The sequence below is a fragment of the Mirounga leonina genome, unplaced genomic scaffold (assembly GCF_011800145.1).
Source record: "Mirounga leonina isolate KUSES-001 unplaced genomic scaffold, KU_Mleo_1.0 Mir_54, whole genome shotgun sequence".
Lineage (NCBI taxonomy): Eukaryota > Metazoa > Chordata > Mammalia > Carnivora > Phocidae > Mirounga > Mirounga leonina.
In genome coordinates this window covers 12304607-12375755 of record NW_023270812.1, presented here as the reverse complement: position 1 = coordinate 12375755, position 71149 = coordinate 12304607, and the positions used below count along the sequence as shown (strand labels likewise).

Here is a 71149-nt window from a genome sequence, read left to right as displayed (position 1 = left end):
TCCCCTCACTGGTCTGGGGTTTTCCTCTCCCAGGATAGAGAAGGAACAGGGACAGAACTGTTCTGGAGCTGCCCTGAGACCTGACCCCACTCACTGTCTTCCTCTCCCCCAGCCATGCCCTGCCCAGTGAGGACACCGTGCCTGGGGAGTCTAAGGGATTATTGATCCTGATGGTGTCACCTAGCTCTTTTTTGGCAAGGGACTGGACACACTTACTGAACTAAAAGAAGTTAATATTTTTTAATGGTAGAAATACATTAATACTTGCAAGAGACAAGAGTGGGTTTGGACCTGGCAGGCCCAGGGGCTCACACTCTCACAATGTGACCTGGACCCTCTCCAACCCTCCATCCTAAGTGCTCTGGGGTGGCCCCATTCACAGGCACAGTCTCTCTCACTGCATCTGGGGCCTCCCACAACTCCAGGCTGACACCCACTCACCATCCATTTATTCTACCGGGAAGGGTTTCTCTTTCCCTGGAGTTCCATGAAAAGTCATGGTTTTAAGTGTCTTTGGCCTGGCTTGGTTCACATTCTCATCCCTGAAGCCATCAGAGCACCCAGCCGATGGAGGAAGGGGTTGGGTAGGCCTGGATCATACGTCCATCTCTGAGGTGGGTGGAAAGTGGGGTCTGCCTTCTGGAACTGTTTGGATGGGAGGCAGGTGAGATGTGATTCCCAAAGACAAGCTGAAGTGCTGGACTTGAGCATGAGAATGGATGCTGGGCTGGTAAGGCAACGGATTCCACATCACTGGTGGCTGACTGCCCGGCTGTGGAATTTGAAGCCCAAGGAAGGAAGAGGTCTCTTAGGGTCAGGGGCTTGCAGCCGCCCATCTAGTGTTCTTGCTGTTCTCCCACGATGGCAAGACACTCTTCCACTTGCTGAAAAAGCAAGTTTGCTGTTGGTGGGAAACTCAAGGGAAATTCCTGCCCTGGGCATTGGGTCCTCACATCCCAGAGACTGGAAGGCACACAGACCTCACTTGTGTCCCTGGGAGGAGGGAGCCCAGGAGTCACACATTAATCACACCATTAATCACCCATCCCCAAAGAACAAACTGGCCCATTTTCCAATCTCTTCTCTCACCTTTACAAAGAGCAGAGACCAAATGTGAGGCTGGTAAGTAAATGATTGCTCATTGAAGCAGTGGGAGGCTCAAGATTATTCCACAGCATGGAATCCACACTTGGCACACTGTTCAAAGGCCACAGACCCTGGGTCATGCATGAGGCTCTCTGAGACCACGCAGGCTCAGTGAGATACTACCCCCTGGGAGACACAGTTGTTCCTACATCCTTGATTCCTAACAAGTATGCATTTCAAATATTTACATTATAACCCGGAGGCCAAAGGACTGCAGGGCCAGTCTGCTGTTTGGCTGCTGTGGCCAGAGCCACATTCTGTATCTGGAGGATTATTACCTCTCTTAGCAGGCTCAGAGGCTGTGAAGGAGGAGGCACTTTTCTCAACCTCACAGACGTTGGGAATGAAAACATCCCAAGGAGCTGTCTACACCGTCTATGGACCTGTTATGTTGCCAGGAGCAAAGTCAGCTCAGTAACTGGCTGGAGGTTGTCAAGATCCAGACTGGCCTGACCTGGAGGACCACCGATGCCTGCCTGGATGGTCGGAGGCCAAGGGCTGTTCTGTCTGAGACTTCATTGTCTACTGCTGATCACATGGATGGGATGAAGGATCCAGCCAGTGCCAGGAGGGCACCACCAGCCCACAAGAAAGCTGCACAAAGGGGCTGGTAGGCCACCACACCTCATCCTATATAAATCCACACATACCTACTGAGTGCCCTGTGCTGGAACCTGGGAATCCCCAGGCAGAGTGGGGCCAGAAGCACCCTTTCCAGGTGGGAGGGTGGGAGGATCCTGCATGACCTCTGAGGCCATCCACAACCCATGATTTGGGTTGAGTTGGATTTGATTAGCAATAATCGTGCCTCAGATAAACCTCCTTGGCTACGAGACTGCCACTACGCAAAGCTGGTTGAGTTGGATTTGAAAGTCAGTGACCAGGGCACACATTTTACTCTGCTTTTAGAGCCCAACACTGAGGGGTATAAAAACTATGCTCCCCAGACCATCTCCTGATGCTTATGTGACCATGACAGTCCTGTCCATCCTAGAGGCTGAGAGAGAGGAAAATAGAGAAGAGACAAAGACAGGGAAGGGGGCCACTTATGATCAAGCAAAACCCTGATCCTGACCCAGAACCAGGCCCTGATCTAAACACTGACCTTGATTCTGACCCAGAATGTGAGGCTGACCTGGACCCAGGCCAAGATCCTGACCCAGATCCTGTCCTTGACCCTGACCCTCAACCATGACCCTGATACTGTCCAACAAATAAGGTTTATCAAGTGAGAATAATGAGAAACTAGACTCCAAAAGAAAGGTCCAATTTGTATTGTGGAGATTCAAATGTCTGGCTGAGCATTTGGAGCTGTGATGGCTGAGCAAAACCACTAAAGACCCTAAGCAAAGGTGAGGATATCTAATATGACAATTTTTCATCCAGGGATGGGTGGAGACTTGGCCCAAAGAGTCCCTGTTCTGGGTGGCTTCCAAAGGATAAACCAGCCATTCCCACCAAGAGCACACAATGAGAGACTGTCCTATAGTTGTGACCTCCGTGCAGTTCTGCTCAGCTTCATTTTCTCCTCAGTGTTTTGGGAAAATATCTTTTGCGCTTTATAGATCTAAAATTATTAAGTGGTCCCTGTAAATTCCCTTCTGCAGGTGGAAGAGTCTAGTGCCTAGGCAATCTGACGCCAATGGCAGTGCGGGAGCACATGTGTTCAGCAGCAAAATGACTCATCCTTGCCTGGGCTTATTCAATGCAGATATTCTGACTCATAGGAACTGACCTGCCAGCTTGCTCCCTTTACTAGGGGGCGATGAAGTGAGTCACAGGGGCATCAGCTGAACCTCAGCAAAATAAAGACTCGTAAAAAATCCATTGCCTTGAGACAACAGTTTGGGGGTTGCTAGATTACGTCCAGAGGGGAGATGTGTACCTCAGCAGAGGGGTGGGAAGGAGGCACAAGGGCCAAAAACATCCACTTGGAGACTTAGGAAGAGGGAGGAGTGGAGGTGGTATTGATCCCTGAAATGAAAACTGATGTTTTCAGATCCACTGTAATAAAGACAGGAACTAAAGCTGAGCCATAGGCTACAACCGATCTGACAGTAAGTCAGGGGAAAGAAGGACACAGAGAGATTTGAACATTCGTCCACTAAACATATGCTAGAATTCATAATACATTGATTCCAAGTAAAAAATGTTCAGTAATTAATAAAACGCAGAGGGATCTACAGTTGGAACTGAAACAGATCTCCCAAATGGGTTTCAGTTTTGAAGGAGGGTCTCTGGCATTCTCATCTTCATATGATTGGATTATGGGTGTCACAAAAGAAAACAGTATTTCACAGACTTGAGGTGTAAAAAGTCCCTGGATTCTCTAAGCAGTCTGGGACTCCACTGCTGGAAAGAAATGTTTGTTGAGTAAAACTCAGTTGGAGCAGGCTGTCACTGGAGTGAAACAGAACGTTCCTCCACAATCTGCTTTTACACACTGTTTCCTGACTTCAACAGACCGAGAAGAAACTAGTTTTTCTCCCTCAGAACACAATTCACATCTACAAATACCCTATCTTATAAGGGATGTGGCTTACTCAATTTCAAGAACTTAGTTTTTTAAAATAAACATTCTTGGGGGCACCTGGGTGGCTCAGTGGGTTGAGCACCTGCCTTCAGCTCAGATCATGATCCCAGGGTGCTGGGATTGAGCCCATGTCAGGCTCCCTGCTCAGCAGGGAGTCTGCTTCTCCCTCTCCTCTGCTCCTCCCCCTGCTAATGCTCTGTCTCTCTCACTCTCAAATAAATAAATAAAATCTTTAAAAAAAATTTTTTTTAATTCTCATATTATTTTCCCTTCAGTAAAACAGAACTGAATTTAGTTGCTTCAGAATCTAAGAATGATGAACATGTGCTTTGGGAAACAAAATAACAGCACAGAGGTAACACTAAGATGAAAGAGATTGTTCTTAGGTTTTACAAGAAAGGAAACGTTAGATGTTATTCTGCTATAAACTCATTACTGGAAATAGGAGCATCCGGGCCATAGCTACACTTGCTCACGTCTCACTGAGACTTAAACAAAAAAACGGCCAATAACATCCTCACCGCGCAGAAGGGGCGCAGGCCCGGCCCACCAAGCAGCGCTTCGTGCAGCCTCGGCGCCACGTGCCACGTCGGCGCCACGTGCCACGTGCGAGGCGGAGGAGGCTGCAGGAAAAGGAGCAGGGGACAAGGGCTCCTTTGGAGAGTGCGAAGTTTCAGACTTGTTGCGTTTAGAATTTTAATTCTTTGGCAATTTTTACTTAAAAAAATAAACCTCTCAGTGTTTGATGTGACAAAGGCAGCCATGTCCAAAAGGCAGAGGAGGAAAAAACAAAACTAAGGACACAGTTAAGGAGTTGGTGAACATACACACGTCTCTTCCGGGCTCGTTACAGTAAATTCCTAACCCCAACCCCTAAACCCTAACCCCGCCCCCACCTCACGGGACCGGAAGTTAGGGACGCATGCAGCGAGCTGACGTCCGGCCATTTCCTTAGTCCCGCCTCCTCCCCCTGCAAACGCCGTTCTGCGCGCCTTCCGGTGGCCAACTTCCGCCTTCCGGCCGCGAAGCGTAACCACGGGAGCGCCCGGTTCCCCTCGCTCTATGGCGGCCGCCCGTGCGGGGCCGGCTGAGCTGGGCTTCGTGGAGGCGGCGCCGGCGTGGCGGCTGCGCAGCGAGCAGTTCCCAAGCAAGGTGGGCGGCCGGCCGGCGTGGCTGGGCGCGGCCGGGCTGCCGCGGCCCGAGGAGCTGGCCTGCGCGCTGTGCGGCCGCCCGCTGGCCTTCCTGCTGCAGCTGTACGCGCCGCTGCCCGACCGTGCCGACGCTTTCCACCGCGGCCTCTTCCTCTTCTGCTGCCGGGCGCCGCCGTGCTGCGCCGGCCTGCGCGGTGAGCGGCCGCCGCGCCCGGGGCCAGTGGGGGGTGGTCCCGCGCCGCGCCCGCGCCCGCCGCCCTGCCTCCGGCCGCCGCGCTGCCTGGCGCATTACGGGGCCCCAGCTTCTGGGTTGACCAGTGGGTGCGGAGAGTGCGCGCTTATACCAGCAGAATACAGATTGGTTTCTAGAAGGCTGGGCCCACGTAGTGTTTCCGAATTTCTGCAGTCAGTGTGACTTAACTGTGAGTCTCACTATTTGATTATTTTGAACAAGCTCAAAGACCCGATTCAGGTTGTTGTGGGTACCCAACTAGTTTCTTGTGCTTGTGCACGTTTTTTTTCCTCCCCTTTCAGAAAATAAGATCCCTGAAATAAAAAAGTTCCTTCTATTTCTCTTTTTAAGAATTTAGTGTCTTTTCAGTCCTGTGTGGACTGGAGGCTCGAATATTTGGATTGCTGTATTATTTACGATATTTACAACGTTTCTCATTTTCTCTTAGTTTTTAGAAATCAGCTGCCCAGGAAAAATGACTTTTACTCCTATGAGCCACCTTGTGAGGATCCTCCAGAGACGGGAGAGTCTGTGTGCCTCCAGCTCAAGTCTGGTGCTCATCTCTGCAGGGTCTGCGGCTGTTTAGGCCCCAAAACATGCTCCAGATGTCACAAGGCACATTACTGCAGTAAGGAGCATCAGACTCTAGACTGGAGATTTGGGCATAAGCAGGCTTGTACACAATCGGGTGAGTCAACTCTTTTTAAGTCTTAGCTCAGTTTCAAAGCATCTGTCAACCCAAGTTTTTTGCTTTGAGGATAAAAGTTAAGATTAGAGAAGGTATTATACTTCTCAAAATTTTAGTAACTGGTAACATGAACACCTCTATGAAAGAGGAGCTGTGAGGTCTTGCCTGCTCAGATATGCCCCAGACTTGCTTTAATTTTGATGTTTAATTTATGACCTAAATTGCTGGAACCACGTGTATTAATTTACTAGGGTTACTGCATAGAATATAGCTTAGAAATGGGAAATTATTGGATCCTTTTTAAACCTAAAGGATTAGTAGTGATGCTAGTTACCTTTTCTTGTTTCAGATTATTTGGATGGAACAATTCCAGACCACAGCTTCCTTTTTCCAGAATTTGAAATTGTAATAGAAACAGAAGATGAAATTACATCTGAAGTTGTTGAAAAAGAAAATGAATCAGAAATTACAGGGAGCATGGGTAAGGAGTCACTTTTAGAACTTTATTCATTAAGTGATTAAATATAGTGCTGGAAAGAGAAGGCTCAGTATGTCAAAAAGAGAGGTAGGTACTGACAGGAAGTCAACTCACTTTGGAGTCTGTAGCCTATGATTTTCAAACACTGTCATTTGACAGTATCCTTCCTGTACCTCTCCTCCGTGGCATATATATCAGATAGATTCTGGTTCTGATGAAGACATGTCAGGGTAAGTATCCAGGTGGTCATTTGGGTAGGGCTCCTCCACAGGATGCTGGAAACTTGGTAAGTTCATCTAGATCCAAGATCTGTTTCTCAGATCAATATAGAATATGTGAGACCCTTAGCATAGTGTTTGGCGGGTGACAGGGGCCCTTTAAATGTTTCATCAGCTAATTTCAGATACCCAATTTTACAGGTTATCTAGATAATGGTACGCTAATGTAGTGCCTAGGCCTGCCAGATAGCTAAGCGAAGGATTAGTAGCCAACATTTATCCAGCACTTATTCTGCATCAAGGGCTATGTGTGCATGATCTCATTGAAATCCTGAAGGCAGTACAGTGAGTTAGAAACTGTACCTCATTTTGAAGTGAGGAATTTGAGGTTTTCTGGGTAACTTGTTTGGTCATGTAACCAAAGTTGGTAAAGTTTTAGAACTGCAGTTTGAGCTCCCATGTTGTTGACTCCAGAATTTGAACTCTTAACTACCACAAAATTGTGTTTTAGAGTCTAAATCAGACTTTACAGTATCAGCTTACTGGTTTATAGTTCATATTCAGGTGATATCAAAAATATACTTTGGTACATGTAACACAGACTAAATCCTGTTGCGAACAGCAGGGGTTCAGACAGCTGGGATTCCAGGAGAGGAGTGTGCAGGAGTGTGCAGAGAACAAGCTGGTAGGTCCACAGTGAGTGAGTGATGGCTGAATGAGTGTACCAGCTGGGAAAAGACATGTGTGAGACATGAAGAACCAGGGCAGTCCCAGGCAGCTTAAGGGCAGTAGTGAAAATAAAAGGTCCAGCATTTGTTGGGTGTCCTGTCATCTACCGGGCACAAGTCTTAAACCCAGGACTTGGGTCTGTTCTTTTCATTTGAAGATTTAAAGAGAAGCACTCACTAGGAACCTGTCCAGTAAAGTGGGGTACCTGGAAAATCAGATGGTCTTGAAACACTATAATGAATTAAAATAGGGAAAGCCTTTGGGAACATCTGGCTTTCACTATCTGATTTAACATTAAGTTGGTTATTTGAAATGTCCTGCCCTCAGCATGTAGGAAATGTCAAGTCATGGGGACTAGTCCTATTGCTGTAATGGTTGTGTTGATATTTTTCAGGTGAAGCACCTGAGGAAGAATTGGATTCCATGGCAAAACTTGAATCCAAGGAAGATAAAATTTTCCAGAAGTTTAAAACTAAAATAGCCCTTGAGCCAGAACAGGTAAACTAGAACTCCTGCAACTCCTTCTTGTGTTCTTTTCAGGTGGTGGTTTTGGGGTACAGTCCGTGAGAAGTAACTACTATAAAGCTAGTCTCGTTATAGGAGTCCTTCACACAGATAGGCTGCTGATCCTGTCAGTAGTTATTGAAAAACTACAGGTTATACTGTTTATCACGTAGGGTCTGTATTTTAAAGAAGGCATCCGAGACAGATGAGTAAGATGTTGCCTGTAATACAGGAAGTTTGCACCAGTGGCAGAAAGAAAGGAACAGATATTTTTGCCCATTTATCCAATAGGAACCTTTTGCTTGTAAAACCAACATGACATGTTAACACAGACACTGGTTTTGTGAAAAAAAAAATGGGCTTTGGGGTTGGGAAGAAGCCTGGATCCTAGAGTTAAACGAAGTGCTCTGAGGTAATTGCATCTACAATGTGAAAAAATTAGAGGTCAGTTGTGAGGATGAAGGAAGAATGTAGGTACATAATAACTGCTCAGCAAATGTTTCCCTTCTTCATCCCTGTTCTTCTGTTAATATCATTCCCCTTAAAGACATTCACCGTAAACCTAAATCACTCAAGAAAGTTCAGCTCAACTCCTATAAAGCAGTCACTGAGTCAAATAAATATCCAGGAGAAGAATATTTTAAGAATAGACCTAGGTCCTAAACACTGTGAAGGTAGTTTTTAGCAATGCATATGCTTTTAACAAAACATAGGAAAGCCACTCTGTTGATGATTTATCTCTGTAGTATTTATCTAAACAACTGTGTATTACTTGGTATTTGTCCCTTTAAAATTCTTTAAAATGAAAATAATATATGAGAGCGCCCACAAGTGGGGGCGGGGGAGCAAAGGAAGAGTTTTTTTTTTTAATTTTAAGATTTTATTATTAGAGCGTGCATGCATGCCTGAGCAGGGGGAGGGAGACAGGGAGAGGGACAAGCAGACTCTATGCAGTGTGTGGAGGCTCCATCTCATGGCCCTGAGACCATGACCTGAGCTGAAACCAAGATTTGGGCGCATAACCCGACTGAGCCACCCAGACACCCTTGGTCCCTAACTGAGGTTCCTTTTATCTGTGAAAGTAAGCACAGACTCTGGGCTGCATTTTGGATTTAGAAACTGGTAATGGAGAAACAGGAGTATAGTGGGACCCTCACAAAATACTCCCTAGGATTCAGATTCTAACCATATTACCATGTATGAAATAGGATTTTGATATCCTGAGTCAGATAAGCTAAAATAACTGATTTGATGACACTGAAAAAGCATTAACGGTGCCAGGTCTGAGTTGGGGGGGAACAGTATAAACTGTGTTTCGGATGAGTGTTCCATCAAGGCTCTCCAGATTATTATCCAATCACGTGCTACCACTGGAAATTTAGGTGAGATGTTGGTGATTTGCACATGGTCCTGGTTGATTTTAGGTTCTCAGATACGGCAGAGGGATTGCACCCATCTGGATCTCTGGTGAAAATATCCCTCAAGAAAAGGATATTCCATATTGCCCCTGTGGTGCCAAGAGAACATTTGAATTCCAGGTATGACCTTAAATGAGTATTTTAATATGTGTAATCACCCTAAGTTATGTTATTAAATGCTCCAAAACTTTACCGAAGTAATATATGCACATGGGTCCTGTTGTTACTACAGAAAGTGCCTTGTCCCACCTAAGAGCTTATTCCCTGGAGGGAACGGTCTACAGTTTTATCTGGTAGTTCTCTAAATAACATGCTTTTTCTGGTAACTTGTCAGTTTACTAGTTTTTAGACCTTATCCATTGACTGGCACGTGCAATAATGAGGATTTAAATGTAGTTTCTTATACCATCTGGACCATCTTCCCACCTCCCAGGGTGGTTACATCGTTATTTTTAGTGTCTGCATTTTATTACCTTGTAATTTTAAATACTCTTTCTTTTCTTGTTATGGCAATTAAGGTCTTTGTACTTTGTGACAGGAGCGTTTTAGAGGCCTTAGTGAGGTTTGGTCTTAGTTTGTGGATTTGTTAGGAAAACAGATGGATATAATCATTAAGAGAAATGGTTTTTCAAAAGGAATTGTTAGGATCACAATCCATTTGGGTTGGGTAGAGATGTTCTTGAACTGTGGATTTGCTAACCTTACAGAGTGGTAGGTAATACTTGTTGCTGAGGGTAAAAAAAAGGAATTGTGAAGACTATATCCAACAGTAATTGGTTCTTAGTGTCAAAGCTGGAGATTAAAAGACCGGGGTCCCTGCAATCGCCCTGGCAAGGAAGGTCTGTTGAAAGCGGACAGTGCTCCCTGCCTCAGCGCAGGGCTCTAATTCTGTCATCCTCTTCTCAGGTCATGCCTCAGCTGCTCAACCACCTAAAGGCCGACAGACTGGGCAGGAGTGTCGACTGGGGTGTCCTGGCTGTCTTCACCTGTGCTGAAAGCTGTAGACTGGGGATTGGCTACACAGAGGAATTTGTTTGGAAGCAAGATATAACAAATACACCCTAAAGACAATGTTGTAAAGCCTTAAAAATGCTCATAATCTCTTAGACCTTGCAAGTCCATTTCTAGGACTATCCTAAGGAAATAATTATAGCAGAGACAAAGGTACAAAGATGTTGTTTTAGGTGAGTTTACAATGTGTAAATATTAGTGCAACAAAAATTGTCTGGTGACCAGGTATTTAAAGAAATTTTGGTGAATTCCTACAGCAGAAGGTAATGCACTCTTAATGATATAAACCTATATGTACAAGATACAGGTTTAAACTGACACCAAGATATTCATAGTATGTTCATATTTTTGTAAAAGTATTTATACATATGTATGTCAACAGAAATCTGGAAAGATACCTACTCGGTGGGAACTAGTTAACTATGGATGGTGGGACTATGAAATGATCATTTTACCTATGTGTTTGTTTCTTTCTACAATAAAAATGGGTTGATTTCCTCATTAAGACAATCCATTACTCAGAGCATTTTTCCTCCTAACATTTGCAATGTTAAAACCAAGAGAAAACTATTTGGGTAAAACCCAAAGAGACGTGACTGGTAATCAGGTCATTGTCATGGGCTCTAAGACACATGGAAGTCCAGAACACTGGAAAAATACAAAACCCCAGTAGGCTGGTGAATGTGATGAATAACTGACTTCGAAGAGAAGCTCTACTTCACAACTGACCTTGATCTGCCAATAGCACTGCTCACAGATGAGAGATGCAAGGCAAGAATGATGGTCTTTCTCTCTCCCCCGCCCCCCATCTCATGCCAGTGTACACATGGGGAGTAAACCCAAGTAAGGAGGCAGGAATTGGCCATTAGAATTTCCCTAGGGAAATCTGGCCCTGAGGTCAGCTAAATCTGTTAACCGTGCTAAGGCTCCTTCCAGCCCCTAGTGTTTCACGATTACGCTGTGACAGTTCCCAGTTCTTTCAACACCAGTGACGCCTGCCCAGCACTGAAGGAGGCCTGAAGGGACACTGCTGTTGATCAGTGCTTAAAAACCAACAGCTAATCCAAGTTGGCTCATGTTCTCCCATAAGGGCATCTTTCTTGCATATAACACCATTATTAATGTCACTGACTACCTGGTTATTTTACTACATTTTTATGAGAAAGTCCTGGTCTATTAGCCCACATTATAGGTATATATGTTATTCATAGAGATATGTGTATGAAATACAGTGAAACATAGCTCTATATGGGAAACCAGTATGGAATTCTGACGGGGAGATTTGTTACTAGGCTACTTTTAAATACAACCTGTAAAGAGGGAGGATAGTGTCACAGTTTTCAAGCTGCAAGAGTGAAGTCTGAGAATGACCTACAACTATGGTGATACAGCCCATTGCTACTGGAGGACACATTATAAGTTGTCATCATCTGGTGGCAAGAATCAACACTTGGTAGGAAGCTCAGTGGCTTCTAGAAAACTGGACTAGTGTGGGGTCTTCACATTGCCAATTGTAAATGATTCTTAAAGTCAGGAGATGTTATAGTAAGTTTTCCAAAGCAGAATAGTGCCCTGACTGCTAAGGACTTTAAGCAAACCCATTAGGGTCTGTTTGGAGACATCACCAGATGATTGTGGACATTCTTGCAGGTATGTTGGGAATAACCAGCCAAGCTATCCTTTAGGTATGTATCCCTACCAAGTTCTGGCAATTGGGGTGAGGGTTCACAGGGTCTTTCCACTTACAGACTAGTCCAAATCAACAGAAAGAAAATGTCACAATGTCAACTAGCATCCATGTTGAAAAATAATCCATCATATGAAAAATAATACAAAATAAAAATAACCTAAAACCAAAAATTTACATAAAAACATTGAGCAACTCAGTTACTTCTGGAAATGCCAAGATGCATTTAAAAACATCCTAAAATGATCATGTCTCACCCAGTAACTTCCTGTAGAGGATGTCATTCACTATTGCCCATCCACGTACTCCACCAAAACTTCTGTTTGGCTCAGACGCTGCCTGACCCGACTGCTCACCCCTCCTTTTATTAGACACGAACGCTGGTCTCATCATCCCTTGACAATTCAGAGATAACAGCAAAATAAGTATGTTTAAGTGCTTTTGATAATCACCTTGGTGTTAATGCAATCTAAGACTGTTGCATGTATAACGTAAGATTAAGTAAATGACCATGGGATTTTCTAACATCATTCCGTGTGTCTAAAAATTAAGGATTCTCGGTGTAAAAAAAATAAGTGATTAAATGAAACCCCCGTAGTCTTGAATTTGAATTGGATATATCAATGTGAACTCATGAGGTATTTAATCTCGAAAACTTTCAAAGGGAAAGCAGCATTTATCCTGCTATATGAAGCGTATCACTTTATAAAAGTATTCCAATGAACGACTGGAAAATAAGTAGAATTTCATCATTTGCAACCCACTAATGAATTCACAGATCAATGAGAAGCCTCTGGATGTAGCTGCTCATTTGCAGGAAATCGAACACAGGAACATGCTGAACTACACCATGAGTTTGAAAATAGCAAAACACATACTGTAAGAAACTACCAGCTGTAAATTTGGCCTAACATTTTAAGGAAAAGACAGGGAGGGGGAATATAAGGAGTAAGACAGGCAGAAAAGCAACTTTTTTTTTTAAATGGAAGAATAACCCATATTAGTAATTTAGGTAATGACTATAAAATGACTACAAAGTTCAAGATCATGGTTATTGGTCCGGGGGTGTTGTGGCTGCACTAGAAGGAGAGGCCCCTGGGACACGGGCAAGGTTCTGAGTGATGGTTGCAGATGTCTACTGAGTAATACACTCTGCTAAATATTTGTTTTGTTAGGTTTTCTGTGTGTACCGTTTCACAGGGGAAAGCCTCAGAATTCCGTAAAGCGATTGGGAATAAGATAAATATGTCAACAAGACTTGAAAGGTAATGAAAAATTACATTAATACCAGGAACCAGAGAACACTTAGGAATTAACTTTTATGAAATGTATAAGCCCTATGTGAAAAAAATTATAAAACTTGACTAAGAGAAGACCTACATGTGGAAAGATACTTCTTTTTCAGATGGAAGGAGATAATATTGGACCGATGGATGGCAGTGGCTCCTCTCCTAGGCATGTTCACTACAGAAATGTCTGCACTGAACCACAAACAGGCATATAAGGGTGCTTCCTACAGCTGAAACACTGCTGATAATTAAGGAAACAGGTGAATACATAAAGGTACGTAAAAGATGTTGTACATCTGTGATGCTATCAGACTCCACGACATACTGACTGAAAATAAAAGCAAAGCTATAAAATATAAAATGCTTTAGTATTTTCTAAATTTGGGATCAAAAGCAGCCCAGAAGGAAAGAAGCTGCACAGAACGGGGCTTGGGGGATACCTGGGGAAGTAAGCAGAAGGGAGAGAAGGAAAGAACTCTTCCTTTCTGATTATGTGCTTCTGAACTGCTTGAAAATATACTTTGACAAATTAACCCAAACAATAAAATCCAAGAACTTACAAATGTCCAGGTAATATTCATGAGAAAAACAAACACCTCACCAGGCTGTACACATACCCAGCTTTAATACTGAAGGACTCTGGCCGAGAGCCTGGTTTTGCGTTCCCTAGCTATGTACCCGGGGGCAAATACCGCAGCTGAGGCCGGAGTTTGCTCACCTGGGAAAGAGGAACAAAACCGAATTATAGGTTTTGTGAGAATTACAGGCAATGTATCTGGGAAACAGGAGGTGCTCGATATATGGAACATAATAAATCCATGTTTCATGAGCAACCTTAAATTTTCAGGTAGTTATCCATTATCACTGCGACATACAATGCAATGTTGATTCAAACAAACAACGAGCAAGCAAGCACACATTGAAATGGTTCCAGGCAATTATATCTAAAATACAGCTTTAACAGTATGATCACACAAATCTTACAAGGTATCATTTATAACATCCATCTAACAATTTTATAAACAGCATTTATTGTACAGAGTACTCTGAAGGAAGAAAAATATGTACAGCCATTCGTTCTCATTAATACGGCTACTTTGTCCTGCAATACTGAAAAGGCGGAATGTGTCTGGCACAAAAATAACCCCTAGGAGTCACGAATTAGAAAAACAACACTTTTAAAAAAGATTTTTACTTTTCTGGTAGAAATATAAAAACTGTGGTTTATGGGGAAGAAATTAAACAAAAGAAAAAGTCCAATCAATTGCAGAGGTGGCTTTAACACTTGAAGTTTTGTACCTCAAACCAACTTGCTGACAGCAGTATGTGTTTAAAATCTAAATATAAATAAACGGGCAGCGCTGCACAAACAGGAGCACAGTACGAGCAACTTACACAGCGCTGTGAGTTCTCCGTGCAGAAGTAAGACCGCTTCCCGGCATCCCTACGGGGAACGCACGCTGGAGAGCTTCACCGGCTGCTACAACCCACAGAACATCCATCTTCTCACCAAATCGGGGCCATCCACAACACCACCATTTAAATGTACCAAAACTGATTTGTTTTAAAAACAAGTGGGTGCAGAGGCAGGAGTACATAACAGCCATTATGTCGTCTTCCTGAAACCCTTTAGAATAGGGTAGATATTTTCAAATGCTTCATAAATTTCTGCTCTGACTTTAGCACCTAATAAAGACAAGTCGGAGAAGAGAGTCTGAAATAGCTTTTCTTAACATGTTAAAGAGGTAAAATTACTTTAAAACAAAATTACTTTAAAACCATAAGCACAATTCTCATCCATTATTCTCCCACTTGCTGCCTTTAAGCAAGCTCTTCTGAACCTTCCCCTATTGTCTCCAAACGGCACTGTTGATGAATCTCAGAGTTACAGAAGGGTTTCCACCTTAAAATGCCATCTCTTAACCAATGTAATGGCCACCTTCCCTGCTCTCCCCACTACAGGTCTTGCTGTGGTCTGATTTCCCTGCTCTCACTCCCCCTGGTGGATATGTTTCTCATCAGAGTGTTAGGGTGGAGGAGAAGAAAGGGGCAAAGGCATCTCACTTGCTAGCTACCTGTCCCCAGTCTTTGAAATTACTTCTCAGCACTGAGAAAATGCTGTTCTTGAAACTCTTTCAAACCTTCGGACACTACTTCCTGTTACAACTTACCTGTTAATACAACTTTTCCAGAAACAAAAATAAGAAGAACAATTCTGGGTTTGATCATTCTGTAGATTAAACCAGGAAATAACTCTGGCTCGTAACTAGGAGGAAAATGGCAAAAACAGTTTAGAAATTAAAATCTGCCCATACTTTAGGTAAAATGAGGACCTGCACAGGGAAAATACTGACTAAACCACAAACTCACTGGGAGGTGAACCCAAAGGAGAGAGAACTTAAGGACAGTGAGGGCAACCTGTCATCAGTACTTAAAGACTAACAAACTCTATATTTCTAATGAGTCTGGATTTTCTGCTGTAAAAACGAGACCTTTAGATTAATACTCTGCAGTGTCTGACCCTTATCAAGGGTCGTGAGTGGCAAGTCTGATTCGAACCCCAGCAGCCTCATTTCCCCAGTTCAGACAGACTGAACCAGTTACGATATGTGTGATTAACCTAGTGGGAAATGCAGGACAGGCTTCTCTGAGGAAGGTACACTTGGGTGGACATCTGAAATGCAAGTGGAAGTTTCCTAGGTGAAAAGTGGAACAAGAGGGTGCCAGGTATAAAACTGGGATATACTAGGGGCGCCTGGGTGGCTCAGTCGTTAGGCATCTACCTTCGGCTCGGGTCATGGTCCCAGGGTTCTGGGATCGAGCCCCACATCAGGCTCCCTGCTTGGCGGGAAGCCTGCTTCTCCCTCTCCCACCCCCACTTCTTGTGTTCCCTCTCTCGCTGTGTCTCTGTCAAATAAATAAAATCTTAAAAAACAAAACAAAACAAAACAAAACAAAACTGGGCTATACAAAAGCCTTGGCCCAAGAGGGGCCAGGCAAATCTGAGGGGTGCAGGGAGCAGAAAGGCTGGAGAGGTGGGCAGTGGCCTTGTAAGTGGCAGGGAAAAGAAGAGGAAAGAATATTCATTTCACTCAAGTTTATACTTTGCAGGTAGAGCTCATATAATGTTCACTAGAAGAAATAATTAAAAAAACTGGGGATAAAAATTGATAGGTGAGGTTGTGGATTTAATTCATGCATTTAAAATGCATTTATTGAGCAGTAAAATAACAGGGTATCAATTTCATCCCAGTCAAGGTGAGTTATAGATGTCAATAAGTGAAATGGGAAGTAGGAGAATGGTGAGAATAATATATTTTCCAAGACATAAGGGAGAAACTTCAACATTAAATACATCTGTCACTACATCATTTGCGCTTACATACTGTTTTGCACATGTTTTATCATGAACAATGTTTACACAGATCATAAATGAACTGTTACCACAGGCAATACATTTCAGACTCACCTGCTAAACTGTTGGTGGGTCAGCACAAGGCCTTCTAACCTTATAGGGAACTTCACATCACAGCTCCCCACCATGTTCTGAATCTTGAAGTCCAAGAACTTTGCTGGAAAACCTAACTTCTGTACAACTCTGGCATATTTCCTTGCTGCTAGTCTGGACTGTTCTTCACTAGGGAAAGGAAAAAGTCAGATAGTCGTAGTCAAAGCCACCTAAAATAATTATTCAGATGAGTAACTTTATAAAAAGTCAAAACTAGAAAAGTTATTTTTTAAAAAAGTACAAAATGTCACCCCCCTTCCAGTAAGAGAAAAGAACAAAAGACATTAACTATTTTATTATAAAGTACTCCTATGTCCTTGACAGAAAACTACAGGCCTGCACCAAATTACTGATATGCCCAGGTTTTACAAAAGTGGAGTATCTCATCATCACCACTATCATTACTATTACTGTATTTTAGCCCACAATCCTGAGATGAAAACTAACAACTAACAACTTCATTTTGATAGGAAAATAGTGATGAGATTTATACTTGTCTAATGCATATACTAATTCTGTCCTCTTTTACGTCAAATCTCTCATCCATTCTTATAACTCATCAGTTAGATAAAACTATGGTTTAGTAATACAGAGCTTATGTAAGAAAAGCAAAATAAAAGCAATAAAACCATCATGAACAAAAGACTCTCAAGTGCAGGGATCAGGAATGACAAAAATTAAGCATACATACATGCAATGATTTTTTTTTTCTTGAGGACAATAAATTTATTTGCAGCTTCCTATTTTGATATAAACTAGATACACACTATTCAGTGTGTAGCAAATGGACAAAGAGAGCTAAACAGTGCACATGAAAAGCACGTCTGGGGGGCACCTGGGCGGCAGATTGGGCATCTGCCTTCAGCTCAGGTCATGATCCTGGGGTCCTGGGATCAAGCCCCGCATCGGGCTCCCTGCTCAGCAAGGAGCCTGCTTCTCCCTCTCCCACTCCCCCTACTTGTGTTCCCTCTCTTGCTTTGTCTCTCTCTGTCAAATAAATAAATAAAAATCTTTAAAAAAATAATAAAAAAAGAAAGAAAAGCATGTCTGGGAAAGAAAAAACCATCTAGCATTTATTGATAAACCAGAAGCTTTCGATGCTCCATCCAGGGGAAACAAGCAAGTCTCCTAAATGAAGACTTATGTGAAAGCCAGGGATAGACCCACATCTTGCCTTCTGAAAAAAACTCAGAGACTGGGAACCACAATATCTACAACAATAGCCTTCCCTTCATCCAATAAGCAAAAGCATCCACAGCGCCCCCCGCCCCGCCCCGTGTGTGGACAACTCCAAGTCATATGAATTATCTTTTATTTTAAAAGTTTAATTTACTTCATTTGTTCAAGCTTTATGAAGCTGATATATCTACTCTTTCCCCAACCTTTGCCTTCTACCAATTACATGGAGTCCGTTAGACAAGGTTTAAAGTCAAGGATCCAGAGCGTTAACCTTCATAGACCGGATCACTCCAAACAGATGCAGAATGTAGGCAACAGCCATTTTATGAAAAGGGTACAATCCTTAAGACCTGCATAACCCTGACCCTCATGAGGCAGACTATTTACAACAAGGGGCAGCAGGCATCCGTAACCAACACACATGGTACTGTCCCACTGCCAGGACCAAGCAGATCTGTACACTCTCACACCATCAGCTCTGAAATTCTGTGATTCCTGACCAATTTTTTTTTTCACTTGGGGATGAATTTGTGCTATATGTAGAATTTTTTACATAAAGGGATCCTTAGTAATAGCTTGGATGTTACATTTCATCAAACATACATAAAATGCAACTGAATAATCATAATAATATATGACCAGGAGAATAAACTCCTTAAACCTACCTCTTGGCTCCTGTGCACACCATTTTCCCAGAACTGAATATCAGTGCAGTGGTTCGGGGCTCTCTTATTCTCATGATTACAGCAGCAAATCGCTAAAATGGTCAGAAACAATCATTAATGAGGTCATGCCAAACGGCTGATTTCCTTTAGGAGAACAAGAAAATGACAAACAACATCACAACTGATAAGAAGGACCTGTTACACACAGAGTTCTCATAATATCTGACATATGTTCCTATCAGGGTTCCCTTACATCACCATGCAGCATGCATGGTTTTGCACAGGGAGCAGAATAAACAGTAACTACTAAGTAAGTTGAGCCAAGATCTGTGTATTCTTTCAGACATTGCAACAAGAAATATCTGCAGGGTGCCTGAGTGACTCAGTAAAGCAAGTGACTCTTGATTTCAGCTCGGGTAATGATCTCGGGGCGGGGGTGGGGGGGGTTGTGGGATACAGCCCCGCGTCGGGCTTCGCGCTAGGCACGGAGCCTGCCTGGGATTCGCTCTCTCCCTCTCCTTCTGCCCCTGCCCCCCATAAAAAAAATATATTTTCAAATTTTTTACCTTACCTATTACATCCTTAATAAATACCAGTGTCTCTTTCCTACCTTAGATTTGCTAGCTTCTAAACTGTAACTTTTCTGTTTTATTAATGATTTTTTTGGCAAATAGATAAAGATTATTTATTTATTTATTTATTTATTTGACAGAGACAGAGATAGCGAGAGCAGGAACACAAGCAGCGGGAGTGGGAGAGGGAGAGCAGGCTTCCCGCCGAGGAGGGAACCCGATGTGGGACTCGATCCCAGGACCCTGGGATCATGATCTGAGGCGAAGGCAAGACACTTAACGACTGAGCCACCCAGGAGCCCGGCAAATAGATAAGATAAACCTCTACCTCCAGAGGGAGTAAATCAGATTACAAACATACCAGTATGTAGTAAAATGACCTTCTGTTTCCAACTGGCTTCTAGAAACAGTATTAAAGTATTAACACTTACAAAATTACAAATTAAGAAAAAAAAGTTTTTATCTTTAATTTCTACTTTTTAAGTTTTAACAATGTTTTTATTGCTAACATTGTAACTCAAGGGGAACGTATTTCAGCCATGGGTTGAATTAATGGCCTCCATTACTAGCGTAATTACATAAGAAAAAATTCATATATTTCTAATCAAGATGACCCTTTAACAAATTAGACTGCTTTAGCAATTTTAGTTTAAAACTGCTGTCTTCCCTCAGATTTTACCATCATGCAAAACTCCTAGCACTATATTCTAGTTTATATGAGTCCCAGGAAAAGCTTACTCATTTAGCACTTCCTAAATCCCCTCTACTGGTTTTATTGATCAAAGAGTATCACTGCATTGGAGACTATAAAATTGTAAAATTATGTATTCAAAGTAAATAAAATAATAAAAGATTAATTATTCTAATGCTACACATTATACAGGCTTGCCACGATGGATAAACGGTTACTTCCAGACCTTAGTTACCTTGGGATCTTAGACAAATACTTAAAAAAATTTTTAATATTAGGTAAGTTCTTAAAGATAAAAACACAGGTCAATAAACAGTTTTTATTGCTATATAAATAACCATTCAATTTCTTGGTGGAAGGACAATGTTGATATATATGTTTACCACTTTAAACAATTATAGAAGGGATATATATCGTGCACTGATGGAGAGACAGCAATGGAGACATTTCTTGGTCATCTACCTTCTACTTTTCCTTGTGTCTGTAAGCAACAACACTGGTTTGCTTTGGCTAAAGGTAATAACTAATATAAACAGTTAAGACTATACCCCTAGGCACAATAGGTAATAAATATTGTACCTTCTTATTAAGGAAATTGTTACAGTTTATTAACATCACAAATTCAACATTACATATATATTTTACTTAATATGCTGATATTACATTTCAAAGTCAAAGGTAAAATGCTTTAAATGATGAAAAAAGTTAAAAGTTCTGACTTTTCCTTTTTCTTATATTCTTACTCTAAATTAAAAAAACAAAAAAGAACTGTTTTTACATCGAAATATCTTTGTGGTTTCCTAAGTGGCCACTGGGTAAACATAAAGATTTATTCTTGTACCATAAAAAGAAGGGGTTCTAAAATAATTGGCCACATTTGATATTCCATATTTTAATTAGCTCAACCAAGCTGACCAAAAAGTCTCAATAGCTAAATGAGTCATTTTTGTTCTTGGCCAGTTATTACAGCAATTTTTATCTTGGACATTTCTACCTAGGCTACATCTTTCTCACTTGTATATAAAACACAAGGTTATGTTTTAGAGATTTAGAAACTCACTCCAAGACCATTACTTAACATTTTTCTCAACCCACAGCTAATATTTATCCATCCAACTTAGCTATCTGTTACAGCTGACAAACATACCCCTACACTTCTGTAATATTATTTTGCTTCCTATATAACTGTTAAATAATGCTCCAATCTAAACCCAGCTACTTTACTTCCCTTCCCTTAAAAAAAAATAAACTATTTTAGTAAACTATCAAAATAAATCTAAACCTGCCTCATTCTGACTGTTTTACCCTGATGATACATCCTAGACATCCTCATTCAATAATGATTCATATATTTAACATAATCAAGGTATACTTTATACTGATACAGTTTAACTTCTAAATATTGTTATGAAACACTCTGTTACAACAGCTCATTCTACTAAAATAGTTATTTTAGTAGAGGTTCATGAGTAAATATTAATAGTCAATAAGATCTGGGTTTATGTCATGAGGAAAATAAGAGTTTTCAATCTTTGAGTATCTCAAATCATTAAACATAAATTGGTGACTTACTAGAAGAATCAGACTTCTGAAGGCAACATCCACTGTAAGATTACACCCTACTCTAGGGAAAGGGGCTTCACTATCCTATATGCAAACAGCAGCTCTTACTAGCGTTAGCCACCACTGACAACAGAATAATATATATAGTTTTCAAGTTGAGGTGGGAGGCAGAAACTTAGTCATTGTATTTCTCTTTGTTTTATTTAAATATCTCAAAATGGCTTGGTTCCACTCAAAATCATCTTCAAATTTTAATACTTAGGCATGTGCACACACATATGTGCATACAAACAAAAAGCCACCAGCAAAGACAAAGACAAATATGTACATTGATTCAAACTTTACAGAAATATTGGTGAGGATATTTAACTTGAGAAGTTCAAAAGGCTGCTTCACAAGCCAACAAAAACTGTAATAGAGGGCAAGACTCTGAACTCTCACTTAGATGTGACCTAGTAGCCAAACCAAAAACTTTAGATATGCTTAGTAATAGCGTGTCTGTAGTTCTCCTGTTGATTGAAGCTTTCCTTTGTTTAAAGGCCAATGCTAAAACAGTCCAAGTTTCCAAAAAGAGTTTTATTTTCCTTGGCCTACATTCTTAGCCCTAATGATGAGGTGAGTTACACCTCAAAATCCCCACAAATTCTCACCCTATGACACTGTTCCTGAAAGACCTAGGAAAATTGTCCTGGCTACCACTAATGGTCCACTAATTTGCTGTATCTTGGTCTTGTCAAGCACAGGTCTCCCCTGCTACTGGAAAGTGGAGTATTCCTGTGAAACATTTGTACGCTAAAATGGAGTAAAGTGAGGAAACAATTACCATTTTGTAAAAGCAAAAATTCTCAGATGTCTTTCTGTTAGCAAAAACAGGTACTAATGTAGGTCCTTCATAAGAGCAAAGTGACTTAATGCAAACTTCTGGATAGCATGGGAAACCTGGACTGGTCAAACCCATGTCATATACAAAGTCTTGTGCCCACTTACAGGTAAGCTACATTTCCAGAGGAAACATCACTGCACACATCTCCATGTGATATACAGGCAGACAGAAACAGGAAAGAGACATCAGTGGAAGTCGGCTTCAAACTGTCTAGAAGAAAGTGTTTCAGACTCTCCTCCCTGAAATACTATTCTCAAGCATCAGGAATAGATGCATGGATACCTTCCCCAGTTTGCATGTACTCAGAATCCAAATGGATATGGGTTCTGCCTGAAGACTAACCCCAAATCTACTAAAAGGCCTCCAGAAAGTGATGACTCCTGAAAATACAGCTTCCTCCCAAGACTTCTCTGAATCAAGGACAGGACAACAGACTTTGTATATTTACTGCCTTTTCTTTCTCTCACTTCTTCCCCTTGGTTTTAATCATTTTGTGCTGTTCGCAAAATGTGGTACAAGAACATGATTTCACTTTGTGTATGAGATTTCTACCCTGACTGGGGAGTTCCTGAACTAAGACAGGAGCTCCTGGATTGTGGCTCAAAAAACAAATGAAACCACTCCCCCAACAATCATAAATTCACTGGCTAAAACAGAGTCAGATAATAAAATTGTCCTCAACTATTTTATTGGCCAGCCAAGTAGTACTGGTACAATTGCTAGTTAAGTGGATAAATATTGGGGGTGGGGAGGGGGGACGCAGAACAGAACAATCACTTGAGAAGAAGACTTCATTCTTATAATTGACCCAACTGATTCTTGGGAGTTAATTCTTCTGGTTAGGCATAAGAAAACTTAACAAAACAAAAACAAAAACAAAAACAAAAACTGGATATATGAAGTGAATTTCACTTAATTCTTATGATACTTAAGATGCTTCTTATTCTTTGCTACTCTTCCACTGTCAAATATCCGGTGCTAAAATGCTGCCACTTGGCCACTCTTTCAAGATGACATTCAAATAATACCAAATAAGAAAAGGAGTAAAACCCTCATGGGCAACCTAGACTGGGAATTTAACCAAAGGGGGGACATGGGAGATTTCGGTAAAGGAAATGGTGCTAACCTGGCAAAAATGAGAGGCACTAAGCAGACACTGACACACATTACACAGACAGCCTGTCACATATAATTCAGTTAAATTCTTGAGTTTTTCTTTCTGCTTGCTTTTTTCTTTCTTATATAAAACCTTATTCTTCCTTTGTTAGACAAAATAAATTTACTATCAGCTCCCCATGTATGAAAGTTAACTGCATGCTAATAATAGACGTTCTCAACTTTAGGGGAACTGTCTTCTGCAGGGCCCTGTCCCGAAGGTCTTCAATCTGATCATCTTCTACACTCAAATGCCTGGTCTGTCTGGTCTAGTCCTCAAAGAATGTCCACTCATTTGTGAATGCAAATATTTACTATTTTTTAAAAAAATAGCTTATCTACTAATGCTGAGTCTTACCATGTACTCAAGCTGCCATCTTAACATCAAAAATCTTGTATTTTTACCTCATAATCTTTTTATTATAAAAAGCTTAAAAGTTATACAAATACAGAAAAATATAATAAACTCCCTTGTACTTACTACCCAACTCTGAAAATTATTAACTTCTGGCCAATCCTGTTTTACCCAAGTGCCCTTCCCCAATTCTCCAACTGGATTATTTTGAAGTAAATTCCAGAGAACGTATCATTCCCTTCTACATCAATTTCAAAACATAAATGAAACCATACCACATATTTTGTTCTTTAATGTCACAGGATCCCCATCACAATGGGTACATAAATTTTAGTAGTTTAACTTGTAGACTACCATGACTCTAGGGTCTCTCACATGGTAGCTATTCGATAAAAAAAAAGATACACATTTTGCTTTAATTCCTCATTTTGTTGGTGTCAACGAACATAAGCATGACATCTTTTGGTTTAGGGACCTTTAACAATAAATTCCTGTATTATTATAGTTTGAAATACATTAAAATTGCTCTAACCTTAGGATTATATTCAGCATTTCGGGCACGAAGTGCAATGGTCTTTAGGTCAAGCTTACAGCCAAGATTCACTGTGGATACAATATTTCTGCAAGAAATTTGAAAAGAAAACATCATTTATTTAACTTTTATAGGTTGAGATGTTAGATAATTATCTAGAAATCTGATTCTTTTACTAGAACAAATTTAATTACATTAGTTTAATTTAAACCAATTTAAGTTTTAAATTTTTTTAATTTGTTGACATTTATTGTTTACCACACACCACGGTGAGCATCTTACACAGGTTATCCCACTTGATACTTAACAATGTACTATGAAGTAGTAACTATTAATACTCACATTTTCAGATGAAGCTGAGGCTTAAATGGGACAGTTAACTTGCTCCAGATAATCATGGTTCCTAAGTGGTAGAGTCAGGATTTACACCCATCTATCCCTAGAGCCATGCCTTAGCCTTTTGTGAAGCCCTTATATGCCCTTTGAATGAAACTAATTGCCCATAAACCATCATGGATGGGCACGGAACATCACTGTCCTGTAAATACTGATTCCAGACTGCAAATACATCCCCAATTGTTTCTAGTTCATTGCTGCTTTTGATTCTTTTCCTGTCCTGTCAAAATGCAATACTCTGAAAACTTGATGGCTCACAATTTGGTTGGGTAAGAGGATAGCTGTGTACCTCAATACACAACGGTAAGACCAATTAGAATGATCAACCCAATGAATGTTTTCATTTCTATATCATCTGTCTTCTCCCAATCAATTTTATATACACACCTACCTTTAGCATTTCTCTCCTTACAAACTGAATCAAGTAAGTTGTGGTACATCTACCACAAATTTAGTCATATAATTGCTACAGGTATTCTTCTTCTCTTTTTTTAACCAATAGTACATAAGGGTTCAAATTTCTCCACATCCCCAACACTTACTATATGCTGTTTTTGACAGTAGCCATCCTAACGGGTATGAGGTGGTATCTCTCTGCAGTTTTGATTTGCATTTACATGTTTAGTGATGTCAAGCATCCTTTCATGTGCTTATTGGTCAGTCATGTATTTTCTTTGGAGAAATGTGTATTCAAGTCCTTTGCCCATTTTGGAATCAGGCTCTTTTTTTGTTGTTGAGTTTTTAGTAGTTCTCTAAATATCTAGATAATAATCCTTTATCAGTTACATGATTTGCAAGCATTTTCTCCCACCTTGAGGGTTGCATTTTTACTCTGTGAACAGTGTCTTTTGATACACAAGTTTTTAAAATTTTCATGTAGCCCAACTGATCTGTTTCTTTCTGTTGTTACCTGTGCCTTTGGTGTCCCATCCAAGGAAACACTGCCAAGTCCAATGTCGTGAAGCCTTTGTCCTGTTTTCTTCCAGAGTTTTGTTTTGGGTCTTACATTTAAGTCTTTCATCTATTTTGAGTTAGTTTTTATTTTATTTTTTTATATCCAAAATCTGTTTATTGGGACAGTTTCTTTTTTTTAAAGATCTTATTTATTTATTCGACACGGAGAGAGAGACAGGGAGAGAGGGAACACAGGCAGGGGGAGTGGGAGGGGAGAAGCAGGCTTCCCGCAGAGCAGGGAGCCCGACGCGGGGCTCGATCCCAGGACCCTGGGATCACGACCTGAGCTGAAGGCAGACGCTCAACAACTGAGCCACCCAGGTGCCCCGTTTATTGGGATAGTTTCCCACTCGTCTTGATTCCTGGTGCTTTTGGTGCTGCTTCCACCTAAAGGAAGCCTTGCTTTTCCTCCTGTGGGCTGACAGTGGAGCAGCCAACACACACACCAAACCACCATTTGTGCATGGCTAAGGACAGTGGTGATTGTGTAGCATCCCAGGTACTCCACGTCCATCAAGGAGGAGTTGGGGCCTGCACCAGGTGCTTCTTCTTGTACTTCCTCTTCTCCTCTTCCGGGAACGGGTAAAGGAGGTCCTTCGCAAGAGGCATGCTTTCATGGGGAGGTCGTCACCACCAGAGAGCTATTTTGAGTTAGTTTTTGTATGTGGTGTTAGTTAAGGGCCCAACTTCATTCTTTTGTATGCGGATATCGAGTTGTCCCAGCACCATTTGTTGAAAGATTATCTTTCCTCCATTGAACAGTCTTGGCACCCTTGACAAAAATCAATTGACCATATATGCAAAGGTTATTTCTGGATTCTCTGTTCTACTGTATTGGTCTATATGTGTGTGTCAATGCCAAGACCATGCTGTTTGATTACTGTAACTTTGTAGTAAGCTCCGAAATCAGGAAGTGTCAGTCCTCTGGTTTGCTCTTCTTTTTAAGGATTGTTTTGACTATTCAGGGTCCCTTAGGATTCCATATGAATTGCAGAGTGAGTTTTTCCATTTCTGCAAAAAACATCATTGGGATTTTGATAGGGATAGCACTGAAAACATAGATCATTTTGGGTAGTATTAAGATTTGGACAATATTAAATCTTCCAATCTATGAACATGAGATGTGTTTCCACTTATTTAGGTCTTAATTCTTTCAGCAATGTTTTATAGTTCTCATTCTAAATCTTTCACATCCTCAGTTAATCTTGGTTTATTCTTTTTGTTCATGTTGTTAAGGGAATTGCTTTTGTAATTTCCTTTTTATATTATTCACTGTTTGTGTACAGAAATGCAACTGATTTTTGAGTGTTAACTTTGTATCCTGCCACTTTTCTAAATAAATTTCCTTATTATATCTAATACATTTTTTTTTTTTTGGTGGAGTCTTTATGATTTTCTATGTATAAGATCATAACACCTGCAAAGAGAGGTAATTTTACTTCTTCCTTTCTACTCTGGATGCTTTTTATTTCTTAGTATTGCTCTGACTAGACCTTCCAGTACTATGTTGAATGTAAGTGGAGAAAGAGGTCATCCCTGCCTTGTTCCTGATCTTACAGGAAAAGCATTAAATCTTTCAACATTGAATATTAGGCTTGCTATGATTTTTTACATATGGCTTTTACTATGTTAAGGTAGTCTCCATCTTTTCTTATTTTGTTATGTTCTTATCACGAAAGGGTGTTGAATTTTGTCCATTCTTTTTCTGCATCAATCGAGATGATCACTTTTCTTCTTCATTTTATTGTTGTGGCATATTACACTGGTTGATTTTTGTATGCGGACCCACCCTTGCATTCTAAGAATAAAAATCCCACTTGGTCATGGTGTATAATATGCTGCTTAATGATGTTTCCTAGTATTTTGTTGAGGACTTCTCCATCAATGATCATGGGGATATTGGTCTGTAGATTTTTTTTTTTTACAGTGTCTTTGGCTTTGGTGTCAGCATAGTCATTGAATGAGTTAGGAAGCATTCCCTCCTCAATTTTTTTGGAAAAGTTTGAGGATTGGTGTTAGTTCTTCTTTAAATGTCTGGAAGAATTCACCAAAGCCATTTGGTCCAGGGCATTTCCCCTGCTCTGCCATCTCCCCAGAATCCTTTTCTTTCTTTTCTTTTCTAAGTTTATTTATTTAAGTCATCTCTATACCAAACATGGGCTCGAACTCACAATCCTGAGATCGAGTCACATGTTCTTCCAACTGAGCCAGCCAGCCCCTTAAAAATGTATTCTTATACATTAATTATTTACCCAAATCTTCATAAGCCTGTAAGATTTAGAGGCCACTGAAATTCCCACCCAGAAGGGCTCTTAGTGGATATGGAAACTCAGTAATGTGGCTGACTAGATGCTTTGTAGAATACCAGAAAGTTTAAGGTGCCAGCAAGAAACAAACACCCCATCACAAGTGGTTATAACTGATGATTTAAACAAAGGTGCAAACTTAAATGCCCATAAGACCCAGACAAGCGTGCAAAACAGGGAGTGGTGTTGACAAAGGTGAATTCACAAGTGATTATCTCTCTAAATCAGTAAAATGAAAACTGTTTGATTCTTAAAACTGTGTCAGGTCAAACACCCAAGGCCAGATTTGGATAACAGGATCCACAATTAAATATTATTAGTCCTAAAAATGACCAGAGGTGGCTTAAAAGAAAACTGGATGATGTAGTTATTGCAAATGACCCTTCCATTTGGCCGTTTCCTAAAAGCAAAAGCTATGTACTTCTCATCGCATGAGAATATTTTATGTTTTCCAGAATTGTTTTCCCATCCCACCCACCCAGCACCCAATGCTGTCACATAGAGAACCCATTTCATTTATGGAGAAAAGTCCATTTAGGACAAGAACAGACATCCTCAGCTTGTGGAAAGGACACAGCTCTCCAAAGAGTTATAAGCAGCCCTCATAATAACCGATGAAGACAAACAAGGACCACTATGAACTAACAAAGACTAAGTAACTAATTTTCCCTCCCCCCAAACCGGAAACTTCACAAGGGAAGGAGACTACATAAGGCTTGAGTCAGCAAATCAGCTTCAGGAAAATGTCTGTAACAATTTGGTAGCTTGTGTCTACGTATTTGGCCCCAATTATAAACACAAGCCACCAAATGTCTGAAGATGTTATGAGAGCCTTTTACTGAGGGGACCCAATCCCTCAGGCAGCTTAGCATCCCCTTCTCATGCGAGAGAGAGAGCAGATGCTGACACACAATTACCACTGGTACTACACCCTGAAACAAACCAATCCACCTGAAAACAAAGAAGAGCAGCACCCAGTCGAGGCACCCCTCCAGGGCGAGGGGGAAGACACAACACACAGTACTCACTGCAGCTGCGGCACGATCCCCGAGCTCTCGGAGGCTGGTGTGGCAGGGGTGATGGGGGTCATGGGGGTCATGGGGGAGGGATACAGGGGAGTGGTGCCTGGCAGGGGTGCAGTGGTGAGAGTCTGTGAATGGAAGAGCTGTGGTGTCTGGCCCGAGGCCCCCTGGGCTGCCTGCTGGGATGTCGACTGCTGAACCGCCACCACGGCCTGCTGCTGGGCCTGCTGCTGGGCCTGCTGCTGGGCCTGCTGCTGCGCCTGCTGCTGGGCCTGCTGCTGCCTTTGCTGCTCCTCCAGCAGAGACAGGCTGCTGGTGTTCTGGATAGGCTGTGGAGTCAGTCCCGTGCCGTAAGGCATCATTGGACTGAAGATAGGGATTCCAGGAGTCATGGCACCCTGTGCAAAGTCAGGAGAACAGTATAGTTAGGCCAGCTGGTATTGGGTGTTTCTGGCACTTGTGTGGTAGAAGAGGAGGTGAGAGGCATGAGGACAGATGCCTTCCCAATATAAATGGCGTTATGACGCCTTAATAGAAAGGCATTTGCTGTTCTTACACATATCACTTTCCTCTTCACCATAACATAGTAGGTAAAACCTCAGTATGTGGGGTTATACATACCTAGGTGTGAAATCCAACCCTGCGACTTACTACATGTGAAAACTCGAGAAAGTTGCTTAGCCCTTCAGGCATATCTACAGGATAATAATGTTCTAATACCGTTAGAATAAAGGAAATAGTTGGAGTGACTGCCCGTCCGTGTTTAAACTATTACCCTAGTATACTGCCTGGGGAGTTCCCTGTTCACTCTCAACGGATCTGTCCAAGTTTGGATGATATATATGCTTACCCTAGAGATGTCACTTAACTCATTCAACGCAATGACAGGCACTAGAAAACACTGAAGTGTTAATAACAATAACGACAATTATTAGACTACTATTCAAAAAGGTGGATCATTTGCTCTCCAAAAAGTTTAAATCAAGAAAATCCAACGCATCTATCAGAACAATATCAATTTATTTTTCCAAATGCTTAACTTTTCCAGACACTGTTACATTTATTAACTTATGAGTCTCAAAATAGCCCTTTGGTAAAGGGAAAAATAGATGCTGTTCATCCCACATTAAGAACAAGAAAACTGACACCAGCAGAAGAAGCTAAATGACTTTCCTAAGACCACAGATCTCACTAGTAGAGAAGCCACAATCACAGCTAAGTTTTCCTGAGACCCAGTCCAGTGCTCTCACCCAACACCAAAATCCATGGAGCCAATGGAGCTTGCAGAGCTTGCAGTGACTTTGTGGACCTCTGAAAATTATATCCAATATTGGGGTGCCTAGGTGGCTCAGTCATTAAGCATCTACTTTCGGCTCAGGTCATGGTCCCAGGGTCCTGGGATCGAGCCCCATATCAAGCTCCCTGCTCCACAGGAAGCCTGCTTCTCCCTCTCCTGCTCCCCCTGCTTGTGTTCCCTCTCTCGCTGTCTCTCTGTCAAATAAATAAATGAAATCTTTAAAAAAAAAAATTATATCCAATATTTCTGCATGAAGGAATCCATAGTTTTCATTAGATTCTCAAATGGGTGCAAGATCCAAAAGAGAGCCATGATCCTTTCCCACTTTATCTGGCAGAAAGCAGAAACCAAAACTGTCTAAGATATTTACGTTAAATTGTTTAACCAACATAGTGGCAGAAAGAATGTGAGAGGAGGAGGATCAAAAGTATACTGCAGCCCTAAGATTATAGGCATTATTCTACTGCATGTAACAGGTCTATAAAATATTGGCTAGAAAACATTCAGGTTGTGTTACTTTGAAAAGTCTGCCTTTCTTTATGTCACATATACAAATGAACTCAAAATGGATCACAGACATACATGTAAAAGCTAAAACTATGAAGAAAAAAATCCTTAAGACTTTGGGTAAGCCAAGATTTCTTAGAACACAAAAGCACTTAACGATGAAGTAAAACTGATGAATGGACTTCAGAAAAAAAATAAGAGCTTCTACTTTCTGAAAGACATCAGTAAAGAAAATTAAAAAGTGAGGCACACCACAGACTGAGGGAAATCATCTACAGTACCTACACCTGAGAAAAAACCTGTATCCACAATACATGAAGAGCAATTCCACTTCAATAAAAGATAGACAAATAATCCAATAAACAAATGGGCAAAAGATGAGAAGGACATTCTACAAATGAAGACATGTAATTGGCCAATAAGCACTTGATAAGATGCTCAAGATCATTAGTCATCAGGAAAATGCAAATTCAAATCACGAAGAAATACTACTAAGCAACCACTAGAATGGCTAAAAGTTAAGGCCGCAAGTGTTAGTGAGGATGTGGACCAACCAGAACTCTCACATGCTGCTGGGGGAACTAGAATATGGTTTGACTGTTTCTTGTAAAGTGAAACATACACTTACCATAGGACCTAGCAATCCCACTCCTAAGTATTTACCCGAGAGACAGAAACCGTATACACAAAGCCTGTTCACAAATGTTTACAGCAACTTTATTCATAATAGCCCAAAACTAGAAACCCCCCTAATGTCAGCAACTGGAGAATGGATACACAAAATGTGGTACATCCATACAACTGAGTACTACTTGGCAAAAAAAAGGAATCTGCAGACATACAAATGTAATATTGGGGAAAGAAGACAGACACAAAAAAGCACATACTGATATTCAGTTTGTATGAAATTCTAGGCAAGGCAAAACTATCTTTAGCTATGGATTAGCAGATCAGGTGTATACAAACAGATACATACAATTATTGAAACACTTAAAATGGGTGTTTTCATTTTATGAAAATTATATCTAAAGGTTATTTAAAACTTTCATTTAAATTCTATTAATTATATATATAGTGTATTATTAGTTTCAATTAATTCAATTAATATATAGTTTATTATTAGTTTCAGAGGCAGAGTTTAATGATTTGTCAGTTGCATATAACACACAGTGCTCATTACATCAAATGCCCTCCTTTTTTGGGGGGATTAAGATTTTATTATTCATTTGCCAGAGAGAGACACAGCGACAGAGGGAACACAAGCAGGGGGAGTGGAAGAGGGAAAAGCAGGCTTCCCAACAAGCAGTGAGCCCGATGTGGGGTTTGATCCCAGGACCCTGGGACCATGACCTGAGCTAAAGGCAGCCACTTAACTGACTGAGCCACCCAGGCGCCCCACATCAAGTGTCCTCCTTAATGCCCATCACCCAATTACCCCATCCCCTGACCCACCTCCCCTCCAGCAACCCTCAGTTGTGTTTCCTAGAGTTAAGAATCTCTTGGTTTGTCTCCCTCTCTGATTTCATCTTATTTTATTTTTCCCTCCCTTCCCCTATGATCCTCTATTTTGTTTCTTAAATTCCACATGAGTGAAACCATATGATAATTGCCTTTCTCTGACTTATAGGCTATATATTTTTTTAGATTTATTTATCAGAGAGAGAGAGCACGAGTGGGAGGGGCAGATGGAGAGGGAGAGCGGATCCCAAGCAGACTCCACGCCAAGCCCAGAGTCCAACATAAGGCTCCACCCCACGACCCATGAGATCATGACCTGAGCCGAAACCAAGAGTCAGATGCCCAACTGACTGAGCCACCGAGGCACCCCACAAATACCATATCTACTTAAAAAAAAAAAAAAAATGTAACGTTTTGGGGCACCTGGGTATGAGCTGTCAGTTGTGCAGCCAACTCTTGGTTTCGGCGCAGGTCATGATCTCAGGGTCAAGGGATCGAGCCCCGTGTCGGGCTCTGCACTCAGTGCAGAGTCTGCTGGACATTCTCTTCCTCTCGCTCCCCCACCTCTCTCTCTCAAATAAATAAGTAAAATCTTAAGAAAAATAAAAAATAAAAGTAGGCATGTTATTTGGAACCTTAAACATAAAAAAGATAAAACCAGAAAATAATTTGGTTAGAGTTACTTTCAAAATCAGAGAACCGATAATCAACGTTTCATAAACATTTATGGAAAGATTAAGATTTATAGACAAATACATATTTTAACTTCCAAATAAACTCCCAAAATTTAACACTATCATGCCTACTCAAAGCCTAACAGAACTTCTCAACAGAATAAGAGAAACTTGAAACCATATAAATCCATTTTCAACAATAAATGGTTAAATTCCCTTCCTTCCTTTTTACACTGTCTCTAACAATGCAGATTCTGTGCCATCTACACCCTCCCTCCAGCTGTATTACCTGAGGGGAGGCCAGGCCCTGAGCATAAGGCGGCAGGCTGTTGTTCTGATCCATGATGTTCACTTTCTTCTTGGTAAATCAAATACCTTTGGACTAGAACTCGCCTCGGCATTCAGTCTTTTCCTAGAGCATCCCCAGTACACGCTTCTTAGCAACTTCCTCAACTGTTTGCGTTATCTTCATGTACACCAAGAAACAGCAATCTGCTTTGAAAAAAGTTCAAAGTTTAATATAAGAACACAGGCAGGCTGTAGTCTTATAAACCAGTTCCATGATTACACAAAAACTGGAAAAAAAAACAATGAAGCTATTTAGGAATATATTTTTTTAACCTTATAATGCTGAAATGTTATTCTTTCCATGTTTATTGTGACTGCACGTAAAACTGTCAATAGAACAAAAATTGTTTCATTACATATTTAAATACTTAGAATGTTCAAAATTAAGGTGTCATAATCAACGTTAAAAACCTTTGGGGAAAAACACTCAGGGAAAACAAATTCCTAAGCAAACTGTCATATCTGAGTAGAAATATTTATTGGGCACTGTATACACAGTGCTATTAGATATTTTATATCCTCCACAATGTCTTGGGTGTAAGTTCAATAAATATTGAATTGGATCCAATACACTTTGTTGTGATCATTTTTTGATCTACTAATTTAATAGAACACTGTGATAGAAGCTTTACAGACCCCAAAATAAATAAAACATGTTTTATTAGTTGATCTCTTTAAAACCTGTAAATATAAACTGTGCTCTATCTAGTTTTCCTTAACTCATCAGCTCTTTACTGGCTACACATTTTTTATTTCTTTTAGACCAAAAAACCAAGTGACTACTGATAGACCTTTTGTTGAGTTTCGTTCAGATGGATCCTTAACTTGCTGAGGATTGCTATAAGAACTGACTGAATCAAATAGGACCGGCTGATTAACACATCAAGATCAGCATCTAGTTATCACATACTAAGCACAGGATAAATGTTAGCTGCTATTATTATTAGATTTCAGTTTAAACATTATCATCTAAGATATTGTCACATATAGAACTTGCTGATATATCAAAGACACATATGATCTTCAAGCATGTATTGGTACAAAGCAAGCACTCAGATATTTGTTGGATGAATGAGAGAAATCATATATCCTACATACCCATCACTGTAAAAGACCAAAAAAGAGAGAGAGAGAAAAAATGAACAGTCTGTTTCAGAAAATGTCAGATATAAAAAAAGTATATTTTTAAAATTGTTATCCTATAACAGAAGTGCTACAAATATGAAAATGATGAGGATATAGTCATTAGCATCAGAGTTCAATTTGAAGGGTATGCAAATAATTACTGCCAAACTGAAGTGCTATAATAACAGAGGTGTACTATGCTAAGTTCTTGAATGCAGAATCCAGCAAATATCTTCGCAATCTCTATTTGCATATAGCACGTAATCAAGAATAAACACATACATGAATAAACGCATACAATAAACGCATTCTCTTTCCATAGCATGTTCGTATACATGCTATGGAAAGAGAATAACTGCCAAGTGTTTCTGAAGGGGAATATTTTCACAAAGCACGCACTGTCTAACTTGGGTCTAGCAAGGTAAGCAGAAATTTACAAATCAGAATTTCAGGCAAAAGATCAATCGTAAGAGGACAAAGACTGAAAGAGCATGCAGTATGCAAGCAACAAGCTTAAGAGAGGAGATACCAAGTACCAGTGCGGTCACACTGCTTTTGAGTTTTACCCATTCTTACACTGGCAAAAGAGCAGTGACAAGATTTTGAAGTGCAGCGTGAACAGATCTACTTTGGCAAGAGTGTGGATGAATTCGAAGAGATAAAACTGGAGGCTGGAAGTTCAGCTTAAAGCAGTCGCTGCTACGGTTGAGGCAAGAAAGGAGAGTGGGGTTTAAAGCACTCATAAACATGACAAGAGATTTATCCAGAAACTGGTGGCTCCAGACCCCATTTGGCAAACTCAAGTCTACACTAGGTGTAGAGGCACTAGGTTGGGGCCTGATGTTATGGTTGTTCAGAGCTCATCTCTCACTCCCAGTGATGGGACGGACCATCTTTCCTCGCCATTAAACCGCAGTTACTATACTTAGTTATTACTCGGAACTTATCCTATAAAACTAACTTATCCGTCAAAAAGAGAGTTGCTTGCAGAGTGTGTTCCCATTTTGGAAACTGAAGCACCAAATCTGGTATTTTTAAAAGGCAATCGCTGATAAGGGAAAAGAATCCATCAACTCTGTATCGCCTCCAAGCACATTCTTCTTCGCACGGAAGCCTATCTAGGCTTTTAAATTAGAAACCTAGGGCCTGGTAGACAGAGAGCTGGGTATTTACACCTTACGCTCTATCGTGCCTGAAATCTCTGGCCTCTGACAAAACGTGCAAGTCTCAAGCACAGCTCTGTAATAAAACCACCCCGGCTGGTAGCAAAGCAGGTGGACACCGGCCACGTTGAACCTGCCCTCCAACATCGACAAGGAGACAAGGACGGCAGGACAGGGCGACTCCGGCTCTGGGATGTGCGGGGCTGTTCTGTCCCGGGCCCTCCAAGGGTGGAAAGCCGCTTCCGAAGCACACCCGCCGAGGGCACCGGGCGTCGGGCAGGAGGCCGGGCTGGGTGGGCGGCCGGTACAGGCCCGAGCGGCGGCACGAGCCAGAGGAACGTCCCCGCTCCCCTCCCCCCGCGGCCTGCGCCCACTCGGCGTCTCCCCCGCCATGGCCCCAAGGCCTCGCTGAGGGGGTCGCCCCTGCGCGAATCCTCAGAGAAGAGGAAAAGCAAAAGGGGCTGTTACCTGGAGTCCCTGCAGACCACCGCTGGCCCGCGAAAACGAAGTTAAGCCGCAGGCGGCCTAAGCGCCCGCCCCGGCGCCCCTTCCCGACCCGACTAAACTTCTGGCGCGCGTTGATAGCGTCACTTCCGCCAGTTCCAGCCTCGGCCTCAACAAGCTACCCACACCGGAGCGGCGGCCATGGGAAGTGCGGGCGCCCGGGCACTTCCGCTGTCTCCTTGGTACTCGGCTTAAGGGGAAGAAGGGGCGGGCGGAGCTTTTCATGAGTTCCGGGCGGAGGCCGCCTGACCGGCGCATTTTCTAATTGGTCCTTGCTGCGGGGAGGCAAGATAAGGACTTTCAAACGGTGACTTTTTAAACTGTCTAGCGGTGTAACCCTTGGCAAGTTACCTGACCTCTCTGCCTCAGTCAGTAGAAAGGAACGCTAATAGCGGTTACCCTCTAAGGAAGTTGCGAGATGGATTAAGGAAATGCTTGAGCAGTGCCTGGCTCGTGGTAAGCTCTCAGTGAAGAATGAGCCTGGTTTACAAATTCAATTACATTTTACTTACGCTGCTACCATCGTAGGCACTCTTTGCACGCTTGCCACAATGAGACTGCTAGGGAACCTCAAGTTAAGCTGCCCGTGGCCGGAAAAGCCAACACTCAAGAGAGGAGCTTTATTCAGGAGGCCCGTCACCCGGGGAGAAGGCGGATTCCTGTCCAAAGGCCAACTCCAAGGTTTCTGCCTGGCCCAGGGATTTTTAAAGGAGTTTAGGGCAGTTAATCAGTAAAGGGAGGGCAGTGGTCCGTAACCTTTCTTGGTTAGGTGCAGACCGATGATACCAGCTACTCAGAAGTTGCACAAGGAGGTCTGGTTCCTTAGTGGCCGGGATTGTGCACCAGGGTCTGGTTTGTTTCCTGACGTGCAGAGATGCTCTGTTATTTCTAGTGAAGAATGCACGGTGTATGGGGTACCTGGGTGGCTCAGTCGATTAAGCATCTGCCTTCCGCTGGGATTGTGATCCCACGGTCCTGGGATTGAGTCTGGCATCGGGCTCCCTGCTCAGTGGGGAGTTTGCTTCTCCCATTCCCTCTGCCCTGCCCCCTGCTTGTGCTCTCTTGCTCTCACTCTCCCTCTCTCAAATAAATAAATAAAATCTTAAAAAAAAAAAAAAAAAAAAAAAGAATGCATGGGGTATGAGGCTAAGGGCGCTTGCTAAAGCTCAAAGAGTAGTAGTTTGGCCAGACTGGCAGAGGAGGCTTCAGTTCCCCACTGTCAATTTCATCATTCCATATCTGTGGGATTAAAGGTCAAGGTCGTCTTCTGTAGCTACTTCCTCCTGATTGGGGACCACGTAAGGATTTTGGAGTAAAGACTTTTTTACAGAGTGGGGGGATCTTGTTTCTGGCATTTCCACTTAGGGGAACACTAAAGGTGTCTCCAAGTTAGTATGAATAGGGTGAGCTCCTGCTTGACAGATGCAAAAAGTCAAACAACCAAAGACAAGGAGAACAAGAAATATAGCAGTACTTAATAGGGTATGTTTCCATTTAGGAGTTAAATTTAGCCAATTTGTAAAAGGATCTACAGCTAGGGCATCTATGGTGGTGATGTGTTTAACTCTTTCATAACATCAGTTACATTTTTTGAGTAATTTGGGACATATACACAACAAATACTCTTTTAATGAGAGCACAGGTTCTCCTTGAGCTGCAGTCAACTATCAAGAAAAACCATTTGGTTTTAGAGAGCCACCTTCTGAATTTGTGAGTGACTGAGCGTGAGGTTTGCTTAAAGGTGATGCTGTATGCTTGGCTAAAGCCTCTACTTGAAATTTTAATTCAATAGAGGCAGCTCCTGGGACAAATATAGCTAAGGGGATAAAAGCATCAAGAAGCCTTCTTTGTTGGATGTCTAGCCTTAATAATACCCTAATTAGGAGGAATTGCTGGGAAGTGGGAGATGACTTGTTCCAGGAAATAAGGGTATCCCCAAGTGCATCATCCGATCCTATCATAAGGAAAGTGGGCTGATCCATTATTGCTACACAAGCCCATAGTTAATCCCATGGAATGGGGTATGCTCCAGCTTTAAAGGAACAATTTTGTCATCCCAACCACATAGAATTGGTCAAGGTGATAGTTGAATTATACAATTGTTGGGGAATCCATCCCATTGTCCAACTGTTCAAGTAGTCCTATGGGGTCCTGTTATTATCCCCACAGAGAAGCAAGCATGAAGACTATCTATACATGAGCTCTTGTGACAGTTTCTCTGAAGTGTACCTTAAGTTGTCTAGCATAGGCAAACAACAAACACTCAAAGATAATCATTACTAGAATTTAACATCCACAAAAGTGTGTTACTGGAACATAATTTTTCTCCCTAAAGTCACCCTTATTTCTAAAGATAGCCAAATTGAGACTAATTCATTTGAAAAACAAGTCCAATTTTAAAAACCTTGGCCTAATTATTTACATAAGCTGAGCAAGAATAGTGACTGACCATATAAATTCTTTAATACTTGCTTTGCTAGAACTCTTTATAAGGAATCTCTAGATTGAACTTTTATTTTTATTTATTTATTTGAGAGAGAGAGCACAGAGTAAGAGTGAGAGGGAGAAGCAGACTCCCCGCTGAGCGGAGAGCCTAATGCAGGGCTCGATCCCAGGACCCTGAGATCATGACCTGAGCCACTGAGACACCAAAGCACTCCTAGATTGAACTTTTAATAGCCTCTTGAGGCCAGAAGCCAAGCCAAATACTTGTCATCAGATTTGCCTGTAATACCTGTAGATTTGGGTGAATTCCTCTTCTTGAGGTCCCCCAAATATCCTGAGGTTTCCTGCACCTGCCAGAAAGTGACATTCTTGACTCATCTGGTAAGGCTGCTGGGGACTTTGTAAGCAGGGTATCCCATTGACCTCTCTAAGGAGCTTTATTGACTCTATAAAGTTAACCTTAGTTCCTTAAAGCTGCCCAGTCATATCTGATTCTGTGCATGTCTCTCTCAAATATGACATTCCAGTCAAACCCTTGGTAGTATAACCAATATTTCCAATGGTGTCCTGTTACAAGGAGAACAGATTTTTATCAAACTTATGCAAATAATTATAATTGCCATGAAAAAAAAGAATACTGAGAGTTTCTGAATTCACGAGGGTTTGGGTAGGGAGAAAAGTTAAATGTTTAAATTTGTTCACAAAGGGATATTTTACCATATTTCCGTAATTCACAGATATCTTAAGAGAAAATTTCCTTAAATTTGGAAGAGCAAACATTAGAGAACTAGCAGTGTTTCAAACCAGGCTTATCAGTAACTTAACATACCAAATAAAAAAGCCTAATTAGTCGAAAAGACTTCACTTAGAAATTGAATCTGGGAAAGCTTGTTTTAAAAAACCTCAGGGGCGCCTGGGTGGCTCAGTCGGTTAAGCGACTGCCTTCGGCTCAGGTCATGATCCTGGAGTCCCGGGATCGAGTCCCGCATCGGGCTCCCTGCTCAGCGGGGAGTCTGCTTCTCCCTCTGACCTTTCCCCCTCTCATGTGCTTTCTCTCATTCTCTCTCTCAAATAAATAAATAAAATCTTAAAATAAAATAAAAAAGTAAATAAAAATAAATTAAAAACCTCAGAAAGTTCTAAAGCACAGGCCTAAATAGGAGCATTATCATGACACTTAATATTTAATTACCTACTTAACCAAGGTGGCAACAAGAGATGCTACACAAGGTTATATAGTTAGCAAAACTCAGCTCCTTTAATGTTTAAGAAGCTTTTTGGTTTTGTTTTGTTTTCCCAAGGAATCTGGAGTCTTCAGGTCAAGCACAAAAAGCGCAGCCAACGCGTCTTCCGGGCCGTGGGGCGGGCATGAGCCCGTGGGAGGGGCGGCAGGGCCGGCGCTGCGCCGCGGGAACCCCCGCGCCTCACAAGCAAGCTGCAGGTTTGGGAGCACGCAAAGGGAGAGGCGGCGGCCAGCAGGGCACAGCCACGCCCACGCCACCTGCCCGCGGAAGCCGGGCGGCGCCGGCGCGCGTGGAGCGCCGCAGGGCTTCCGGAACAGTAGGACGGCTGGGTGGCCCAGGAGCGGACTCCTCCTCGGAGCGCCGGGCGGAGCTGTGAGTCGTGAAAAGGCGCTGGTGAGCTTCCGGTTCTTCGCTGTCGGCCACGGACCTCTTTGGGGTTCCGCGCAGAGGCTTCCCGACTTTCCCGGGAGAGCTCCCGTCTGCCGCTGCGCTTCTGGGAGCCGCGCTGGCTTTCTTCTCTCTGGAATCAAGGCTGGTTTCTTCGGCTTGCCCGTCTTCATTTTTGAGGGCCCTGGAGATTCTTCACTGACACCCGGCTTTGAGACGCTCTGCCGCCTTGGGTTTCTTTGCTTTCTTCCCCAGCTTCGCCCTCGGCCTCCTCCACCCTCCTCTTCGGCGATTCCCACGTCCTCCTCGGTGCCGTTGAGCACGATGACGTCGTCCTCTTGGAAGGCAGCCCCACATGTGCGACAAACTTCGGCTCTGATCTCTTCCAAGGTTCGTTCAGAGAACGCACAACCACAGCACCGCAGGAAGCAAAACCTGTGCCGGCCTTGCATCCCCAAGCCCGCAACGGGGCAGGTGAAACGTGCCCGCTGGAGGCCATCGTGTTTGTCACCTTTTGTGTTTCCTTTGTCCCCTTCCCAGGCAGCATTATCAGAAAGCCTTAGTTCTGTCACATTCTTACTGCTTTTAATGTGAGATGCTGCCTTCCCAAGAGCCTTTTTGGAAGACTTGTCCAATAGAAACTCGATGAGGGCATCTTTGTTGTAAAGTCTGCCAAGCACAGGCAACTATTGGTCGCCCTAGTATTTCTTGACTTAGAGTACAATAGTTCCATTGGGCCTCTAATTCATCATCTTTGTCAACCTTCTCAACCTTCTTCGGCCCCCTCACCAGTTCGTGTCTCTTGGGGATTATTCCTCCCTCGCAACCCTTTGCTAGCCAGTAGTCAGAGTCCAATATTTGAGAAGTTTTAGTTCTCTTAAGTAATCAAAGACCTGATAAAGGGAAAACATAGAAACTTTGGTTTTCTGCATAGAAAAAGAAAAAAAAAAACTTTGTTTATACTTTCTTATCAAGAACTGACCAACAATCCCAGAAAACTGTCTTTTTAACAGAGAGAAAAGCAGAATTCATTTCCATCTTAGTTTTGAGCACACGTAAAATTCTTTCCCAAAGTTTTCCCTTCACAAACCTTCTACAACTTTCTTTTTCATTCAGATTTTGTCCTAAGCCTTTTCTTTCTAAATAACCAGTCTCATTTTAGGACAAAATTAATTTCTTTTACCTCAACAAAAACATATTCTCATTTCTTCTTTTTTAAAAGATTTTATTTATTTATTTGAGAGAGAGGGAGATAGCACGAGCAGGATGAGGAAGAAGCAGACTCCCCGCTGAGCAGGGAGCCCGACTTTGGGCTCGATCCCAGGACTCCGGGATCATGACCTGAGCCGAAGGCAGATGCTTAACCGACTGAGCCACCCAGGCACCCCTATTCTCATTTCTTATACCTTTCTTATACATCTCTTTCTTTCCTACATACAGAGTTGCTTTCCTTATTTCCATCAGTCTTAATTACATTTAGCAGAATTTTAACTCTTAGAAACCTTAGTCTCCAGTGAAAATTAAGTAGTAACCAACTGTGAACTGTCTGTTACACCAGGATTCTGTAGGAGGCAAATTTTTGAGTACATTTCATAATTTCTAAAAACATATGTTTTATACCACAATCTTTCAGTTAACTGTGTTTATTAGCAGACCCAAATATCTTTAGTTTCTCCACATTAAGAAGCCAGAAACAGATAAGCCTATGTTTAGCAATTAATATTTCAGTATTTTATGTTATTTGGAAAAGAATTAGATATCGAATGAGTTCAACCCAATTTATCATTTAACTTAGCAAGTTTCAGGTTACCAAAGACTTTGAAAGCTACATGCCTTTTTATTTATTCAACCTACTTGTTCTTAACAGTTACCTATGAAAACTTTATGAGACAGACAAAAGCAACCATCCTTTTAAGTCATTTTTTTTTTGACAAATTGCAACAGACACAACATGATTTTAAGTAATAAATTCAGGTAGAATAAAAGCTGATTATCTGTATCATATTCCATGTAGATAACTCCAAAAACATGTTTATTTTAATTAAACCAACAACAATGAATTAGCTTTAATACCGAACATGTTACATCTGTGTCTGCTAAAAGACCATTAATTTGTTGCCCACTGTCACTTTTTACCTGGGGCACCTGTGGGGGAAATCTGAGGCAAGCAGTTTAAGTCCAGAGAACCCCTGGATCCCTTCATGTTGATTTGGGAGGTGCTTTATCTTGAACCTCATAAGGAGGGGACCCAACAATTTGGGGCGCTTTTCGCTCCTTGATAATGCGGGTAGGAGGAGCAGAAGCCAATGGCACCCCAGGCACCGAGGATGGTAGAGGAGCTAGCTATGTGAGCGGTGCCCATGGAGGTGCAGAAACAGGAGGAGCAGGAGGTGAAGGCAGAGGTGCAAGGGTGTCACCAGAAAGGCTGGAGGCAGATTCAAAGCTTAGAGTAACACCCCCCCCACCCACCCACCCCCGTCTGTCTCTGGGTCTCTCTCTCCTGCAAAACAGGTTTTTTCTCTGGTTGCTTTTCAGCTCTCTGCACCATTTATTTAAAATATGTCCTTATGGGCGCCTGGGTGGCTCAGTTGCTTAAATGGTTGCCTTGGGCTCAGATCAGGATACCAGGGTCCTGGGATCCAGCTCCCTGCTCAGTGGGGAGTCTGCTTCTCCCTCTCTCTCTGCCCCTCCCCCTGCTTGTGTGAGAGCATGCACACGCACTCTCTCTCTCTCTCTCAAATAAATAAACTCTTTAAAAAAATAATAAAATAAATAAAATATGCTCTCGTGGGCCTTCTTGGGGAACAGAAGGAGTATTCCCCATCTTCCTGGGCAAAAGTTCAGAAAGAACACAGAAGAAACAAGACTATGACTAAATGAAGCCTAGAGTACCTCCGTCAGCATTTGTTCTTCCCTAAAAGTTGGCTTCACCAATTGAACTGAATGCTTCCTAGTTTCTGGTTTCTCCCCAAAGTTGGAGTTTCACCAACTGAACCAAACAGCTTCCTAAGAGAGCCAAACCAAGACCCTTTATTTAGAGGCAACTGAATGGGAGGAAGGAATCCAAGGGAGCCATTTAGTGACCATCTTTCATCTCTAAATGGTACATTGGCCAAACTGTGTTACAGTAAAAGATAATCTTTTTCACAGTCATAGTTCCTGGCTATACTCCTTTCACTTACTCAAAATTTGGCCCAGTGGGCTATTTGGTGGGATAGAGATGGAATTTCCCATTATACACAAAGTTGACATAACACAACACAACACAACCCACCAACACACACCAAATCAGATCTATTCCAAATTCCTAATAAATTGACTGTTATTCAAGTCCCTTTTAGTTTCTCCCGAAAGCCATGCCTTTCTAAAAGGAAAAAGCATGGACAATGAAACAGAAGCACTCTGTGCTTCGCAAATGAGAAACTTGCATCAGCATGCACTTCGATGGATTTACTGGTCCAGAAGTTTGTAAGCTTCCCCAAATGCTCCTTCCCTTTCCACTCAAAACAAAAAATGAACTTGGCTACTAGACTGTTAGGGAATCAGCAGGGAGTTTCCCTGAGACAAAAATAGTCTCCTCAGCTGCAGGGACAGATCCCTCAGATTTCCTCCTGGAGACCAGCTAGCCCCAAGCAGCTAACTTCCTGCAGTCCTCCAAGTTACTAGCCCAGGAAACTACCAAGGAAGCCATGGCACATTGCCAAGGCCAAACTGCTCTGCCTTGTGATTCCCCAGGGGATCTGGATGCCACAGGAGCATTGGCTCCTGGGTGGCTCACCAAAATTTGCCACCAAACACCAGGGTTGGCTGCCCCTGGCTTGAAAAGCCAATACCCAAGAGGCACTTGGCTGGCTCAGTCGGTAGAGTGTAGAGCATCCGACCTTTAATCTTGGGGTTGTGAATTCAAGCCCCAATCGGGTGTGGAGCCTAGTAAAAAAAAAAAAAACCAATACTCAAGAGAGGAGCTTTGATTGGAAAGGAATATGAGCTTTATGCAGGAGGCCCGCCACCTGGGGAGAAGACTCCTGTCCAAAGGCCAACTCCAAGGTTTCTGCCTGGCCCAGGGATTTTTAAAGGAGTTTAGAGCAGGTAATCAGTAAAGGGAGGGCAGTGGTCCGTAACCTTTCTTGGTTAGGTGCAGACTCGATGCTGCTGGCTGCCGACAATATCGCAGTGCTCAGAGTTTGCACAAGGGGGTCTGGTTCCAGTGGCCGGGATTGTGCAAGAGGGTCTGGTTTCTCTTTACTGGCGTGCAGAGGTGCTCTTTTCTTTCTAAAAAAGGATGCACGGTGTGTAGATATACAAAGAAAGGTTAATCCCGCGGGCTGAGGGTGCTTGCTAAAGCTCCGAGTACTAGGTTGCCCAGGAGGGCCCAGGTGCCTTCAAGAGCATCAGTAGGTTCTTCTCCTTCCGTTCACTTCCTGATGCCTGGTGGGACCCGAGTATCTCCATCTCGTTTCTTCTCCTTCCGTTCACTTCCCGATGCCTGGTGGGACCCGAGTATCTCCATCTCTCCTATGGTTCATTTAAGCACAATTACGTATTCTTTTGTAATTGGCTCCATTTGCAGTGTTAGCCCTTGAACGAGATAGGGGCTAGAAGCGCCAACCTCCACAGAGATGAAAATGCACACATAACTTTTGACTCCGTTCAGCCTATTGTCGACTGGAAGCTTTGCTGATAACATGAACAGTTGATTAACACATATTTTCTATGTTATATGTACTATATGCTGGATTCTTACAATTAAGTGAGATGGAGAAAAGAAAATGTTATTAAGAAAATCATAAGAGGGCGCCTGGGTGGCTCAGTCGTTAAGCGTCTGCCTTCGGCTCAGGCCATGATCCCAGGGTCCTGGGATCGAGCCCCGCATCGGGCTCCCTGCTCGGCGGGAGGCCTGCTTCTCCCTCTCCCGCTCCCCCTGCTTGTGTTCCTGCTCTCGATGTCTCTATCTCTGTCAAATAAATAAATAAAATCTTAAAAAAAAAAGAAAAAAAAAAAAGAAAATCATAAGAGAAAATACATTACAGTACTATATCTATCGAAAAAAACTGCATCTAAGTGGACCTGTGCAGTTCAAACCTGTGTTAAGCATCAACTCTATTTTATATAATCAGTAAGGATGTGAACTCCTTAAGGATAAAAAATGTTGTATACATGTTTTGTATTCAGGACAGCATCTAAATAAGTATAATAATTTTCTGTCCATAGCAAAAAAGAAAATCCTGTTTTATCCCTTGTTTACAGTAAAACATGGGGAAACTTTTAATTAAACGAATACTTTTCAAAAAATCTTTTCTGGTCCCCAAATTACATGCATCCGGTGGTCCACTCTATGTGAGCCAATTGCTTGTTAGCTTGTTTTTTCAAATGTTATTTTTAAGATCATAGAATATAATATTCATATAAGGAAGTGCATAAACACATGTGGAGATTAACAGATGATTATACATCAAGAAACCTAGTGCTGCAGCGCCAGAACCTCCCTTCCATAGTCCAGCCAAACAGGCTCTTCCTACTCACCGTGTACTCGTAAGTTATGGAACATGTATCTTATGCACAGCCTTGTAAGACACATCCACGTTGCTGCGTCCCCCCTCTAGGTGAAGTCAGTCAATTCTCTTGGCTGTGACATATCCCTCAATTGGTTTATCCCTTCTGCTGTTTACGGACATTTGGCTCATTTCCAGCTCGGGGCCATGAAGAACAATGCTATATGAACATTCTTGCACTTGTCTTCTGGCTAGGATACAAACCTCGGCAGGGAATTGCTGGGTCATAAACTGCATGCATCTTCAACTATGCTAGGCGACTCCCATAGAGTTTCCGTTACTCCACAGTTCTGCCAATTTTTTTATATGGTCAGACTTTAAAATTTTTGTCCGTCAGGCGTGAATTCGAATGTTTTCTTAGGAAAGCAGAACCTTTCTTAGGCAAAAAAAAAAATCTGTCAGTCTCCTTGCAATAGGGGGCGCTAGCCAACAACAGGAGCAACGACAGGCGCGAGATAGAGCGCCGGAAGGAGCGTCTCCAGAAGCCGGAAGTGGCGGGACTTCCGGCCGGGCGCCATCTCGCCGTGAGACAGCAGCAGCCGCAGCCGAAGCCGCAGCAGTGCGATGTCGTCGACCGTCGTGGGCTGCTGGGTACCCGGCCGAGACCTGGCGATGGAGCCTCACAGCACCGCGGGCCCTTTGCGGCTGCGCTTCTCGCCCTACGCTTTCAACGGAGGGTAACGAGCAGAGAGCCTCGGCTGTCGTTCGTCCCTGCTGAAGTCTGTTGGGGGTCGCGGCGGAGCCCGCGCTGGCCCTCCAGCCGCAGGCCTCCCTTTCCGTGGGTTGCGGGGGCAGCTTCGGTCTTAAGCGCTTCACCGCACAGGCCCGTCACTTGCGCGTGGGCTGCTCTTTGTTGCAGTGAGACAGTAGATGGACATTGAGACCTGGGCTCCGGTGTGGAGGAGCTTTAGGGGAGACCTAACCTTTCCGTACGGTCTGAGTAGGTTTCTCTTGCCAGAAGGCGCGGGCACAGGGTTAGCATCTGGTGTTAAAAAGTTAGGATTGATTGGTTAGTGTCGTTAGGTGCTTGATCACGTTTGTGTCTGCAGCTAGAACGTCTGATCAACGTAATCATTTTCTGTTAGTTTAAATAGAAGGCAGCGTTAGTTGGCCAGATTTAGTTTCGTACATCAGTGCTTGTTTTCAAGGTTTAGCTTAAGTTCAGGGAGAAAGTAGGCAGAAGAGAGACCTTTTAATATGTGTGTTCTTGCATGTTACACTCAAGTTGTCTTTTTTTTTTTAAACTAGCAGTTTTATCTTTAACACTTTCCTTCATAGTGCACTGAAAGAGGTGGTTATGTAAGAAGACCGTGCATTTAGGACTTCGGACCAATGGAGAGGTCAGAGCCTCTTGAAGCAGTGGTTGTAGCTTACCACCCAAACTTTGTACATTAAAACATGCACACCCAGGTCAAACAAACAGATGGCTCTTTGAGATAACCAGGTTAAGTAATCATGTCCTATGGATTGGAAACTTTAATGCAGACTTTTTAAGTATGTTGGAAAGAGAGGGGAAGGCTCCGATTTTAGCCTTGTTTCTGCCACTGAAGTTCAGGTACCTTTCAACTTCTTGAACCCAGATTTCATTATCTTCCCTAGCTAGTCAGCAGTAGAGAAGCGTTCTGTACATTGTAAGCAGTTAGCTTTTTCAATTCTCAGGATAACTGAGTGTTAGGTGGTATTCGCTCCATTTTTACAAAGGAGCCAGGGCTCTTAGAAGGTACATTGCTCGAGTCATAGAGCAGATGTGGGGTTGAGCCAAGACTTGAATCTGTCGTTTCTTTGCACTGATTTTATGTATGCATTTACCATTGCACTTCTAAACACTTTCTGTGACAAGGTGGGTTGTTAGACCCAATTCATGAGGCAGTTATAAAGTATAAGACTTTTCAGGGTGTTGGGTATTCAGTACTCATTACTCTTTAACCCTTTGTAATCCAGTTTAAACCATTACTGCCTTAACCGTTAGTGAGTTATGATTTTGTGATTATTAAGTTACCTTTCTTCAGTCTTTTCTTCGTTTTCTTCAGTTCTTGTTGCTGCTGGCTCTTGGGCAGCCTTTGCTTCTACAAAGCAAGGCTTAATTCCGTATCTTCTACTCTGTCTCTTTAAATGTAGCTAAACCCCATTATAAACATTCTCACATCTCATTCATGGGAGGATAATTCCCAGATGTGTTTGTTCAATTTTACCTCTCATGAGTTCCTCCTTCTGGGCTTCTTAAATGAAACATTTCTGCCTGGATTTTCTGCTGTCACTATAACTCAAGATACGAAAACAAAAATCAAGCTAATTATTCCTCAATCATCTTTTCTTCTTTGCATTCATAATTAATGCCATCATCCTGCTTAACCAGGTTTAAAATCTTGGACATCACAATTGGCTCTTCCCACTTCTGTCACATTTTGGTAGTTACAAAAACTTCTACAGTTTGTGTGTTTGTGTTTTTTTTCAATCCCCGTTTCTTGCAGTTCACACTGCCGCTGTGCTACTACATTAATCTTACTGGAACAGTGCTTTGATCCCATTTCACATACTGTGTTATTGTCAGAGTAGCCTTCTTAAAACTCCACTCCACTTTGCATATGGAACTGTTCTCATTCCAAAATCTTTAGTTAGGGGTTTTCGGAGTCAGACCCCTGTCCATCACATTAGCCTTATGTTCCTCCATTAGCTTACACGGAAAGGAACACCTTAATAAGTTGTTTGAATGTATTATTTGGGTTATTACCTGTTTCCTTTTATTCATTGTCCATATTAACTGGAGTGCCATCCTTTTGCACTGCAGAGCTTTAGTGCACGTCCCACCTCAGTAAAAATAATGGATAAAGTTTTCTGAATGCTTGTGTTCTGTGAGGCATTGTGCTAGGTGCTTTTGTGATCTATGTCATTCAGCTCTATCGGTCATCCTGTAACACAGGAACTGTTACTACCAATAACGTGAATTTGGATAATTTGCGGTCACAGAGCTGGGAAGTGGCGCAAGGACAGGTCTCCAGTAACTCCAGAGCCCAGGTTCTCAGTGATCACACTCTGCTGTCTTGAACCTGTGCCACGACGATCAAGCTAATACTGGAGGACCAGATATGTTTCAGGCACAAGTAAAAGGGCTTTACAATTATTAGCTCATTTAATTCTTGTAAAATTCTAATAAAGTAGTTACTGTTAGGATCTCCGATCTATACATAAGGACATTGAGATCTTGGGAAGTTAAACAGCTTACCTACAGTCTCATATCTAGTAAGTGAGAGACTCAAATTTAGAACTGGACGAACTTCTTTGGGAATTCATGCTTTAAGCCTTTTCAGTACACTGTTAGCATAAATCATACAACAACAAAAGAAAAAGTTGGTTTTTATTCATTCATTTCCAACAGCTGTTTGGGTGTTTACTGAGTGGTAGATAAGGACTTGGATATAAAGAAATGAAAAACATTAAACCCTTCTTTGAGCTCAGAGAGCTTTGGTTGTGGTACCCCTGTCTATACCTGATCCCCATGGGCAGGGTATGGTCCAGTTTTGTGATCTCAGTACCTTGCACAATGTCAGTATTTAATTTTTTGGTGATGTTATGATAATTCCGTGGTTTTTCTGTTACCTTCTGCTAAGTGACCTTTGCTCTGACTTAGGCTTGTGTTTTTTAGGGAGTACTTAAATTTTTTCCCCCAGCTGACTTGTGGCCAGGGATCCTTTCCCTTTGATCTTTCATCTTTCATCTGAGTCCTGCTCTTGCTTAAATCTAGTGGGTTTTATTCCAATATATGCTATAGATAACTCTCCCCTAGAGAGAGGTGCTATTGACCATTTTTGTGTCTCCTTTTTTTTATTCTTTTTCCTCAGTACTGTATTGGCAATCGCTGGAGAAGATTTTTCGATTGTTGCTTCTGACACTCGATTGAGTGAAGGGTATTCAGTTCACACCCGGGATAGCCCCAAGTGTTACAAATTGTAAGTAAATATTTCTAGGGATACATTTCCCAGTATCTTGTGATGACTTACTGCTGTAAGAGATTTCACTTCTAAACAGTTTATTTCATGAGTTTTTAGATTGAGTATTTGAGCTTAGTTTGCCTTTTTGTTAGAAAACTGTTTTCTGAATTAGTATTTCCTAATAATTCAATATGTTGTCTTGATGATATTTGCTGTACTGGCAGGAAATATTTTTACCTTAACATTTTATCATGAAAATTTTCAAATATTCAAAATATCATGAATATTTTCAAATATATAACAAAGGTAAAAGAATTTTGTAGTGAACACCTATATGCTATCACGTGGCTCTTGTTAGCATTTACTATAATTATGTTACCACATAGCTTTGCATTCTTTTATCTGTTAATCCATTGCATTTTTTTTTAAAGATTTTTTATTTATTTATTTGACAGAATGAGAGAGAGAGCACATGAGAGGGGGGAGGGTCAGAGGGAGAAGCAGACTCCCTGCCGAGCAGGGAGCCCGATGTGGGACTCGATCCAGGGACTCCAGGATCATGACCTTAACCAACTGAGCCACCCAGGCGCCCCATTGCATTTTTTTTAATCTCCCACTTTTTTTTTTTTTTTACCCAAAACATTTAGCCATCACCTAAGCAGCTATATCTGTGAGCCACAGTCTTAATGGGCTAGCTGTATTTTTTCTAAAACATGAAAATGAAATATGCACTGATAAGTGATGGTTTGTAGTTAACATTTTTGGAAAGAGTTGCAAATGGTGGTTAATTCCTAAATTAGTCCACAAGAGCCTATTAAACCTGAATTGTAATAGGAGTGGATTGATGGGGTTCAAGTCCCTTGGACAGGGCCCTGTGTTATGAGTAGGTAAAGAAGAGGGCTCTGTCTTCTTTCCTGGTCCTGGGCTAGCCCACACCCTACCCTAGAGTACAGTTGATGTTTGTCATCTTCCCAGTTCTCTTCATATGCTCTTTTTTCTCCTTCTAAGATTTTATTTATTTGAGAGAGCGCGTGCACATGTGCGCATGAGAGAGAGCATACACAAAAGGGGCAGAGGGAGAAGCAGGCTCCCCACTGAGCAGGGAACCAGATTCAGGACTCCATCCCAGGACCCCGGGATCATGACCTGAGCTGGAGGCAGACGCTTAACCGACTGAGCCACCCAGACGCCCCTCTTTACGTACTCTTCTTCCATCTTTCGATACCCCCTTCTCTCTGCTTCACAGTGCATGGATGCTACCTTTTTTCTTCTTAGGAGAAGAAAAATTATTTCATGGGTTTCATAATTTGGAAGTAGTAAATGTCACAGATAAAATTTAAGAACATAACTTTACAAATACTATTCTTACGCAAGGTTCTGCTCATCTTTGTAATGTTCTACTTTAGTGTGTGTGTTTCTGAAGGGAGTACCTGTTCTTTTTTCTTATTATGAAACATTATAGGCATATAGATAGCAAATTAATAACTTCCTCTGTCCTTATCATCCATCTTCGGCACTAAACCATACATAGAGTTGAAGCTGCCTATATACACCTAATCCCAAACCCTTTGGGGCTGACTTAGAGCCAAACTTGCCTCCTCCCCACCTGTTTGAGACTCTACATTTAGTCTTTGTTCTTTGCATGGAAACTCCTCTTCCTTATATGTACACCTGAATATTTGGGAAGAGCATCTTAAAGCTCCCTATTGGTATTATTCACCCATCTTGGTACTAAAGGCACTGCAGCCTTATGGGAGATCGGAGCTCTTTAACTCAGTGCAGTGAGATTGGTTGTAGGGATAGGTCAGGAAATGCTGGTGATGCTCCCAGAGCTGTCAGTGGTCCCCCTAGTTGGACAGGTATGGTTTGTGTGAATCATAAATTTCTGAAAGGAAGAGTTTATCATGTGACTTCTGCTATGTTTCTTGATGAGATTGGTGTAGGTTTCCTTATAGATTGGTATTAAAGTTTAGAAATCTTTGAGACCTAATTCAGTTTGTTTGGCTATACCAAAATTTAATCAGTTCTGCAATGGTGGGCATTTAAGTGCTTTTTGTTTGTTTTGTTTTAGGGAGCCATTAACATAATACATACACTTTCACAAGTAAGCCTATAGTATATTTTTGCAAACTTAAGTGAGTATATTTACAGGGTGAATTTCTAGCAGTGGAATTATGGAGTAAAAGTGATGTTACTGGATACTGCCAAATGACCCTTCTAAAAAGTTAAATGGATGTATACTCTTGCCCAGTTATTTATTAAGAATATCCATTTTCCACAACCTCACCAGCATTAGGCATTATTAACCAGTCTAATATATTGAAATGTAGATTTGGATTTGTGAACAACATGAAGGCTCTTCATGTTTATGGTGACTTGTGTCTCTTTTTATGGACTCATATAACTGTATTAGTCTTTCCATTGTGGGTTTTTTTTTTTTTTTAAACTGAGGTATAAGTGACATATAACAGTGGTTTCAGGTGTGCAACATAATGATTCCGTATTTGTGTGTATTGCAAAGTGATCACCACAACAAGTCCAGTTAACATCTGTCACCATACGTAATTACAAAATTTTTTCTTTGTGGAGGACTTTTTTTAAAAATTTTTTATTGTTATGTTGATTACCATACATTATATCATTAGTTTTTGATGTAGTGTTCCATGATTCATTGTTTGTGCATAACACCCAGTGCTCCATGCAGAACGTGCCCTCTTTAATACCCATCACCAGGCTAACCCATCCTCCCACCCCCCTGTGGAAGACTTCTAAGATCTGTTCCTAGCAACTTTTAAACATTTGATACAGTATTATTAATTGTAGTTATCATGTTATACATTACATCCCATGATACACTGTGTTAATGCTTTTGGTATTTATAAGAGCCCTTTTATGTACTTTTTTTTTTTTATTATTTTTTTTTATTCTTATGTTAATCCCCATACATTACAACATTAGTTTTAGATGAAGTGTTTCATGATTCATTGTTTGTGCACAACACCCAGTGCTCCATGCAGAATGTGCCCTCCTCAATACCCACCACCAGGCTAACCTATCCTCCCACCCCCCTCCCCTCTAGAACCCTGTTTGTTTTTCAGAGTCCATCGTTATAAGAGCCCTTTTAGACTAAGGAAGTTAAAATTAGACTTTGGTTATATCTACTACAGTTTTGTGGGTTTTTTTATCATTTTTCTCTATATAAGTTTTAATCTGGGGGGTGCCTGGGTGGCTCAGTGGGTTTAGTGTCCAACTTTTGGTTTTCGTTCAGGTCATGATCTCGGAGTCATTAGATCAAGCCCTACATCAGGCTCCATGCTCAGTAGGAAGCCTACCAGAGATTCTCTCTCCCTTTCTTTCTGCCCCTCCCTCTGCTCGCTCGCTCGCTCGCTCTCTCAAATAAGTAAATCTTTAAAAAGAAAGGTTTTAAATTGGTACATAGTCAAATTTATGAAACTTTTCTATGTGGGCATTGGGTTGTATCATATTTAAATAGGTGGCTCTTAACCCAAGATTGTCTCAACTGTGTTTTCTTTAGGCCATTCATTCTTTCATTTTTCTGTAAGTCTTTGATCTTGCCTATAATTCATTTAGTATTGGGAATAAAGTGATGCCCCCCCCCCCGCCCCTGCCAACAAAGGGCTAACTGGTCCCATTACCATTGGGTAAATAATGGGAATAGGAGTTTTAAATTTAAAATTGCCCAAGGCATGTTTTACTTTATTGTCTAACCAGCTCAGTTTCCCGAAATGTGCTTTTTACAGAACAGACCAAACAGTCATTGGATGCAGCGGTTTTCATGGAGACTGTCTGACCCTGACAAAGATTATTGAAGCAAGACTAAAGGTAGATGCTTTTGTTACATGTCTGTGCTATGGAAAGTTAATAACAATTCATAGATTGTTTGAAGCATATAGCAGAACTGTTGTACAGAATAGCTGGAGAAGCTCTAGGTTAGCTGATGAAACTACAGCCCATTCTAGAAATGAAATGATACTGTTAATACAGCTATATGAAAGTAGCATAATGTGAAACTGCAGGATATTCCCTTTGTTAAAATCTCCGTACAATATAAAGGTTCTCTACCCTTTTCAAGGTAGCATGCAAAGGGTTTCTTCTGAAGATAATCTTCCTTCAAAAACAAAAATTCTGTGGAGGAGGCAAACTTTTAGACAGGTGCTTGGTTTGGAATACCACCAGCTGACATGCTTTCCCTCTTTACAGCATTGCATTCTTAGTCAACAGGACACGTGGGCAGCAACCAGAATAGATAAGGCAGGAGTTTGGATGAGAGGCACAACCGAAGCTGTCATCACCTAACACCTTGGTAGGCTTTGGTTGACTGCCAGCTGAGGAAGTTTTGACCCGTGATGGGTGGGCTTGGAACAGCAGGAAAGGGTGGTATGAGGAGGAAGTGAGAGGAAGAGCCGTTCTCACCTGTTCTGCAGTTTTTAAAGGGGCTGACAGTGTCACTGCCTGCATGTCTTTTGTGCTAGATGGGTAGGCATGAGGAATAAAGGAATACCAACTTTTAATGAAAGCAGAGGCACATCTGGATTTTTATTGTGGCCTGTGTATATTAAGCATAATGTAACTTCCAGTAATTTCAAGGAGGTAGGCTAGGAGTAATGTAGACTGTATTGAAATGGAATTTTAGGGGCCCCTGGGTGGTGCAGTTGGTTAAGTGTCTGACTCAGCTCGGGTCATGATCTCAGGGTCGTGAGATCACACTCAGCAGGGAGTCTGCTTAAGTTTCTCTCTCCCCGACCCTTCCCCTCCCCACCCCCAACCCCTCCACCCCGCATGTGTGTGCATGCTCTCTTTTTCTCTAAAAAAAATAAATAAAATGGATTTTATCTGTAATAATAACTAGTAAATACATACTCTTAGCTGGCAAAAATACAAGGCTGGAGTAGGATTTAATTTTATACGGTATGTGTCACATTTTTATATAGTTGGTAAAGACACCTAAAATGTGAAGAAGTTAGCAGAGGTGGTCACATTCTGTCTTTGCCTGTTTGTGAATAACACTTGAGATTATATGCACTTATTAATGATGTTGTAGGTACTGGAATATTTAATAAATTTAACTGACATCTGTTTCTGAATAATTTTGAAATTGCTTGTTAGAATGTAAAAATGATTTCATTCAATAGTTATCACTTGTTAATAGTTATTTAAAATCTTTACATTGAAAGCTTCATTGACATACATTTATTGACATATTTATACGATTCCTGGTACATATTTTGTAAATGAAAGTTACAGTATAAAAGTACACGACCAACAGAATAGTACTGTGTTAATAAAATATAGCAAGAAACAGTGAATTCAACATAATTACACAATCCTTGAAATTTTTCTTTCATACATTATCACATAAATGGTGTGGTTATTAAAGTGTTGATGCTTGGTTTTGAAATGAAATGAAGATTTTTTTCCTAATCTTTTTTTTTGGTATTTTGACTAATCATTTTAGCCTGTATTCTTAAGTAAATCTTTAGAGATGCTTGCTCTGTGGCTGATAAATTGGTGAACTTAAATTTATTTTATGTTTGTAATTTTTGTAGAATTTCTCTGTTGGATAATTTAGGATTCCCTAAGGCTGCAGTAAATCTAGGATTCAAAAATCATAATAAGGTTTGCTTTGGATACTTCTGTTCTCCACTATAGATGCTTTAAGGAGCAAGACCACTTCCCAGAATAAGGGTCCTGTCCTCAAACCTTCTGTTCTCACAGGTATCTACTGTGCAAAGAGAAGGGCTTGTATCTGGGTCTGATCAAGAGTCAGCACACTTTACCTGTAAAGGGCCAGAGAGTAATTACTTTCAGCTTTATGGGCCATTTACTCTGCTGTTGTAATATATAAGCAGATGTAGATATATGTAATGAATGAATAAGACTATGTTCTAATAAAGCTTTTTTTGCAGAAACAGTTGATGGGCTGGTTTTGGTCCATGAGCTCTAGTGTGCTGACCCTGGTCTAGAGGCGGAGGTAAAGGAGAGCTGGACTTAAATCATCCTCCCAGGTCACCACACTTATGCCTGATGTGTGTGCATTTGCTCTTGAATGAGCAGTTCTTGAGATAAAGGTAGCATGGAAAATAGAGAGCTGAGGGCAAATTTAACATTCTTTCCCTTAAAAATTTTTTATAGCCCCCCAAATGGTATGGTAGTATTATTTGTGTGATCACGAAAGAAGTAGGCATCCTTTCACCAAGATAGCTGCTCACCCTTTAACTTTACTGTTCCTTATTCTAGTCTGTAATATATTCTGCCTCTCAATGCCTGTTACTTTCATTAATACTTGCAGATGTATAAGCATTCTAATAACAAAACCATGACTACCGGGGCGATTGCTGCAATGCTGTCTACAATCCTCTATTCAAGACGCTTCTTTCCCTACTACGTTTACAACATCATCGGGGGACTGGATGAAGAAGGTAGAATTCTTTCTTTCTGGAAAATGAAGGAGGGGTGGCATATTTTAGATATGTGTGTTTCCATCTACAGTTGAAAAGAACCATAAACACTGTCTTGCCCAACAGTCTTATATTTGTTAATTAAAACAATAAGAAACTGAAGCTAAAAGGGAAGTAAAGAGATGATCCAAAGGCACGCTGCAAGTTGTATACTAAAGCTCTAATAATGACTGATGGGCAGGCTGTTATTTTACTATTTTCTGAAGATCTTGCATGAGTTCAGTAGTAGATAAATAGCATTTCAATCTTATGGAAAGAAAGCTGACTTGGAGAAGCTTAGCCTAATTATCATTCTACATAACAAACGTATTTGACTTAAGTTTTTAAAAAGCGATGCCTTAAAAGAAAGGTATGCATTTCCAACAGTGTATTCAGGACATTCTGAAGCACCTCTTTGAATTCCTGTCAGAGTCAAACCAGGAGGGCCTAAGAAAATCAGTCTTGTTACTTGACATGCCCATCCTATTTTTGATCCAAGCTCTGTTAATGGAGCAGGGACACTGATGGTTTTCACTGGGTCTCATTTGGATTGATTTTCAGTTGCTTCCAAAAACCAGATACTCTGTCTCAGGACAGATCTGTGCCACCATTTACAGTAGCCCATTGAAAAAAGAAGTTATAGAAATGTCTGGCTGATAACAATATATTGAAATATATCAACTGAGAGGGAAAATTTCTGGATAGTAAGGAGTTGGGCTCCTCTCATCTCCTCTCTCCACTTTTTACTGCTGTCCCTTCTGTTCCATAGGCTTTTCCTTTGTTCTTTCTCTCTGTCTTAATGGGCCTCTGGGAGCATTCCAGTCATTTTATCTACAGTGATTTAGATGTAGACAAATTAGGTTGACACAGTGTATTTTGAGGCTTTCAACCTTACTTGAAAACTAAGAGAAAATTTTGTAAAGCATGGAAATAGTCAAAAGAAATTAATTACCCTTGATAAGGTAAGATTACCTTGCCTAACCCAGCATGCTGGTCACGTTTTTTTCACTTAAATTATGTCTGACTTGAATGTCAGATAAATAAAGTCAGGTTTAGCAACATTAATAATAGCTACAATTGAATTTTAGGAGGCCAGACAATGTCCTTTGAGTTTTACTGAGAGACAGAGACACCAATTTAGGAATGCTCACATCTGCTAAAGGGCAAACCTCAGGTTTGGGTTTGGATCTGTTTTGAGTTCAAAGCCCTGTTCTTTGATATTCTGGTGGTATTCTCAGGCATTTCCAACTGTCTTTTTAGATTTTCTCTGGTCTGCTTTGATTATCCTTTATGTTTATTTTTATTTCTTAGAGGAATTTATAAATTCCTATAATAAAGCAGTCCTTTTTGTCTGTTCCCCAAGATACTCCAGCTTTTACCTGTGCTTTCCTCTTTCTTGGTTTATTTCCTTGCTTTGGTGGTGTACATCTCTCAAGATATTTCTGGAAAAGAAATCAGGAGGCCTTTTTTTGAGACTTTTCAGATCTTATGCTTCTGTTTTCATTCCTGCTCTTTACACAGCCTATACATAAGCCTGGTGTCCCCAAATCCAGAGTCTCCACTGATGTCTCAAGAGACCTTGTTTCCTCTTTTCCTCCCTTGTGGAAATGGAGACCTGGAGAGCAGTGCTCCTTATTGAGATCTTCAGGGTAGTTGGGTCAATAGCTGTCCTTCAGGACACTGGGATCATTGGTTATCCTTAGAACAGTGGGTCCAACAGCTGCCTTTCAGGGTAGCCGGTTAAGTAGCTGTCTGCTTTGACCTCTGTGCCTTTAACTCTCTACTTACAGTCATGCTTTAAAAAATCCCCCCCCGCCCCCCGTTAATAATGGCTTTAGTTTTTCTGTAACAAAAACAGTAGTACTGTAGAAGTTTCAAATAGTACAAGAAGATACAAAAATGAAAGTAGTAATCACCCCAACCTTCTACTTCGAGATAATTACTATTAAACTTCTGGTGAACATGCTTACAAGTATCTTGGTGGTCATACGTGCTTGTGCGCTATGTAAGTAGAATGTATAGTGTATGCATCTTTACATGGGATGTATTGTCACGGAGGTAGTTTCATGCCAGTGAGTAAAGATGCATAACGATTCAGTGACTGACTTGCATAGGATGTAGTTACACCATAGTTTGCCTAGCAGTCCTCTGAAGGTCATTTAGGTTGTTTGTAGTTTCCTTAATAGAAACAATATGATGAACATTCTTGTACATACAATTTTGTATACTTCTTCAACCATGTGTACCTCCCTGGTAAACATTCCCAGAAGTTGAGTTGCTGTGTCAGAGAATATATAATTTTGGCATATTGATTCCATCGCTGGCTTGCCCTTCAGAAAGGGCCTCCTAGCTGGGGTATGAGTACCTGGGCTTTTTTGCATCCTTTACCACTATCAGAATTAACACATTTTAAAGATCTTTACCCAGTTAATATTTTGTGGTTTTAATTTACGTATAGTTTTTGTATACTCCAGTTGGGCATTTTTTTGTGTTTATTGACCTTTTCAGTTTTTTGGAGACTGACCTATGTGCTGACCTTTGCTCATTTCCTTATCTGCACATTAGTCTTTTTTAAAAATTTATAAGAATGCCATCTAACTGTGTTAACTCTGTAATGTATGCAGTGGATGCCTCCCAGGAATGTTTTTTGTTTCTTACATTTTGGGGGGTGTCTAGCTATGGCAGAATTTTCTGAATTGCATAGGGTCCAGGCTAATGGTCTTTTCTTTATGACATTGAGTGTCCTACTTTGTTAGAAAGGACTCTCCCATCCAGGGTTTACCTGTATTTCTTTCTAGGACTTGTTTTGACTTTATTTTTTACATTGAAGCCATTGTGCTTTTTTAAAATTAAGAATTCTTGGGGCACCTGGGTGGCTCAGTTGTTGGGCGTCTGCCTTCGGCTCGGGTCATGGTCCCGGGGTCCTGGGATTGAGCCCCACATCGGGCTCCCTGCTCGGCGGGAGGCCTGCTTCTCCCTCTCCCACTCCCCCTGCTTGTGTTCCCTCTCTTGCTATGTCTCTGTCAGGTAAATAAATAAAATCTTAAAAAAAAAAAAAAGTTATTTTGGTGAGGAAAAGCACTCTATGTCTACAGTCAAGATTCATGCCATTCTGCTCTGATGTTACAAATGTCTCTTTTCCCTTTGCTAAGTGAGGGGAAGGTCTTTGAAGCTCTGGTCTTCAATTTATTCCACTCTTCTTTTCCTCAAATGTATTGTGTGTGGTTTTTCTAAGATTGGTTCTGCCTTTGGTTAAAACTTGGGCCTCGTTTTACTTGTGGCCTGTTGGCATCCTGAGAGATCACTTGTTCTTTTCACTTTGTACTGCCTGTCCCTTTTCTGTGTGTTGAGGTTAGTGAACTGCGCACTGGGATCTCGATCTTGTCCCATAGTTGCTTCCAACAAAAACACTTCCCTGGATTCTCCTGGGCAGCCTCAGCACCTTAGATGCTGCCTTCTCAGCAGAGAATTGTTAAGTAATTCTGCAATAGAAGAAGCACACACAGCTAAGGGTAGCAGAGGTCCATGGATAGGAAGACAACTGTCCTCATCTCACATCTCCCAGGTTAACTACTGAGGTGTTTGAGTTATGATATAATATGTTTTCAAGATGAGTTATATCACTTTTAAGACCTGTGTCATAAATGACCCATGATTTCTCACACCCAAAACACACTTGTTTTTTAAAAAATTACAGTGGCATGTGTGCTTTGTAACAGATTCAGTACCAAAGCCTACAAAGCAATTCCCTTTTCTTGCCTCCAGTCCCGCAGAGATAACTGTGTTTGCAGTTTATCTTGCCATACTTTTTTGTGTGCTTATACAAATATGTATGTTTTTTCTTATGCTTTTGAACAGTATAGAACTGTGTCATACATATTACAGAGCTCTTCATTTTATATTGTCTTGTGGTTGTGGGACTGGGGGCAGTCCCATCTTCCTCTTCCCTTCCAGTTTGTGCTGGTGAAAATAAGCCTTATAGGTAGATCTAATCTACAAGTGAGATTATTACTGGGTTATAGGGTTTGTACCTTTACATTTTGATAGATTATACTGCTAGATTGTTCTTGAAAAAGGCATAGCAATGTATGCACCCTTCAGGAGAGCCTGAGAGGCCCATTTATCCTTCTCCTCATGGTGCTCTGTAACTGTTCAGAATGGGTACATTCAGGGGCACCTAGGTGGCTCAGTTGGTTAAGCATCTGCCTTCAGCCCAGGTCATGATCCCAGAGTCCTGGGATCGAGTCCCACATCAGGTTCCCTGCTCAGCGGGGTGCCTGCTTCTCCCTCTGCCCCTCCCTCCTGCTCATGTGCATGTGCTCTCTTCTCTCTCTCAAATAAATAATATATTTAAAAAAAAAGAAAAAGAATGGGTACATTCAGATTCTGGTTTGGTGGGTTTTTTTGTTGTTGTTATTTTTTGTTTTTGCAATAGTGATTCTTAACTCTGGTAGTACAAAGCAAGTGATTACATTTTAGGCAGAACTAACCTTTTGCATGTGGCATTTGTGTTTTTCTGGAATTTTACCTTTATTAAATCAGTTGGTTTTTTTATGGTGTTGATGCTAAAGAGCGTGCTTACTGTTAAGTTTAAAAACACACAGTAAATCTTCCTTGTGACTGTTCACATTCAGCAGTAGGAGAATTTTAAACTCAAGTCTATGCTAGAACTACACTAGTTCATTTTTTAGGAATGTTGTGAGGAGCTTGGTGCAGAACTCAGAGCAGAACCTGTGACTGCTAACCAGTGTGCCTGTGAGGCCACTGGGTGGTGGTCGATGTCAGCCTGATGAGAGCATGAAGCTCCAGGTGGCAAAAGCATGTAAGGAGACAGGAGTGGGCAGGTGTGCCTCTGATCAAATTCTGAGAGGAGGTGAGCAGACTGCTGGGTAGAACAGTGAAATTTGGCTGAAATTTTAGCTCATAGTCTCTTCTGTGTCACACTTCAACTTGATTTATTTTTACTGTGATTTGGGATTGTGGTCAGGATGCATCCTTATGGAGATTGTTTTATTCTTTCAGGGAAGGGAGCTGTGTATAGCTTTGACCCGGTAGGGTCCTACCAGAGAGACTCTTTCAAGGCCGGAGGCTCAGCAAGTGCCATGCTCCAGCCCCTGCTTGACAACCAGGTAATGAGACTGCATCCACGCTGGCTGTGACATTGGCATAAAGTGCTTTCCTCTGAGTTCTCCTATTCACCCGCTGAGGAGAGTGGAGAAATCCAGGCTTTCTTGTATGTCCCTGCTGATTTTCCCTACCCCAATCTTCTGGTCTGTCTGTGTTCTGCTGGCTGTCTTGTGGCCTCTCACCTGCTCCCATGGCTCTAGCATCTTCCTGTGTCCTCGCGATGTCCAGGCCTCTCGTGTCTACAATGGTTGGTCCATGTTTTCAGTTCTCTTGCCATCTTTACCTGAATTCTCCCCATTTTCACCATTTTTCTGTCATCTAATTTTGTATTCTAACTTCCCAGTACATTTTTAATTTACCCCCTTTTCTGTTACTATTGCCTGCATTCAGGCCTTGTATTTCCCAACATCCTTTCTGCCTCCAAGCTTCCTTCCTTGTGTTTCTGAAATGTATTATATATGTGTAGTCAACTTGTGTGTATTGCTTATCTGCCTCCTCTCCCGTCATTCTCCTTCACACCCAAACCTCCAGTGTGGTGTGCCTGTCCTGTCACCAGGCCTGGGGTCATAGCACACCCTTGGTCTGCAGCGTTACTCCCCTCTGACTCTGGCTCATCCTTCACACTCCTATACTCAAGTGTGTCTTCTGCCAAAGCCTTTCTCTTCAGGTAGACTTAGTTATGCCCGCTAGGGGCTCTCCTGGCTCTTTTTTCTTCTTAATGGTAGCACATTGTGTAATGGTACTCTGCTTTCGTATGTTCTCCTCTCTAGATGATGCATGCTTCTCAGGATCGGGAGCTTTGTCTCAGTGCATGTTTGTCTGGTTTTAGGAATGTGTAATTCATCCAGGTCTGGAAGCTTTTCAGTTAGGAGACATTTCAAATTTGTGTGAGCTATTCATTACGAATCCTCAGACATGTGAAGGCCTTGGGGAGGCTGGAACCACCTTTGTACTGTCACATGATGCCTCATCCAAGTTTCCTGTCCCGCCAGGTTGGTTTTAAGAACATGCAGAACGTGGAGCATGTCCCACTGTCTTTGGACAGAGCCATGCGGCTTGTGAAAGATGTCTTCGTTTCTGCGGCTGAGAGGGATGTATACACTGGGGATGCACTCAGAATCTGCATTGTGACCAAGGAGGGCATCAGGGAGGAGACTGTTCCCCTGAGGAAGGATTGATTTGTGTGCTGTTATCATTAATCACTTCAGAATTGGTTAATTTTGTATCTTGGAACTATTTGACTAATGTGTTTTATTAAAAAATAAAGGCTGAAGTAATCATTTGTTACAACTTGTGTTCTCTAAGCAGGACAGATCTAGAAAGTAGAATTTCTTTTTCCTTTCATTTTCTTGTCTTTTTTCTTTTTCTTTTTTTTTAAGATTTTATTTATTTATTTGAAAGAGAGAGAGAGCATGAGCAGGGGGAGAGGGAGAAGCAGACTCCCCACTGAGCAGGGAGCCCGATGTGGGACCCTGGGATCATGACCTGAGCCGAAGGCAGACGCTTAACTGACCGATCCACCCAGGCGCCCCTTTTCCTTATATTTATGAGCAAGAAATTTATCTGGAAAAGATGACTGTTTCGGTCAGCTTCTCGTTGCATGATTGCCAGCCCATCTTAGGAGGAGTGTTTTTGGAATTTATTAAGTCCACCCAGATTATATTGAAGGGTGGAGTATTACCACTTTTAACTTTAAAACCATTTCAGTTTTATTAACGAATGTGAATGGACTGTCTTAAAATTTCTCATCCTTGGAGTTGCTAAGCAGTCTGAAATGGTTGTTTGGGAGAAAAATGTTCACATCAACCAGAATAGAAGAAAATTACAAAAGGAAATAGCCCTTTAGATCGGCTTTAGCCAGACATCAGCAGGAAGAATTTTTATAAACACTTGAAGAATATTAAATCCGAGGGCGCCTGGGTGGCCCAGTTGGTTAAGTGTCTGATTCTTGATCTCAGCTCAGGTCTTGATCTCAGCTCAGGTCTCGATCTCAGGGTCGTGAGATCGAGCCCTGTGTTGGGCTCCATGTGGGGTGGAGCTTACTTAAAAAATACTCAAGACAGGGGCGCCTGGGTGGCTCAGTCGTTAAACGTCTGCCTTCGGCTCAGGTCATGATCTCAGGCTCCTGGGATCGAGCCCCGCTTCGGGCTCCCTGCTTGGCGGGAGGCCTGCTTCTCCCTCTCCCACTCCCCCTGCTTGTGTTCCCTCTCTTGCTGTGTCTCTGTCAAATAAATAAATAAAATCTTTGAAAAAAAAAAAAATACTCAAGACGTAAATTTTGATAGAGCTAAAGTAGTTTCTGTTTTATGACTATTAAATACATTTTATCTCCACTCCATAAAATGGTGGAGCAATTTCCTTGATGTCGAACAAGTCAGATGATACAGTGTGACCTAGAGGGTGTGATTGGTTTTGTGGCATATTAATAACAGTGGGGTTTTCCTGTTGGCTTACTGTTAATTTAATTAAAATTACCAAAACCCTAAGAGAGATGTATTTTATTTTATTTATTTATTTATTTTTATTTTTTTTAAAAGATTTTATTTAATTGACAGAGACACAGCGAGAGAGGGAACACAAGCAGGGTGAGTGGAAGAGGGAGAAGCAGGCTTCCCGCCGAGCAGGCAGCCCGATGCGGGGCTCGATCCCAGGACCCTGGGATCATGACCCGAGCCGAAGGCAGACGCTTAACGACTGAGCCACCCAGGTGCCCCGAGATACGTATTTTAAAATTTGGTGAGAAGTCCATTGATCTGTCACCTGAAAGCTGGAGACCCAGGAGAGGATGTGTAAGGCCCTGTCTCCAAGGACAGGAGAAGACTTCTGTCCCAGCTCAACAGTTGGTCAGAGAGCACATTTTCCTTTGTACCTTTTCTATTCATGCCCCTAGCAGATTAGATGATGCCCACACTGGGAGGGGCAACCTGCTTTACTCAGTGCACCAATTCAAATGCTAATCTCACCCAGAAATCCCCGCAGACACCCCAAAATAATATTTAGCTAGATATCTGAGCACCCTGTGATCCGGGAAAGTTGACATTAAATTAATCATTACAGTTTTATAAGCTAGGTATATTTTTTCTTCAAAGGATGTTCCATTGATTTTGGGATTCAACTTTCTATTTAAAAATTATATAAATCAGTCTAGAATTTTCTGTAAGGTCCCCACCTCCAAAGATTGCTAGGGAAGTTTTACAAATTCATGATGTCTCTTTCTCAGCTTCAGGTATGAATTCTTGTAACCTGGTGTTTCTAGACCTTGGGTGTGGTCTCATTTGTAGGCCTGTATCTGCAGGAGGCTGGGGTCAATACCGCCTTGTCCAGGACACACTGTCATGTGGGTCCTTTCAGAGCTGACTCTGACTCTAGTTATTTGGGTGGCTTTTATAGATCATTTAACCACAGTTCCCATCCTGAACAAGGCAGCCCTTTAGCACTTTGGTAGATTAGAGGTTTAATTTCTGGTTAGCCTTTGGTTTTTGGTTGAAAAACGGCCATTACGTTAAGACTTCCCTTCCTATGTCAGATTTGCATCTCTGCCTGCTGCACCTGCTGCACAGAATGAAAGGGACTGAGAATTTGATGCTACTAGAAGTGCTGGGAAACCAGTGCTTACTCTGTGGATGTAGCTGTCACTGGATTTACACACAGTGAGTTGGAGTGCTGTGTATGTGTCTGATCTTTTTCTTTTAAAGATTTTATTTATTTGACAGAGAGAGATACAGCGAGAGAGGGAACACAAACAGCGGGAGCGGGAGAGGGAGAAGCAGGCCTCCCGCGGAGCAGGGAGCCCGACGCGGGGCTCGATCCCAGGACCCGGGGATCACGACCTGAGCCGAAGGCAGATGCCAATGGCTGAGCCACCCGGGCACCCCTCTTTGTTTTCTCTTTAATAATCAGAAAGGGCAGAAATACTTCTCTGAAGTCTGCTCCATGGAACTCCCCAGTGGGGCTGTGCTGGCTTGCCTGAGCCTGTGACTGGCAGGTGCCACGCAGGCCTCCATGATTCACACACAGCCTCGTTTTCTGCTCGAATTGCAGAAAGAACAGGCTACGAGACCAACTGCAAGCCTACTTGAGAGTAATATGGACCAGTTACCAGGACAGTGTCCTTATTACCAAAATGTCTTGACCCTGCCTTTCTGTACCTAATACCTAGAAGCGCCCCTCATGGCCAACAGCATTTACGAATTTGCTCTCGGACTTGAGGTCTGCATTCCCTCTATTTGTGACTTTCAGAGTATGACTGGTGGAATCTCCTGTATCAGAATTACATAGAACACTGGTTAAAAACTAATTCCTGGGCGCACCCCAGACATACTGTAGTCTCTGAACTGAGCCCTAAAAATATTTTAAATCAAATACCCAGGTGATGCATACACAATTTAAAAAACTCCCTTAACTCCTTTTCAGACAGGTTCAATCAGGGAAACAACTTCTAGGAGACAAATAATAAGGGAATTACTACAGGGTTTGACCTGGTACGATTAAGAGGAGCTGGATCTGGTCTGTGTGTGGTGCTGGAGCCTAAACTCCACAGTGCAGGCTGTTGGGAAGGGATGACAGGTGTGAAACGGAGGTTGCAGGAGCACTGGAATTTGTGACTTTGGGCCATGAGGACACTTGTGCCAGCCTCACTACCTCCAGATAGCCCACTTCAGGGATGGGGACAAGGGACCGGGCTAAACACTCACCTGGCCCAGCAGCTGGGGAGAAGCTAGAGTAAGGCAGGAGCTGAAGGTGCTGTAAGCCCAGGCACTGCCCATGCCCCCTCCAGGCGGGCACAAAAGCAGGATGGCTGATGCCTCAGCTCCCTCACCTGCCAGCCCTCCTCCAGGGTTCCCAGCAGCAGGCCCCACCTAAACTTGGGAAGGAGCTTCAGGTTCCTTCCCATGTTGTTGCTTCTACAGAGGTGGTGGTAGCTCATTCCGTGGGTAATTTGGACTGCTGCTGGAGCCTGAAGGCAGGGTGACTTGGAGTTACAGGAACTTCATTCCTGCATTCTGCTAGTTAGCTCGTTTGTCACCAGGACAGAGGATATGAAAATGGCTTGAAGGGAAGTTTCACCCACAGGATCACTAGGGTTTGTCTAAACATCCTGGGGCTTGTTTTCTGTCTTCGACAGGGAAGGGCTTACAGCATGTGTGTGCATTTCGGAGGTGATGAGTCTGGGTATGTCCAACGAAGGGAGAGACCCTGCCTGCCTGGACCATGATCACCCTCTCTGAACAGGTGCCTATCGTCTCTGTCCTGAAGGTGCTTCCCAGGCATGTGCTGTCCTCTATCCTGTAGCACTAGATTAGTGTCCATGTGGTTCTCGTGTCTGAGTGGCTTCTTGGAGCTTGGAATCATCTTTGAAAAGCATTTTTTCGATAATGGGAAAATCTCCATTCAAAACACAACATGGGGGGCGGTGCCTGGGTGGTGCAGTTGGTTAAGCGTCTGACTCTTTGTTTTGGCTCAGGTCTCATCTCAGGGTCCTGAGATTGAGCCCCACGTCAGGCTCCACACTGAATGGGGAGTCTGCTTGAGATTCTCTCTTTGTCTTCCCCCCCTGCGTGCTCGCTCTCTTTCTCTCATTGAAATAAATGTTCAAAACACAACGTGGTGTGGATTGATGTTCATGGGGCTGACTTAGGAAGTATAGGTGATCCAGAGTGTGATCTCATACCACTTTGTCCTCAAGCAGACCTACAACTTGTGCCTCTTCTGTGGTGAGCTGCTTCTGGAGAGCATTCTGCTGGAAGCTTGTGGGGTTGGAAGAGGAGCTGGCTGTGGTCCAGGGAAGAGAGAGGTCCAACACACGTTCTTCAGCGGAGATCACTCTCTCAGGGGCCGCCAGGTGGCAGTGTTGGCTTGCCCAGGCTAGCCAACCCGCCGTAGATCTGATCTGTAAGGAAGCAGGTTGCTGGTCCGTGCTCTGCCAGTGCACAGACTTTGCTGAGCTTTTGAAGGAGCCCTGAGCCTAACTGTAAATCCTCTTTCATACCTGGAAGGAGGGATGCCTTGTTGGTGTTCTAAATCTCAGATCATCCTCATATCAAAGTGGAAAGGACAGGGGGTAAACCCAGCAAAATTGGTAGTAATCTACACTAGAGGGGATAAACCAAAAAGTTGGTAAGTGGTAATCCATGTTGGAGATCCTGGGTGTGTGCATGGGATCGGGGTAATGAGGTGGGGGGAGAAAGAGAAAGGGGGGAGAAGGGTTGTGGTTTGGAGAAACAAAAATCAAAACAATTTCTTTGGAAGAGAAATTTATGGGGTTTTCCCAGGCGACTGACTGGCAGCAGAGATGAGCTTAAGACTCAGTATTCATTTTATTCTACTGGTCTCTCTCTCTCTCTGGGTTTTCTTTGTTTTCTACCAGCAAGGCTTCTTGTTTCTTGTACTTTGGTAAATTCCTTTCAAATGAATCTTGATCATATGAAGAGCTGAGGACTCAAGTCTATGAATGCCATTGAGATTCTTGGTTGAGGATTTTGTATGGATGCTATAGTCGAATTTATCCACAAATCATGAGGCTTAATCTCTGATTAACGGAGTTCTGAGTCCAGCGAGCAGGCTGCTTGCTTCATGTAGTGTTCTGTTACACTCCAAGAAAATGCAAGAGAAGACTTGCTTTTTTTTTTTTTTTTTAAATTTAAATTCAAGTTAGTTGACATACAGTGCAGCACTGGTTTCAGGAGCAGAATCCAGTGATTCATCACCCACATACCCAGTGCTCATCCCAGCAAGGGCCCACCTTAATGCCCATCCCCCATCAAGCGCATCCCCCTGCCCGCCTCCCCTCCAGCAAACCCTCAGCCTGATCTCTGTAGTTAAGAGTCTCTTATGGTTTGTCTCCCAAGAGAAGACTTGCTTTTCTCGCATTTAACTCAATGCCTTTTGACTCAAAAGGATATGGTCTGTACTGCTTTCATTTACCACTGGCAAGACGTAAATGTATTTTTCTTGTGTCTCACGGGTAATTCTGCCTTTTTTCTCTTTTGCTCAGAATAGAAATCAAGTAAGTCCAAGACAGACCTACCGTACTTGGAGATAAATGGAAAGTCCTTATTTATGACTGTATTTCCTACACCAAAGTTTGAAACATGCTATAATACAGGATCTGACCAAATATTTGAATTTAATCTGCCTTTGAAATATTAACTGTTGTAAGAGACTTGTTAGGAGTCCCTATTTAATTTTGTTTTTCTTTCTAAATGTTTATTTTTAATTATTTCAAAAGCTACAACTGGATTATGATTTCCTTTATGTTCTTGACTCTCTCATATTGGCAGTTTTTCATTTACTATTAGAATTGATTGTTGAGAACCATAGGAGTGGCCTAGAAGGTGAGGACACTGCTGGTCCATCTGTGTTGGTGTTGCTGCTTTTCTTCTCATTTACAATTTTAAGAATAATCATCTACAAACACCAAGATGTTGGTGAGCTTCTCGGGAAGCCAACCTGTTGGACTGTACCTGCTCTGTTCTTCCTGCTTCCTGGGAGTGCTGCTATTTACAGTTTCTCTGAAACCTTGTCAGGCTTAGGGAAGTCTTGATCCTGGACACTGAGACTCTGAAAGCCTTACATGTCATAAAGTATTCCCTCCCCATTTGTGGTTTCCCTGTGAAAGCTATTTACAACATCACTAGCAAGGCCAGCATTTCTGAGGGGAAGATGTGGGCCTAGAAAGGCACAGAGGACAAGAACAGGGCCGGGGATAACCTGGGTAGTGTTGAGGAGCCCGTGTGCTTCGCAACTATCCTTTCTGTAGGCTCTCAAAAGAATATAAGTCAGCATTAGGGCTGGCACTGATACATTATGAGAGCATAGACACTAAAGTATGATTTTTCTGAGAAATCAGAATTTGCTTATTTATTGTTTATTAGAGGTGGGGTTAGGATATTTGTTGAGACACTCACTGTGCTCAATCTATCCATTATTTTGACCGTAGTCTTCAAGCTCCTATCATGTTCCAGGCACTTTCTAAGTCCTGGGGATATAGCTGTGAATAGAAATATGAAGTCCCTGCTCTCTTGAGGTAGATAGCAAATAGCCAGAACACTTCAGGTGTCTATGAGGAAAACCAAAATTGTGAGGTAACAGAGTGGGCAGGTGTCTACTTTAGAGGGGTTATGGAGGAGGTGACATGCAAACTGAGGCTTGATAACAAGAACAAGCCAAGGAATTGAGGGTCGTGGGGATGAGCTTGCAACACACATTTGTTCCCTAAATACCAGCTGAGTACCGTCTCTGTGCCAGGCCCTGGGGTCCGGACCTGAACAGAATGGACTCCAAACCTCTTGTCGGGAAGCTCGTGTTATAGTGGGGAAAGTGTGACAATCAGCACAAGAGAAAGTGTATCTCACAGAGTTCTAGTGTGTTGTACTTACCAGGTGATGCGTGCTGGGGAGAAAGACAAAACAGGCAGGGGTCTTGTGGGGTGGGGGTGGGTAGGGCAGGTATCTGGGGAAGGAACTTCCTCCAGCTGAACAGAAATGAGACGATGCTTCTGATTCTTTCTGAGACAGAAGCGTAGCTCAGAAGAGATTGAAGTCTTGACACTGAAACCGTTCCTTGCCTTAGGCTCCTTGCTGTGCTCCTGGTTCTCTTTGACGAAAGGGCATGGACACAGCCTGTGTGGGGCTCATCAGTTAGCAGCGCTGTCGCTGGTGGTGACATGCAGCACATCTGGGTAAATAAAAACTTGTCACAAGAGAGGGTGTTTTAGTTTCAAATTCCTTAAATAACCAACAATTGGGAAATGGTTAGGCAGTTTTTGAAATACTCAGTACATCGGATATTACCCTGCCATTAAAAGTGGTAACTATGGGGGCACCTGGGTGGCTCAGTCATTAAGCATCTGCCTTTGGCTCAGGTTGTGGTCCCAGGGTCCTGGGATCGAGCCCTGCATCAGGCTCCCTGCTCCGCGGGGAGCCTGCTTCTCCCTCCCCCACTCCCCCTGCTTGTGTTCCTTCTCTCGCTGTGTCTCTCTCTGTCAGTTAAATAAATAAAATCTTTAAAAAAAAATTAAAAAATAAAGATTTTATTTATTCAGGGGCGCCTGGGTGGCTCAGTCATTAAGCATCTGCCTTCGGCTCAGGTCGTGGTCCCAGGGTCCTGGGATCGAGCCCCACATTGGGCTCCCTGCTCGGCGGGAGGCCTGCTTCTCCCTCTCCCACTCCCCCTGCTTGTGTTCCCTCTCTCGCTGTGTCTCTCTCTGTCAAATAAATAAAATCTTAAAAAGAAAAAAAGTGGTAACTATGAAGTCCTTGTAAGTAACATGGCAGAATATCAGGACAGAACACTAACTGAAAATCAACAGAATACAGCATTGTTTGTGCATCACACTATGGGTGTGTGAAAAAATGAATGTCATAATGCAGAAGAAAAAACATCCACGTTAACACAGCAGGGTAGCCTGATATGTGTGGTTTTCTTTATTTTATGGATCTCCATAATGGACTTTTATTATTTATTTATCTTTAATTTTAGGACAAAGCTTTGTAGTTTAGAATTCTAGTTTAATAACTCTTCTCTCCTCTCCCCTGCCTTTTTTTTTTTTTTAAGGAATCTCTATGCTGAACCTGGGGCTTGATCTCAGGACCCTGAGATTGAGAGTCGCATGCTCCATTGACTGAGCCAAGCCAGGTGCCCCACTCCTCTTCCCTTTTTGTCAAACTTCTCAAAATATTTTATTTTGATTGTAGATGCAACATAGTAATCAACTTAATAGAAAAAAAGATCTAAGGGGTAACTTGGTTTGAGTTAGTAAAAAATCAGTTTGTTTGACAGAGTATCTCACTTTTAACCAGCCATGATGACGTCAATACATATACCTGATCATCTCCTAATTAGTAAGAAATAAAGTGAGTACTGTCTCCATAAGCCACAAGTATTTTCAGGCAATGCATGGACAAGGTTGGGAGGAGCTGTGTTGACTTGCTCCCCGCAGAGGGCATGAGCCCAGCTGGCGCTGCCTACTGTGTGTAAAGACCGTGGAACAGCTAGATGGTGGCTTGGCCAGAGCAACTGTCTGCCGGACTGTGAAACTGAAACCCCAGGCTTTTTATTTTATTAT

The 71149-nt window shown here is 42.1% G+C and overlaps 3 protein-coding genes and 1 pseudogene across 4 annotated transcripts; 2 read left to right on the top strand and 2 right to left on the bottom strand.

Annotated features, from left to right (window-relative positions):
- The first annotated feature begins 4703 nt into the window (after positions 1-4703).
- On the top strand, positions 4704-10618 carry LOC118001850 (programmed cell death protein 2). Its single transcript, XM_034992023.1, has 6 exons — positions 4704-5024; positions 5511-5750; positions 6100-6231; positions 7570-7673; positions 9104-9217; positions 10004-10618. Exons 1-6 carry the CDS (start codon positions 4742-4744, stop codon positions 10160-10162), a joined length of 1032 nt encoding a protein of 343 aa, XP_034847914.1. The 5' UTR covers positions 4704-4741; the 3' UTR covers positions 10163-10618.
- Positions 10619-14007: 3389 nt separating this feature from the next.
- On the bottom strand, positions 14008-36077 carry LOC118001851 (TATA-box-binding protein). Of its 2 annotated transcripts, none has more exons than XM_034992024.1 (8): positions 35906-36077; positions 33091-33293; positions 28872-29263; positions 24188-24275; positions 18437-18528; positions 16554-16721; positions 15256-15350; positions 14008-14770 (listed from the first exon to the last, which is right to left on the bottom strand). In XM_034992024.1, exons 2-8 carry the CDS (start codon positions 33142-33144, stop codon positions 14691-14693), a joined length of 969 nt encoding a protein of 322 aa, XP_034847915.1. In that variant the 5' UTR covers positions 33145-33293; positions 35906-36077; the 3' UTR covers positions 14008-14690. The 2 variants fall into 2 exon arrangements, with proteins under 2 accessions (XP_034847915.1, XP_034847916.1); XM_034992025.1 differs by having other exon boundaries at positions 33091-33296; positions 35906-36018.
- A 3673-nt stretch (positions 36078-39750) lies between these two features.
- On the bottom strand, positions 39751-46087 carry LOC118001808 (annotated as a pseudogene).
- On the top strand, positions 46051-62365 carry LOC118001772 (proteasome subunit beta type-1). The gene is made up of 6 exons (XM_034991911.1): positions 46051-46246; positions 49409-49516; positions 53260-53341; positions 55809-55938; positions 60979-61085; positions 62076-62365. The coding sequence occupies exons 1-6, from the start codon at positions 46134-46136 to the stop codon at positions 62259-62261; spliced, it is 726 nt and encodes a 241-aa protein (XP_034847802.1). The 5' UTR covers positions 46051-46133; the 3' UTR covers positions 62262-62365.
- Positions 62366-71149: the final 8784 nt, after the last annotated feature.

Bases quoted from the DNA above. Each gene is read 5' to 3' on its own strand.
- LOC118001772 (XM_034991911.1), top strand. From the start codon at position 46,134: ATGTCGTCGACCGTCGTGGGCTGCTGGGTACCCGGCCGAGACCTGGCG. The intron at 55,939-60,978 runs GTAGAATTCTTT...TTATTCTTTCAG, and splicing joins CGGGGGACTGGATGAAGAAG to GGAAGGGAGCTGTGTATAGC. The intron at 61,086-62,075 runs GTAATGAGACTG...CTGTCCCGCCAG, and splicing joins AGCCCCTGCTTGACAACCAG to GTTGGTTTTAAGAACATGCA.
- LOC118001851 (XM_034992024.1), bottom strand. From the start codon at position 33,144: ATGGATCAGAACAACAGCCTGCCGCCTTATGCTCAGGGCCTGGCCTCC. The intron at 29,264-33,090 runs GTAATACAGCTG...GACTTTGCACAG, and splicing joins AGGGCCTGGCCTCCCCTCAG to GGTGCCATGACTCCTGGAAT. The intron at 14,771-15,255 runs GTAAGTTGTAAC...TGTCTTTATTAG, and splicing joins TGGAAAAGTTGTATTAACAG to GTGCTAAAGTCAGAGCAGAA.
- LOC118001850 (XM_034992023.1), top strand. From the start codon at position 4,742: ATGGCGGCCGCCCGTGCGGGGCCGGCTGAGCTGGGCTTCGTGGAGGCG. The intron at 5,025-5,510 runs GTGAGCGGCCGC...ATTTTCTCTTAG, and splicing joins GTGCTGCGCCGGCCTGCGCG to TTTTTAGAAATCAGCTGCCC. The intron at 7,674-9,103 runs GTAAACTAGAAC...GGTTGATTTTAG, and splicing joins TAGCCCTTGAGCCAGAACAG to GTTCTCAGATACGGCAGAGG.